General features: G+C 44.5%; 1 protein-coding gene across 2 annotated transcripts; it reads left to right on the top strand.

Moving 5' to 3' along the window:
* The first annotated feature begins 19,118 nt into the window (after nucleotides 1-19,118).
* Nucleotides 19,119-55,818, top strand: PPA2 (inorganic pyrophosphatase 2). Of its 2 annotated transcripts, XM_053256721.1 has the most exons (12): nucleotides 19,126-19,430; nucleotides 22,098-22,162; nucleotides 23,399-23,443; nucleotides 29,097-29,150; nucleotides 30,904-31,023; nucleotides 33,616-33,702; nucleotides 34,025-34,151; nucleotides 40,557-40,684; nucleotides 47,463-47,548; nucleotides 49,879-49,948; nucleotides 51,941-51,980; nucleotides 55,615-55,818. In XM_053256721.1, the coding sequence occupies exons 1-12, from the start codon at nucleotides 19,169-19,171 to the stop codon at nucleotides 55,641-55,643; spliced, it is 1,113 nt and encodes a 370-aa protein (XP_053112696.1). In that variant the 5' UTR covers nucleotides 19,126-19,168; the 3' UTR covers nucleotides 55,644-55,818. The 2 variants fall into 2 exon arrangements, 1 of the variants encoding a protein (XP_053112696.1); XR_008308725.1 differs by lacking the exon at nucleotides 47,463-47,548 and having other exon boundaries at nucleotides 19,119-19,430; nucleotides 55,615-55,632.
* The last annotated feature ends 1,155 nt before the right edge of the window (nucleotides 55,819-56,973 follow it).

Below are 56,973 nucleotides of genomic sequence, written 5' to 3'. Positions count from 1 at the left end.
AGGGACAGAGATCTCCCTTGCTAGACCCTTTATGAGTGTGTATGCTTGCTGGTGTGTGTGTGTGTGTATGTGTGTGGTTTCTTTGTTTCACACTGACTTTTCTGCTTTTGCCTAGGTGCTTGCTTTTAATCGGTGCAAAAATCTGCACAAACTTCTGGCAGAGAACTTACCCAGCCTCTCCCTTATTAAATGAAGCAGAAGCAGAAGCTGCAGCTATTTCCACTTGATGGGTCATTGAAGTCTGAGCCATTGTTATGCAGGGCAGGGTGAGGGCATCTCCATTCTCATGCCTAAGGACATTAACAACCCCCAATAGCCTTTTATAGCTCAGTCTTAGAATGGTTTGTAAGGGCCCAAGGAGCTGGTTGGTTGGTTGTGCTAAACAGAAACAGAAACCCAATCTTTCTTACAAGGAGCTGAGGGCAGCATTCAAGGCTCCTTGACCACATTCTCTTCCTGACAACCCTGTAAGGTAGCTTAGACTGAGGGACTGTGACTGACTTGAAGTCACTCTTCGCAGCTGCGTGGGGATTTGAACTGGAGTCTCCTTGCTCTTAGTCCAACATGCACACTACTGCACCACTTGCTGGTGACAGAGCTGTATGATGAACTAAATCCATGAAGCAGAAAGATGGGGAGGCCACTTAAGACTCAACATGGGTAGGTGGGTGAATTCATCTTTCCTGATCCCCCCCACACCCCATTACTTTTTAAAAACGACTTCTTTTCCAGTGAGGTTTTGTAAGGAGAAGAGTTAAGAGACCTGCCACTTCTAGGTCTCTGGAGGAGATGGGGCGGAGCCACCATTGGGCCAACAGGTTCAAAGAACCCTGGCCGCCCTAATCAGGGGGCACGTCTTGCGGCCCCAACACGCCCCCTGCATCTGACATCAGATGCGGGGGTGGTAGTTTAGCTCCTGAGCAGGGACCACGCAGCAATTCGGGAGCTAAACTAAGGCTGGCACTGTGTTCGCAGCACCAGCCTAAGTTGCTCGTTAAGAGGCCCCGCGGCCCCTTCAGGAGTTAAAAGGCTGGTGCTGCGTCCACAGCTCTTCCCTGCAGTGAAGATCCGCTCCTGGCTGTGCTGCAAAAGCAGCACCAGCCTTAGTTTAACTCTCGAATGGAGCCTCAAGCCAGACCACGCTTCCCGCGTCTGACATCAGACGCGGGGGCGGGGTCAGTGGGGTAGCCGCCGCCACGGCCACACACAGGCCACCGGTGGTCCCACTCCACACCTGGGAGAAGAGCTGGTCTTGTGGTAGCAAGCATGACTTGTCCTCTTTGCTAAGCAGGGTCTGCCCTGGTTGCATATGAATGGGAGACTATATGCATGAATACTGTGAGATATTCCCCTTAGGGGATGAGGCCACTCTGGGAAGAACACCCGAAAGTTCCAAGTTGCTTCCCTGGCATCTCCAAGACAGGCAGAGAGAGATCCCTGCCTGTAACCTTGGAGGAGCTGCTGCCAGGCTGTGTAGACAATACTGAGCTAGATGGACCAGTGGTCTGATTCAGTATATGGCAGCTTCTTATATTCCTTGACTTCATTTCATTTCAGACATGTTTGTAGCCCCTTGTTGTGTTTGGCATTCCTCGTACGCCTTAATTCATTAGCTTTCCCTACAAGTTCAGACCACTCGTTTGTACCCCTCCTTTGATATGCCCCATATGTGCCCTTTTTGCTGCTCAGAGAGTTCTCTGTGCAGAGAGTTCTCTGTTGTTGGACTCCAGCTCTCACCACCCCCAGGGCAATTGTAATTGGGAATGGTGGGAGTTGTAGCCCCACAACAGCTGGAGACCCTCGGATTAGCCACCCCTGCTCTAGCCACGGCAGGCTGGCTCTCAAAGGCAGGAAGTTAGGAAAACACTATTCTAGTTAATGACTCTTATCAGTGCATTTATACAACCAAATGACTTAGTGATATTTAATCACACCCTTGCTATTTGCTCACATGTATAGAAACTTGGAGAAAAATAAATGTGTGTGTCGGGCAGTAGTTACTTAGCAATTTTCATATGCCAACTTATTTGCCTCTTTGCAAGTTGAACATGGTGCAAAGCCTGTTAGTTTGGGTTCAAATAACAGCAGCTCAGGTAAATCTAAACTGGGAGACAGGATGCAATCTAACATTGGGGGGGCCAGGGTGGGGGTGGAGTATGATGTGATGTTGTCCTCACATTTGAAGATGCATTCTTTGTCTTAATGGTGTCCTACATTTCTGAACAATAAGGGTGTGATAGCTCTCTTTATTTTGTAAATGATCCAGGAACCTCATCAGAGATTTAGAAATAATCAAGAGTATACCAATGTGGGTTATCAGTGCCTTGCCTCACATAACTTCTTAAGTGTAATGTGGGGTCTACACAATTTGGGCTAAGCATGCTTTTTAAGTTATTAAGAATTTCGTTAAACCTACATACCTTTTCCCCAATTCCCTTTTCCCGGGGGGAAAGAGAGTAGCCACATGGGAAGAGGGCTTTTGCCCATTCAATAAAAGATAAAGAAACATTCCCAACATTTATTTATTTAAAAGATCTGTAGCCCTACTCAAGCCAAATATTTCAGTCCTGGGTCCAATACATAAACAGATACCATGTCAGACCCATTTTAAATCGATCTCTGGATCTGCTGTCTCCAGTTAGCAAACAGTTCATTGAAGCAAGTCCTAGAGAATTCTCGGATGGTGTTGGGATACATTTAAAGTGGGTTCTGTACACAACAGCTTCTTTGTGTTTACCAGCAACCATCGGGCCAGTTCGGACAACTTATTACCTTTTCACTTGATTAGAGAGTTGTATAAAGTAGTATGGAGGGATAGGAGTTGGGAAGTATTCATGTTTAAATGGATTTCTAATGCTATAATTTGTATCTTGTAATGTTAGTCTTTTTCTTTCTTTTGTAACTTGTCGTTTTTGTTGTATTGTGATATGCTGAATGTATTTTCTAATGAATTAAGAATTGGGGAGAAAGGGGGAATGCCACATCCTGACATCTTCATCCTCAACATTTAGAGTGGTCACTCAGATGAGCAGATAAAGGGATATGCTGGGAGGCATTCCAATGCAGATGGCATTCCAATGCATGCATTCTCAGCCCATCTCCTTTCTCAAGTCAAGTCATTTCCCCACTGCGCCATTAGGTGGCTGATGGCTTCCTAGCTAATGTTTTTCCAAGGGGGGGGGCGGCTGTCCCCACAATTTGACTAAAAGTGTGGGGACTTTCAAGTATGGCATTGTGGGTGTAATTAAGGTGCCCCCATTCCTTCCCCCAAAATTTGAACACTGCTCCCTATGCTTAAGAACCTGTACAGGACAGGCAGATTGCAAGTCACTAATTTAGTCTTTCCCCCTATGTGCCAGATTGTCTAAAGACCAATCTGGCACATAGGAGATCACATGTTCTGTTTCCACATAGGACAAGTGTCTGAGTGGACAGATATGGGAACTGACTGTGTGGAGGCCAATTAAAAAATATTGGACTTGGAAGAAGTTTAACTAGCAAATCATTTCAGTGGAAACTATAGCTCTCTTTGCAGGAGGCACTGAAGTGGGTTGGAAGTCCTGCCTCAATGCATCACTCACCCCCCTCAACCTCGCCACTCATGGTTATAGTGGTGTTTGCAGAGGAAAATGCCGTAACTGTGATGGCTGACACTTTTGTGATTGGCAGCCTGGGGCAATCCAGGCTGCCAACCATGGAAGTGCTTGCTTGCCATCACAGTTTTGACTTTTTCCTGTGCAAACACCATTGTACTTGTGAGCCGTGAGGCTGAAGGGCTGAGTGATGCACCAGAATAGAACTTCCGACCGCTTCAGCACCTGTAAGTGTGTAGGCAATATATATATAGGGGGGGGGGAGGCACATCTGAATTGCACTTATGCAATGTACTTCTGTGGCTACTAGCTAGAATTGCTCTCTGGTTGAAACTATTCCTAGAAATCTATCTCCCACCCCACCAACATTTTTCACCCTGTTAAGCCATTAAAATTTCCAGGGTTGCTTTCAATACCAATATTGCGGTGGCGATGAATATTTATATACTGCTTTTCAACAAAAGTTCCCAAGCGGTTTACATAGAGAAATAAAAATAAAGATGGATCCTTGTCCCCAAAGGGCTCAAAATCTAAAAAGAAACACAAGATAGACACCAGCAGCAGTCACTGGAGGGATGCTGTACTGAGGATGGATAGGGCCAGTTGAGACTGGAGACCGATGCATTTATTTTTAAGAGTAAAGAGATATATTTCACAATACAGAAACACACATTGTTCCCATGTAACTGCAGCTCTACTGACATTAGCACTCAGATCTGTATCTGTATAGAAGATAGCTTTACTTAAGTGAGGAGACAGGTGTTGATGTCCACATGGAAACAATTGGTAATCTGTTCCCAGGCAACAATATTCGAAGCATATCAGAGATTATTGTTTCGTGGTCAATGCTAATCTTTGTCTGCATCTCCAGTGATGAATGAGCCAAAGGCATTACCATGCCTCTCATAGCTGCTAAGTAAACAAAATGTCCCTGGTTACTTGTTGTAACCCACTCTTCATAGCTGCTGCATTGTGTTTCTTTGTAACGGGTTAAAAACCATTTCTCAGCAGTGGTACATACATGTAACATCACTTTTTAACAAATAAGATGCCGTCATGAAGCAAACATAGCTCCTGCCCCTCCACTGAAGTATCCCCTCAGGAAGGAAGGACGGAAGCTCTCCATCATACGGCACAGAACACTCAGACAACTGTTGCTGCTTAACCTCCTGGTTTGTTTATATAAGTTATGGGAACTGGGGCTGCTTCTTCCTGGGTGCAGGGTGGTTATCTTCAGCCCCTGTCCTTTTCAATGGCTTGTTACTCCATGGAACCATCCCTCTATCCTCAGGCTGAGCCATGTCTACTATCTCCCCCTCCCAGCGTCACTCAAACCTTTGCCTCGCAGCCTATGAGGTATCTCTCCCTGGATTTGCAGGTGCACCTCCTCTGGGTCTGGCTTCTGCTCTTTCTGCCAGCTGCCACTTCAGCTCAGTCTATCAAGCTTGCTCAACTTTGCTCCCCCTCCCCAGCTGTTTTTGGACTACAACTCCCATAATCTCCAGCCATAGTGGCCAATAGCCAGGGATTATGGGAGTTGTAGGCCAACATCTGTAGGAGGGCCAAAGTTGAGCAGTCCTGGCGCTAGCTTCAGAGCAGCTAGCTGTTGTGGATCCAGTTCCCACTCCCTTCTCTCTGGCCTATTAAAAGGAGTCACTTGGGAGTGGCCCAACCAATCCAGGTCATGATCCTCCCTCACCTCCCACTCATTGTGAGTTACCCCAGATGATCATAGGCACTTCCTGATAAGGGTGGCATATTTGTGTCTTTCCTCCCACTCAATGTGAGCACTTCCTCACTGTGGCCCCATACAACCCCAGCACACCATCCCTGCAGTGGATGTTCCTGGTGTCTATTCTAAGTTTGTTTTTGAGATTGTTAGCCCTTTGAGGACAGGGAGCCATTTTTATTTATATCTATGTAAACCGCTTTGGGAACTTTTGTTGAAAAGCAGTGTATAAATATTCGTCATATTCGTAGTCCTCACCTCGTCCATCAGTGCCCCCAATGACTATCACATGTAAGTTGACCATATAAATTCATTATGGTCTATGGCCCTTGCAACAGTGTCATGGAATTCGTAAAGGAGAACTTGGTGTGTGTGTGTGTGTGGGGGGGGTTAATCTTGCGGTCCTTCAAGGTAAAATGTGATTTGGACAAATTTCATGACCTACTTTGCATGAAGAAAGTCCCAGGTTCAGTATGAGGCATTTCCAAGTAAAAGGATCAAGTAGCTGATGATGATAAGGGCTTGTGTAGACATTCCTGGGCTCGATGAACAGGTGGTATAAGGCAATTTCATTGTTCCATCCCTGCTAAATGAGAAAGGCAGTCGATTCCAACTCTTGGCGCCCACTGAGCCCTGTTTTTTTCTTTTGGCTTTTAAAATGGTAGCTTGCTTATATTTAGCAGGGAGAGTGCAACTGTTCCTATCCATCCCCAGCACAGCATCCCTCCTGTGGCTGTTGCTGGTGTCCATCATATGTTTCTTTGCAGGCTATGAGCCCTTTTGAACAGGGAACCATTTTCTTATTTCTTTTGCTATGTAAATCACTTTACAAACTTTTTGTTGAAAAGCAGTACATAAATAATGATGATAAATCATCGACGTTCCTTATAATTGTGCAATAGATGCGTTTTAATCTGAAGCCAATATTCATAGAATATACAGCTACAACAGGACTTCCTGAAAACCTTTTCAAAGCCTGTGTTTGGTGGAATTCAGAAGGAATGGTAGCAACTGAAGTTCAGTCAGATAGGATAGTATTTGTGAAAGGACTATAGCAATATTCTCAACATGTGCCACTGATCATTTCTCCCTCCCTTCATACAATGCATAATTTGGAACGTGCTTTGGAACGTGCTCCCTGCTGGAATAAGAGCCTCCCCATCTCTTACAACTTTTAAAAAGGCAGTTAAGACACATTTATTCACCCGGGCTTTTAATTAGATACTGTTTTAATCATTTTAATTCTTAATAGTTTTAAAGTTTTAAATTTTAATTTGTAATGTTTTAACCTTTTTTAAAATTATTGTTTTGTTGTAAGATGCCCAGAAACTTGCCTTTTGGGTGGTATACAAATATGTTAAACAAACAAATAAATTCTTTTATGGAATCTGCTGCCACAAGAGGTGATAACTAGCTTAGGTGGCTTGGAAAGGGGATATGAAAAATTGTGATGATCAATGCCTATACAAAACATTCATTCAGATGCAGTATGCTACTGAATACCTGTTGCTGGGCAGCAGTAACGAGGAGGGTCTTAATGGCCTGCTTGGAGACATCTGGAGGAAGCAGGAAGGTGGACTTGGTCCAACCCAGCAGAATTGTTCTTTCACTCTTAAGCTCTAGGCCAGGGATTCTCAACGTTGGGTCCCCAGATGTTATTGGACTTCAGCTCCCATAATCCCCCGCCAAAAGCCACTGGGCCTGGGGATTATGGGAGTTGAAGTCCAATAACATCTGGGGACCCAACATTGAGAATCCCTCTCCAGCTGTGGTTGGACTACATTTCCAACGGAAACCGCCCTGAGACCTTAGGTTGGGGCGGTATAAAAATGCGCTAAATAAATAAATAAATAAATAAATAATTCCCATAATCCCCAGGTGCAATTTGTAGTTCAATTCACACAGCTGTCCATGACTTTACAAGAAAATACAAGTCATTGCTAGCTTAAGATGCTGATTCACTTTCAGTAGTCTCCCAGTTTCATGAATGGGTAAGAAAGTAAACTATTCAACGGCCTTTCTTGACTTTGAAGAGTGCTACAGGAGTTGAATCTCAATGATCCCTTTATAAGCAGGCCATTGGCTACAGCAAAGCTCCTATGGAAGGGATCACTGAAGTGTTAATAACTGATAAAAACCACACATGACCGTGTTCCAAAGGACTTTGAACACTGCGCCTATCAACAGTTGTATCATATGGCCTCTGCTATACAGTAACTATAAGATCAGAACAGCTCGAAGGTGAAAGCAACAAAAATTAGATAACCGAAGGAATAAACCTGGCAGGCTGCTATGTGACTTGCTATGGATCAAAGCTGAGAAACACAGAAACAGCCACCAACATTGAGGCTACAAAAATAATTAAGGGTTGGCTTCTCACAGTCGTTTATGTGAGTGAGCAAACACCCTCTATGGGGTTTGTATGTATGGTGTGCCCCTTTGAATAACTTTGAAAATCTTCAGTTCAATCAAATATTTATTTTTGCAAGACATCATTGAAGTCTAATAGCAAATATTGTTCACTTCCAGAATTCACTATATATTTGTGTGTAGTGCTTTATGAGAGAATACCCTCACCACCCTATGTTTCAGACCATATATTTAGGGCTTGCAAGTAGAAGGCAGGAAGGGAAGAAGGAAAAGATAGACAGAAAGACCATTAACAGAGACTCAACAGGACTGTTGCACAGATCAGCTTTATCTCCTGCAGCTCAGAGTGCTGATAAAGGGGCAGCCTGTGGCTTATGTCAAAAACTGGAAGCCTTATTTTGGTTTCTGGCTCGCCCCACCCACCTCCGACCATCAGAGCAAACATCCAAAAGAGAACGCTGCCTTATGAACCCTACCATCTGTTAAGATCTTCAGGGGAGGTTTGTCTGAGGGTGCCGCCAGCTCATCTGATGAGGTCTCAAAGGAGAATCTTCTCCGTAATTGCCCCAGAGCTGTGGAACACACTTTCTGCTGAGACTAGAGTTGCTCCATCCCTGTTGGCTTTTAGAGAACAACTAAGGACTAGGGATGTGCGTGGAACCGGCAGGGGCTGGTTCGAAGGCAGGGGGGGACACCTTTAAAGATGGGGGAGGGTGCACTTATCCCCACCCACCCACACACACACACACACTGTGTTTTCCCCGCTGGCGCTCCCTCAAAAACCAGATTGGCGTAGCAGTAGCATCCCTGCCACCCTGTCCCCTCTTTGGTCCAGAAGTGACCGGGCAAGTGCACGCGCATGTTGCGCTTGCTTGCACGTGCTGACATGCGCAAGTGTGCATGCTACTTCCGGCAAGGGGATGGGTAAAGTGCACCCTTCCCTGTCCTTAAAGGTGTCTCCACTTCCATGTTCGAACACGGGGTTCCGAACCTGTTCGGCGTTCTAGGGATAGAACGCCAAACAGGTTCGTGCACATCCCTACTAAAGGCACATCTCTTCAGCCAATGTTTTTAGCTATTTGGTAGTTTTTAATGGGTATTTTAACTTGATATTTTAATGTGTTTTAATTGTTAAACATTTCTTGTTTTGTTTTATTGTCGTAAATGGGCTAGGGACTTCAGTAGCGGACGGTATACAAATATGTTAAATAAATAAATAAAATACATCCCAAAAACCTAGAGTACCATTCCAGAAGCTAGTTTTAGAAGCAAAATTTGATGCATGCCAGCAACTGCCATGCATAGTGAGGAAATAGGCCACCACATCTAACAAATATGTAGAGTAGGAGGGTATATCACACCATGTGCTCAAGAATGCACTGGGAAAGTGGATTGTACCAATAGAGGAAAATTGCCAAGATTGTGGATAAAGGGGAACAAGAGCATTCACTCTCTGGATACAGAGGGATTTGGTGTGGCATATCCCCTGGCACCTTGCCATTGATCTGATCATCATGGTGTTTTTAAGTGAAGAAAACAGGTTTTTAGAAAGCAAATCTCCACCCGTGGGTTTGATCGCTTGAAGCCGTTGCTGCTGCTGCTGCATTTTATGTTTGAAAGGTTTATGCGAGAGATTGATTTAATGATCTTTTGAGACTTTGCAGAGGAGAGAATTCAAAGGAGGAGGCTCTTCAGTCCCAGAGAGCAGTAATGCATGTTTTTCTTGCTTCAATAAAAAGGGAGTCTGGATTTATATATAAACAAAAGACAAATGTGTTGTGTATCTAGGCAGAAGGTGACCAGATTTCCAAAATAAGTAACGAGAACAGGGCCAAGTTTTATGCTTTTGAGGAGCCAAAAGGGAACCCAGTGACCTTGAGAAATTAATGGGGCATTTTATTAGCACAGTGCACAATAGCATATTTTTTACGTTATTGCTCTGGAGGCTGAGGCAGGCTGGGATTCTTAGTGCAAAAGCACAGTCAGTGCCAAGGAAACCTGCTGTGTACTTTCTGTTTCAGATACATTGTCAAAGCTGCATCTCTGAAAATGTATGTAATATATACTTTTTTGGACTGGTGAAGAGGTTCCATGTGGTTCCTTCTCCCCCACTGGAATAAATGGGACATAAGAGTGTTCAGCTCCCACCAGATCACACCTCAGGTTGGAAGCATGACTGTCACACAAGAAATATCCTGGCCTGAGTCCAGGGGCGTATCTAGGGGTATGGCAGGCAGGGCACGTGCCCCGGGTGCCACTTGAAGGGGGGCGCCATTTTGTAAAATTAATTTTTTTTAAAAAAATGGCTGCCAAAAACAAAATGGCCACCGTGCATGCTCAAATGGCCTCTGTGAGGCTCTAGGTCATGCCAGGCTTTGCAGAGGCCATTTGAGCATGCGCGGTGGCCATTTTGTTTTCAGCGGCCTTTAAAAAAAAGATTATTTTTAAAAACGGCCACTGCACATGCTCAAATGGTCCCTGCGAGGCCAGCGGGGTGAGGGGGAATCTTTGCAAACCCCCCCCAGCCTTTAGGAAGCCCCCCAAAGGGGCTACGGGTAAAAATAATAATAATAAAAATATAATATAAGACACTGTACACATATTCAGATTGGCACTATGTACAGAGAATCAGGGCTTGTGAATACTGAGCTGACGCTTAAGAGCTAGGATTGTATTCATTTGCTCTTACTTTGCTTCTTGTGATAAGTGAGTTAAATGTGATGTCTTGCTAATATGGCTATTAATGGTGAGTTTGTCTTTGAATCAGTGTGAAACCCTTAATATTAAGGCCCACTGGGAGTTTCTTGCTCTCTTTCTCTCATTTTAACTGTCTTTCTGAAAGACTAGAATATATTCCAAGCAGTGACACAGTTTACTCTGCATATCCTTTAATTATTTACAGAGTATCTGGGAAAAGTCAAATTCTCCATTGATTTTTAAAACTTATGTAATGGTGATGCTACAATGCATAGTAGAGAATTAGACAGGCACTTCTGTTTAGTTTTCCAAGTACATCTCCACATAGTATTTGGGTATTTCATGAGCCCCCACATACTGAAATTTGTAGTTTTCCAGCATTTTTTGGTCTGGCTACGTCCACTGCTAAATAGTTTTTGAAATATTAAAAGATTAATGAGCTTGACTTGTATTTTTCAGCTGATATTATGGTAAAGTTATCTGAAAGATGGGTGTCAGATGCTTGGACAGGGGGCGCAATTTCAGTGTTTGCCCTAGGCGCTATTTTCCCTAGATACGCCTGTGCCTGAGTCTAGTTTCAGTCCCTGTAAGAAATCACAACCCTACTCCATTTGTACTTCATTATTTATTTAATAATAATGATGCTGATAATAATAATTATTGTTATTATTAATAATAACAATACATATTTAACATACTTCTATAAGCATATAATAAAAATTTAAGTTGCAAAACCCAAAATCACTGTAAAAATAACGCACACAAGCAAGACTAGCAAAAATTCACAAAAACAACCATAAGGGGCTATCTCTGAAAAGCAGAATTGAACAAAAGCGTTGTTCAGTTTATAAAAGGTACAAACTAGATTTTCACAGAGCTTTAAAAAAGATTCAGCTTTTTGAGAAAAAATAAATAAAATAAAATAAAATATCTTTATTTCGGGTTGAGAAAAAATAAGTATACACACTTCTGTTTTCATTTTTCAAACCAGTTGTGTGCTCTTGCACGTTCTCTCTCTCTCTCTCTCTCTCTCTCTCTCTCTGTGCCCTTGAAGAATATCCGGAAGCTGCAGCTAGTGCAAAATGCAGCAGCTAGGGTTCTATCTGGAGCTGCCTGTTGAGATCACATCACAGTGATCACACCCATTTTGAAAGAGCTTCACTGGCTCCCAGTTTGTTTCTGGGTCCAATTCAAGGTGCTAGTTTTGACCTTTAAAGCCCTTAACCTTTTAGGCCCAGGATACCTGAGGGACGGCCTGCTCCCAAGGTTTGCTGCCCGCTTGACAAGGTCATCTGAGGGGGCTCTGCTCTGGGTACTGACAATGAAGGAGGCTCAGTTGTCGTGCACTCGGGACAGGGCCTTCTCTGTTGCTTCCCCCAGACTCTGGTATGCTCTCCTGGTAGCTATTCGCTCCTCGGTCTCCATCACAGTTTTCAGAAAGTGTGTTAAATCTTGGCTTTTTACCCAGGCTTGTATATGATTGTCTCTACTGCTGCTTCTTTGTATTTTGTACAGTTTTTATGCCTGCATTTTAAATTTTTTTAATTAGATTTGTTTTATATTTTAGCTTAATATTTTAATTGAGTCATTTTGTATAGTCTTGTTTTTAATTTTTGTGTAAACCGCCTTGGGATTGTTTTAATGAAAGGCGGTATATAAATTTAACAATAAATAAATAAATAGATAGATAGATAGATAGATAAAATCACACACACACACACACACACACACACACACACACACACACACAGAGTATCCTTATCCGGACAGCCAAAATCCGGAATGCTCCAAAATTTGGACATTTAAAAATGCAGTCAAGCCGCCTTCCTCAGGGCCAGGGCCATCCCGCTGCCTCCCTCAGGGCCAGGCTGTCCTGCCACCACCGGCACTCCCTCCTCCTCCACTCGCCCACCTCCTTGCTGCCACCATTGTTTTTTGCTACTGGAACTTTTGCGCGCTCTCGCAAGAGTTCTACCTCACTGTACTATTTATGGATGATTCCAAAATCCGGTAAAGTCCAAAATCCAGAACTTATCCGGTCCCAAGCAGTCCAAATAAGCGATACGTGACCTGTAGATATACACATACATGTGTGCGGACACACACACACATTCATACATACATATACAGGAGAACCTCAATATTTGCAGATACTGCATCTATGGTATATGCTGTAAAAAAATAGCAAAAAGGGGTTAAACTTGTGTATCCATGCATTGGTATTAGCGGTTTCGGTATCTGCAGCACTAGCTGGGAACAGTCTGTGTGTGTATGTGTACACACACACACACACACACACACACACCATGTAGGTAATTTCCAGACACTGTTTTGAAATTGGGAGCCATTTTATGGCTAATATTCTAAAAAAACTGGCACAAAAACCTTGATTTTCAGCCTTTAAAAAAAACAAAACTCTTTGGGGGTCACTGAAGGACTACTGGGGACCTGCGGAGTACAGTAGGGCACTTTATTGCACTTTCCCCGGCAGTTTATACACACACACACACACACACACACACACACACACACACACACGCTTGCAGTTTGCATGCAAGCATTCCTCTTGTACCACGAAATGACCACGCGCTCTCCCCTCACCCCATGAAGTTGATAACAAAAAGAGCTGCTTTGTTTTGAGCATGTAATAGCGTTGCTGCTAAGAACCCCTAAAAAGACCAATTCTAGGAAACTTAATGAGATAGATACATCAAGATTTCTAATGTACCATTTCGTGTTCTTTGATTTCTTAAGCAAGTTTAGTGGAAATCCGACACAGATAGAAACTCAGTGAAGAATCGCTTGTTTCTTCATTCTGTGGAAGTCCTGACTTCCTTTCTGTAAAAGTACCTAAGGAAACTGTAGGTGTTTGTCAGAAGGCAACATTTCTCATGCTTTTCCAATGGGAACATTTCCCCACATTTCCCAGGAAATTAATGAATTTTTCTGGGGGTTTTGATTTTTCTGGTAGTGTGGGTGAGGTCTGGAACCGACTTATAAAATGGCATGTTTCTATCTTTTGCGGTTTGGCCTGGAAGTTTCATGTCAGTGAGTGAGGCCCAAGCAGCATATAGATATAGGACTGTGCCAGTAACTATAGTTAAGATGAGGACCATTTTCAACATCCTGCCATTATAAGTCCTGAACATTCGATTACTTATAAAGTCAAAAGTATCCACCTTTTGACTATATAAGTCCACCTTTAAAGTCAAAAGTATGATGACGGCTTTAGAAATGAAGCTCCATGCACCCACACTTTGCTTTGGTATTTCAGTTGGACATTGGGCTGGGGAGGGATGCATCCAGGCAGACATTTAACAGGTACAGTTTCCCTAACCACTTTTGAGAGATGCCCCTGATGAATTTCTGCCTGATCAATCTCTGATCAAGGCAAAGTGTGGGTGCATGGAGCCTCATTTCTAAAGCCATCATCGTATACCAGACTGTACAAAGTCTTTACAGCTTATATGGCTCAGAAATTAAGATGGACACTTTAACATGCAATTTCCATACTTTTTAGGGCACAAGTGAAAATGTAAAGTATCCTAACTCTCATCTTAAACCGAAGGTTTTTGGATTACTGAATACATATATAAATGCATGTACCCATAAACACCCTCCCCCCATACACACACACGCATCTTGAGTACACATGTACTATATACTGATGCATGCACACATATTTTGATATGTATATCATGCTATATCTTTAACAATCCTACTTCATATTTTTATGTGAGCCTGATGTTCAGCAATCCTGGCTGACATACAGAGCAAGGATCTGCTGCTGCACCAAGAGGCCCTGCACCAGGAAACCCTCAGTGCACCAGCTTCCCAACTGATTGCACTGGTGCTGCAGGGAAGCAGCAATTTTTTATGTCCTCTCAGAAACCCTCTGTGCCACCCAAAAATATAGTATGTCCCCAAGGGCTGTGCAGACCTCAGGGGCATATATTTTTGTGTGGCACCGAGGGCTTCCTAGGGAAGGGGCGGGCTTGAAAAATAGCCACTTCCCCTGCTACAGTTAGCTGGGAAGCTCTGTTGGCTGCTCTCTTACTCTGTATGCCAGCCCCTCCCCCCCAAAAAAGGGTTTTACTGTTGTGGAGCTTTAATGTTTGCATTTCACCTGATTTGATCCATTCTCTTTGTGGAGAAAAGGAACCAAACTGGACCAAGTGATTTATAAGGGGACAAGTGTAAATAATCCCAACCAAGGTTATCTGGCAAGTTTTGAACTGGTATGACAGGTTTGTTCTTTGTCTCTTGGCTACTCTTGTTTGCATTTAGTATTGGGATCCAATGTTTGCAAATATTGATATGTCTAAATAAGCAGTGGCAACTTTCCCTTATCCTCTCTGAGAGGTATGAACTCTGCTTATGTTATGATCTGTAATATTACTTGTTTTTCAGAGAGTCAGAGTTTCCAACTTTGGAACCAGCCTCTAGACCTACTGTATGCCTTTAATCTGCCTGTTACTCGCAGGTGGTAACATGTGTCTCTGTGCTGTGAAATGCTTCATCTGCCATTATCTGCCAATTGAGCTGCTCTAAAAGGCAGAGATCAGTGTCGAAATTACAGCTCTATTGTTAGTTCAGTTGTTCAGAATTTGCCAATACTACATTTTCTTCAACTCCTATTGCGTATATGAGACATTAGCAATTTGACAGTAATAATGGCATCCTCAATCTTGGAGTTTAAAATAGTATCAGAAAAATCTGGAATGTTCTTTATTTTCCTTATGAAGAACAAGAAGTCTTTTAATCAAGGAGTCAATTACTGTTTTGCCATATTCTAAGACTATAGTCACTGAAGTAGAAGATTTACCATGACTCTGTTAATCAAGAAGAGGGCACTGTGATAAGGATTAACCAAGAATACAAGAAAATAAGTACAGGACAATAAATCCTGTAAATGGCACTCTTTGCTGACCTTTTACAAAGGGAAGAGTCCCTTTTCTTTAGAGAGTGAAAAAATAGTTGTGTGTGTGTGCGTGTGCAGGGGTGTCAGGGGCGGACAGGTTGTGCAAATGGGTTGATTGTGCGACCGGGTTCAAAGAACCCAGGCTGCCAATGGAAAGGGCCGCCAAAGCCCTCAGAGGGGCATGGCATGGGCTCTGGAAGACCCCTGAGTGAACTCCCCCCACCACGCTCTGGAGAGCCCCGAGCAAGCTCTCGCCTGTCATTTCAGGCAGCACTTTCTGCCTGACAAGCTGGAGGGAGAGAAAGGGAAATAAAAGGTTGTCAGGCAGCAAATGCTGCCTGTAAAGGACAGGGGAGTGCTCACTTGGGGCTCTTCCAGACCTGAGCCACACCCCGTACGCGTGATGTCACATACATGGGACATCGCTAGAGGGGCTGCTGGGCAGGGCTGGACCCAGGCTGGCTCCGCGCCTGAGGGGTTCAGCTGGCTCCATGCCTGAGGGGTATAGTTAGGGGAGAGAGTTCGCCCCTCTCCCAGACGACCCCTCAGAGTGAGGGAGGTAATGAAGAAAAAAGGGAGGGGTGGAGCTGAGGGCCCAGGTTCTTTGAACCCATCTGCTCAATATAGCTACACCTCTGTGTGTGTGTACACACACACACACACACACAAAATGTTCAACTTGGTGATTTAAAATTCTCAGCTTACATCAAATGGAGATTTTTGTATCAAATGCAGCTTCTTATATAAAGCACAGAAGCACACTATTTGTATAAACTGTCCTTGGTATAATTGTCCTTTAGCTGCAACTCCCCTTGAACAGGTTGTAGGGATGTGCATAAAAATGGTTCGCCCGGTTCAGTTAGGGTCCGAACTGGTTCGGATCTCAAAAAGTAGCTAGGATGGTAGCTGGCACCCAGGGGTACTTGTCACCCAAACCCCAAAGCAATCGGATACTCATACGATTTTTTATGAATTTTTGAAAATTATTTATATTTTTTTCTCATAGGATATAATGGGATTCGAACCAGACCATTATTCCTTATTGTGGAGCACCCATGGGTGCCAACAACCATGCAAACCCTGAAGCAATCAGACAAGCAATTCTGAGGTATTCTTAGTGTGGATTCTATGATAGCATATTAGAGTGGATTCATGGTGTCTCATTGAAAATCTCATTTGCTATCATAGAATCCACACTCAATACCTCAGAAACAACAGAACCCTGTACCCCATGGGTTAGAAACCCATGGGGGTGGTTGGCACCCTATGTGCACTACACCACCACTCGCTCTGGGCCACCCCAGCACCCCCCAAGTGCACTTATGGGGCTGCTGACACCTCAATGCTTCTCTATGGGGAAAAACCTTAAAGACGCGTAAACTTCAACAATTAACCAAATATCAGCCCTCTGCCCAAATCCTTTGAAAAAATTCAGATAGCTTCCCTGCCCATAACCGGCACTACCACCAACCCCACACCGCTCTAGAACACCCCTTTCCCCCCGATGTGAAGCGATACACCCTTCATTATATCTAATGGGGGGAAACCTTAAAGACACGTAAACTTCAACAATTAACCAAAAATCACCCCTTTGCCCAATTCCTTTCAAATAATTCAGGTAGCTTCCTTGCCCACCCTAGGAACTACCAGCCACCACACTGCACTCTACGACACCCCTTCCCCCCCAATGTGAAGCTATACATTTGCTGCAATCCTCATTATTCTCTATGAGGAATTCAAAAATACTTTTAACAATTCACCAATAATCAGAGGAGTGTCCAATTGCCTTGGGATTTTTTGGGTGGTAGGCACCCCTGCCTGTCTACCACCCACCCCGCTTTTGTGCCCCTAGGTGCTCCACAATAGGGGATATGGACTGGTTCGGGTCCCATTATACTCTATGAGAAAAATAATTAAAAATATTTCAAATATTCATAAAAAATCATAGGGGTGTCTGATTGCTTCAGGGTTTGCATGGTTGTTGGCACCCATGGGTGCTACACAATAGGTAATAATGGCCTGGTTCGAGTCCCATTATATCCTATGAGAAAAAAATATAAATAATTTTCAAAAATTCATAAAAAATCATACGAGTGTCCGATTGCTTTGGGGTTTGGATGACAGGTACCCCTGGGTGCCAGCTACCATACTACCAATTTTCAGGTGTCTGAACCGGTCCAAGCCAGTTCGAAACAAACCACCCCCGGTTCGGTTTGAATCTGAACCGAACTGCTGAACCGGAACCGGTTCGCACATCCCTAACAGGTTGTGGTTGGGGATGTTGGGAGTTGTAGTCCCATCATTTGGCCATTGTGGCTTGAAATGATCGAAGTCGGAGTCCAACATCTGGGAACCCAAAATTGAGAACCACTGGTCTACTTCCATGTAAGATTACCCAGATGTTATGGTCTTCCATGGAGACCGGTTCATGTTCAATGCAGGAAAAGATCTTTTTCAAGGTGGTGCAGAAACTGTGGAATTCCCAGCTGAAGGATGTCTATTATTATTTATTATTATTATTTATTCGATTTCTATACCGCCCTTCCAAATATGGCTCAGGGCAGTTTACAAAGAGGAATAATACATAAATAAGATGGATCCCTGTCCCCAAAGGGCTCACAATCTAAAAAGAAACACAAGACAGACACCAGCAACAGTCACTGGAGGTACTGTGCTGGGGGGTGAATAGGGCCAGTTACTCTCCCCCTGCTAAATAAAGAGAACCACCAGGTTAAAAGGTGCCTCTTTGTCAAGTTAGCAGGGGACTACTCTGGTCCTTCCTTGATGGTCTTTTCGATAGCATGCCAAGCAACTCGGGATTGTTTTGACTGTTCTTTTAGGGCAATACTTGCATGTTACACTGGTTTTGCTGCTAGATCTGTCTGATTTTTAAATGCTGTTTTAATTTGTATTGTTTTTGTACTTAAGCTGCCTAAGATTCCCCCCCCCCCATTTATTAAAAGGCAGCCAATGTATGTCCTTGAATAATTCCAGTTGTAGTTATCCCAATATATGGCCACATCTGCAAAACAGGAGTAAAACCTCATTAAAAGTGTGTTTTTAAAATTACAGCTCTCGAGCATGGTGGCTGCAATGATTTGGAAATATTGTGATTCCTGAAGCTTAAGATAAGAAGAGGGGGAAGCAGAAATAGTTGTATAATGCTTTAATGGACACTTAGTTTCCTCCAGTGTTAAAGAGACTAACCAGGAGCGAATTTGCAGCCATTTATCGTTGATAAGCCTCATTTGAAATCCGCCTGTTGCTGATATCTGCCAATAGCGTTTCCCACCCACTGCGATACCACCCATGTTGCTATTGGAATCAGATAATGCGTCTATTAAACAACGCGGAGAGAGGCGGTCAGCATAGTGGAGATTCATCATAATCCGGCCCGAATTTATGCGCGTTTACACTAAAGTTGAGCAAGGCCCCCTGCCTCCCATTACGTTAAAAGGGGGGGGGGGCTATTTCCTACTCAAAAGGTTCAGATTGTATTCCGTTTCTCTGCACGTTTCCTCGAAAGTAGCATTGAGTTAAATGAGAATGTTAAAAAATAACATAAAATCCCCAGAAGAAGATGAGAACTGCCTAAACATAAACTCGTTAATGTTTGGGGTGGTTGCACGGAGGCGGACCTTGCCCTCCTAAAGCCCCAACATGCTGATAATCATCCAGCCCGATCTGCAGAACTCCGCAGGGAATTGGCAGGATCGCTCGCCCGCAACGCCCCACCCCCGATCTCGGATTACTGCTTTGCATTCCCCCCACCGCGCTCCTTTCCCCTTCTTTGCTCGGGAAATCAACACGGCTGAGGGCAAACGCAGGCCCGCCCAACTTCAGGGGGGTTTGTTGAGCATGCTCAAGCTCCACCCGCCACGGCCACGCCGTAGCCCCGAGAAGCGGAAGCAAATAAGCATGCGTGCGGGGGTCGGTTTGGGTCGGTTCCTGAGGCTGCCCTCGGCGGCTCAGCGTTGCTCTTCTTCCGGCAGAAAAGGGACGCCAGCGCGGCTTCTGCAACCGTGCATCCTCGGCGGCCTCTGGCCCGGTGGCCCCATGGCTCAGTACAGCACGGTGCAGCGCGGGCAGCTCGATTCGCTTGATTGCCGCTTTTACTTTAGTAAGTAGCTGCCTGGCGGGAGCCGGTGCCGAGCCGACACGAGCAGCGACAGCTCCTGTGGGGTGCGACAGGGCTCGGCAGCGGACCGCTTGGCCAGGGGCTACATTCTAGTTACATGGCGTTCTAGGGGCGGTGCTTAAGAGCCCGCAAAGCCCTGCCTTTCAGAATGATTGGCCTTTAGCCACCTGAGTTGTCTCGCAGCGTTCTAGGGCGGTGCTTAGGGACGACCCGCCCCCCGTTCTGACGTCATTGAAGCCCGTAATGAAAGTCTTCGGTGTTCTAGGGCGCTGCTAAAGGAAGCCCCGATCGTTAAAGCTTAACGCAAGACTTGCGTGGCTGAATCAGATCAAAGGTTAATCTAATCAGATATCGTGGTTCCATTACTGGCTGATCTGGGAAGCTCGCTGTCTAAGGAGTGTAATAATAATCAGGCTCCCCAGAGAAAACTGTGCTGGCAGTGGTTAGTTTTTGAATTAGTAGCTGGCCAGGTTCAAGCTTGCTTGGAAACTCCCCAGCTTGATTCCAGATGTGTTTGTGGGCTGGCTGCTTTATTATTGCTTTGCCTGTGCCAAGTTTCCTATATGGAAGTCACTTTATGTGTAGAAATCTCCCGTGGATCCTAAACTGTGGTAATCCTACACGGGTGTAAATAGCTGTATATTACACAGAGGAGTATATGCACTGAGAGGCTGTATCTGATCTTGGTGTTAAAGCGTGTGTCCGTGAAAAGTTTTGTGTGAGTGTAGACTTATTGCACATTACAAAGCAGGCATAGATTTTATGTAGATTCTAACATGGCAGGAACTTCATTAATGGAATGTCATTATGTCAAGAAGCACATTGGATGGTGGGGCTGGTTCAGATGGTATAGAAGTGCGATGTGGAAAGCATCCATATGTAGGGAGTACTGTGGAAACCACGTGTAGAGTCTCATTTTTGGTGCACTTATTTTGGTGAGTGTATGTGTGCTTGGAAGCCACAGACAATTGTAGTTTTTGCACCAGGTACATGCACAGTGAAATACATGCGTGGAGGCCATGTGCGTGCCAGCATCATGCAGGGGCAGCTGAGAGATGCCCTGCCGGCATGTGAGCATAGCTGGGAGGAGTGCTGGGATTACGGCAATGGTGGTGATCAGTGGAGGAGCAGGTATGGATCTGCTCTCCTCTGTGTAAGTCCCAGGATGCAGCATTATGGCTGTGTAATGCTGCACATCATGCCAGCCACTATACTCTTACAGTTGAAAAGTCTATTATAGCAGATGTGCAAAGTACACACACCAAGGCCAATGGTGAAACAATATGCTGCAATTCGCTGAGTGCATCGGGGTGATAGTTCAGAAGCAGAACACATATACACCAGACCCTGACAAATTTTCTTTGGTTCTAGGAGCCAGCCCTGGAATTTGGGAGCCAGGCAATGGACGCTTGACAAAATTACCATATTTAGTGATGGGAATAGTGGAGGGGGTGGGTGGGAAAGGGTTTCTCCTTATTCCTTTTAAAAGTAACAGAATAGAAACAGGGCTGCCTGGGATAAATGAAGTTTTTATTAAATAACTCTACATCTCTGAAATAATATCTTAGCTATATGTCTTGCTTACAGTTCTAGGCTCCATGACTTCCTGGCGCCTGCGATTTGTCAAGCCCTGAAATACGCTTTGTATGCAGAGGATCCAGAGTGCAATCCCCAATTAGGACATTGAGTACCAGGCTAGGGAAGACCCTTGGCCAAGTCGTCGGAGAACTGCTGCCAGGCAGAGTAGGCCAGGGGGTTCTCTTGGGTCCCATTGCCATTGTGGTTGGGGCTGATGAGAGTTGTATTCCAACATCTGGGGATCCAAATTTGAGGACCCCCCCCTGCTGTAAGCAATACTGGGCTAAATGGACCAGTTATCTGAGTTGGCCCAAGGCTGCTTCATATGTTTCTATGAAGTTATCCTGCACAAGTTTCACTGTTGAAATGAATGGGTGCTGCACAACAATATGTTGCGTATTAGTATATCATAGAGTACAGTGTAGGTGAGAGAGAATGCTGTGATTTCCTTAAAGGTAAAGTATGCCGTCGAGTGGATTTCTACTCCTGGCGCCCACAGAGCCCTGTGGTTGTCTTTGGTGGAATACAGGAGAGGTTTTCCATTGCCTCCTCCCACGCAGTATGAGATGATGCCTTTCAGCATCTTCCTATATTGCTGCTGCCCGATATAGTACCAGCGGGGATTCTACTGGGATAGAAAATGACAATGTATGAAAAAGTTCCAACATCTCATGCAGAGTAGGTGAAATAGAATCTGTTAGTAGCTTTTTCTCATGAATTTTAGAGTCTTTTAAAAATTAGTCTCTTGATCTCTTGACAATAGTTGGAAAAAGGCAAGCATCCAGGTGTTCTTGAGTGTATCTTACTTTCTGTCTCTTGGCTTCAGAACAGAAAAGTAGCAGCAGCTTGACTCTTATAGTGAGCTGAAAAGCATCCATTGTCTCTGACATTGCAATTTGAATTAACATCTGTGCTTTGACCTGGGGTCATTGGAGTTGCTGTGTGTATTTTAGCAAAGCAAGCAGTGTTTATATTTAAATAACTGCAGGCTCATTTGTGTCTGCAGAGATGCTAATAGAGGTAATACCATATGTGTGTGTGTGTGTTTAACTCTCTTTTTTAATCTTGTAGAGAATTCAAAGGGAAAATATATTTCCCCTTTCCATGACATTCCTCTGTTTGCTGGATCAAATGAGGTAATTTCATTTGTACATAACACTTTTATTTATTGATGCTATTGGAATATGAGAGCTATAAAGTGCTGTGTAGACACACCAGTTTTTCCAGTATTAATTTTGCACTTCTAATACTTGTACTGTTGTCCAACTTGAACTTGATTGCTGCTTTGAGACAGTAAGCACATGGCCAGTAAGTGGATCGGACAAGCCTCTTTACCCACTTTCGGGCACTATGCGCACTCCCAGTTTTTGGCCATGCGTGAATTAAAAGACAGGTCAGAGGGGGAGGAAGTGATTGTGTGGGAGGCAGGCACAGGTTCTGACGGTGGTGCCCTACCCAGCACTTTTACCTAGCATATTACCAAGGTAGGAGGAAATGCTGTTGGAGCCTGAGTCCGCCTCCCACACGATCACTTTATCCTCTTCCAACCTAGCTTTTAATACAAATATACAGTACAAATATGACAAATAGCAGTAGTGCACTGGAGGGGCGGGGTATAAATATTTTAAATAAACAAATATTTATAGACTACTTTTCGATAAAAGTTCCCAAAGTGGTTTACGTAGCTATAAATAAATAAAATAACTCCCTGTCCCCAAAGGGCTCACAATCTAAAAAAGACACATAAGAAAGACACCAGCAACAGCCAGTGGAGGGATGCTGTGCTGGGAATGGATAGGGCCAGTTGTTCTCCCCCTGCTAAATAGAAGGACTGGCCACTTTAAAAAGGTGCCTCTTTGTTCAGTTAGCAGGGGACAACTGCGGACAACTTTTAACTTGCACAACTAAAAACCAAGAGCATGCACAGCTCTTGAAAGTGGGTAAGCTACTTGTCCTGCCTACTTAATGGTTGTGTGGACGAGCCTAGTATCTTGCATAGTGGTAGGATATATGCGTGGTTCCCTCCCCCCAGCACTCTCAGCTGCTAAAATAATTCACTTCTCTTGTTGCACTGACCATATCACCTCCTTCCTCACATTCCTACATAAACATATAATGAACAAGTACATTAGTATGCACTGCAAAATCAACATCAGTAAGAATGAAATACCTACGCAACCCAATCCCATACATATTTACTTGGGAGTCAGTCCCACTGGGTTCAACGCAAAGGATTGCAGCCTTAACTCTGTCTGATTTTAGCCTCATGCCTGTATTTGGCTCAAGTACTTTCTTACTCTGTATGAATTTTGTACACTGGTTGTCTTGAAAATGAGCATCATACACACACTGATTTTTATGTTTTCTTGTAGGAGAAAGGGATTCCTGCAAAGAGGTCAAAGACTGATGGAAATGAGGTATGGTGGGAATGGTTGCCTTTGCATGGTGCCAGGGAGACTGTGTAGAGTATTCGACATCGACCACAGCTTTGCACAGGCCCAATAAGCAATTAGTCAGGGAGCTGCACTTAGACTTAATGAGAGCTGCTACTAGCTCCCAGGCCTTACAATGAAGAACACTGAACTAGACTTTTAGTATAAACCTCTGGGCCAGATCTGGCCCAGTGAGAGATGCTATCTCCTATCACCTACATCAGTGGTGGGCAGACTTAAGACTTCTGGAAGTTACTTTTTTTTTTTGCAGAACTTTGAGAGCTATTAGCACAAAATGGCAACTTGGGTTGGCAGAACCAGTCACAAAATGGTAACTTGTGCAAATTACGTCAACAGAATAAGGGATTTTAACATCAAATCCAGGGCAGTTCAGGGGAATTTTGCTGCAGGACAGGAGGAGAGCAAGAGTGGCAGCTTTGTCGGGGAGGAAACTGGAGAGAAATTAATGGGAGAGAAAGTAAATGCAACCCTACCCACTCAAAGAGAGAGAGATTAAAATTGTGTGGCCATGCCCACACTCAGCCAGCCAACTAGACTTGCAGTATTGATTGGAAGGGAAGGGAGGGGAAAGGAAGACCAAATGCCTGGAAAGCTATTTTGGATCAGCCCTGGAGCTACCTAATGCTCAGCCTTCGCCAACATCATCACTTGTGCAAGTCTGGAGAAGGAAGACCAGACAAAATGGTATCTACGGCCTCATAATTTGTTGGCGGGCTCCTTGAGAAGTTGAGCTATAGGCACACGACTTCTTACTTCCTTTCCAGAGCAAGCTCTCCTGGGAAGCTAGTTTCTGATCAGGACTTGAAATGGATGACCTAGAGCGCTATTCAGACATTATGCTGTACGTGCATAGAAGTGTCTGTCCATAAGCCCGTGTTTGTATCTGAATGACTACATGCATTCACTTTAAATTTGAACAGCCTCTCCAATGCAGGGTACATATCGGAAGTGTACGGCTGTATGCATGTTGAATGTAATGTGTGCAGAGCTGTACATGTGTACACTGTACACAGATTGTACGTGTACTGAACATAACAGGTGAATAGGGCTCTGGTTGCTGCTATGCTTTAATGCCTGCCTACCTACCTGATCATTAGAGAAAAGATTGTGTGTTGAAACTGCCATTTGTTTGTCATTTGTATCAGTGTATGGCTCTCTCTTTCACTCACTCTATGAATGCATGTGTGCCAGTCATATATGGCAGGAAGTCACATATGTGGCTTTTCTCAGACGTCACAGATCATCTGCTCCTGAGAAGTGAGTTCCTACAGTCTTGTTGTGAAGCCTGTATGAACTTAGGTCTTGGGGGCGTGGGATTTATTGAGGACGATTAAGAATTTGGCTTTGGCTTTTGGTCTCCCAGGCAGATGGATCCCAAAAGCTGGCTCTTGGGCTGCTTTTGGAAGTGGCAGTTGCTAACTGCAGATGGAAATCATTAGAATTTAACGTGCATGCTTCTTGGTTGGGCGTGTGGAGTGCTTAGCCAAGTTCTATTTCGGGAAAGTTTCAGCAAGCTGCTTTGTCTTTCTGACAGAATACTTCCTGCCACGAATTAGCTGCTTGTGCAGAGCACTGCTGCCCTTTTCTGAGTTAGTCTTTTCGCTACTAGCTTGTGCTTTCTTCTCTGGGTAGCATATGGACATATGAAGCTACTGAGCTGGTCCATCTAGCTTAGTATTGTCTACACTGACTGCCAACAGCCCTCCAGTGGTTCCGACAGGGATCTTTCCCAGCCTTACCCAGAAATCTTAGGGATGGGGCTGAAGCTCAGTGGTAGAGCATTTGCTTTGCATGCAGACGGTCCCAGGTTCACTCCCTAACATCTCCAGCTAGGGCTGGGAAAGACTCCTGCCCGGGATCTTGGAGAGCTGCTACCGGTCAATGTAGACGACCCTGAGCTAGACAGCACAGAGCAAGATGGACCAGTGGTCTGATTCCGTCGAAGGCAGCTTCCTATGTTATGGGGATGGGGCCGTAGCTCAGTGGTAGAGAATTTGCTCTGCATGCAGAAGGCCCCAGGTTTGATCACTGGGATCCCTAGGCACAGCTACGAAAGGCTCCTGCCTGAAACCTTGGAGAAGCTGCCGCCAATCGGTGTAGACAATTCTGAGCTAGATGGGCCTATGGTCTGATGGGCCCATGGTCTGATAGAAGACAGCTTCCTCTGTTCCTCTTTTATTTTAAATTAAAAGTTTTCAGTGCTGCCTTTGTGCCTCCAAAAAGGCAACAAAAGTGGTAAATAATAGGGATGTGTATGAATCATTTCGTATCCGGGGGGTGGGGGGTGGGGAAGCCGAGAGCAGGCACTTCTAAAGGCGGAAGGCAGGTTTTACCTGCCCCTCCATGGCTTCTCCGCCACACCAGCTCAGCACGGTTGGGATTAAACACCACACGCGTGGCTGGAGGGCTTCTCCTAGCAGCCCATGAGGAGCAGCACAGTAATGGTGTCTGCGCATGCTGACCACTCAAGATGGCGCCCATGCATGCTCAGACACAGGGGTGTAGCTATAGTTGAGTGGATGGTTTCAAAGAACCCGGGCCCCACAGCTCCTGAGGGCCCCCCAGCTCCACCCCTCCCTATTTTCTTCATTATCTCCCTCACTCCAAAGGGCCGCCTGGGAGCGGGGGTGAACGCAGGCCCCCTCTCCCCTAGCTATGCCCCTGCTCAGACGCCATTTCCAGTGCCACCCACAGGCTGCTGGGAGGAGCCCTGCAGGCACACACAGGGCATTTAATCCGGACAGCACTGGGCTGGTGGAGGGGCCATGAAGGGGCAGGTAAGACCTGCCTTCCTCTTTTTAAAAGTGCCTGTTCACCCCTGCTGCAACGATTTAGAGGGGGCAGCTCAAAGTGTTTTGGAGCCTCGAAATAGAGGCCTCGAAATGCTTCGTGCACATCCCTAGTAAATAACACGAGACCACAATAAAAACAAAATCAGTTTAAAACCAATGCCAAAGATTGCTTGGGACTTCCTACATGTGGAACGCATGTCCTGCTGCTGAGTTACAGCCTTAGAACCTAGTGCTCTGTTGTGAACTGGTGCACGTAGAAATTTAAATACACCCTGGATTTCTCAGCAGAAATCCTGTAAGCTTGGCTGTTGGACTGGGAGCCAGATTTTGGAATATATGCCTGTGCCCTCTCTCCATTCGCCACAGTTCTCCCTTACCCCACCCCATGACTGCAGTAAAGCATAGGGTTGTAAATGACCAAATCTGAATTGCTTCCGGGTGGTTTCAACAGGCCAGTAACCTTTTAGTTCCAACTTTGGCTAAGCTGCTCATTGGCACTGATCTTAACTGTGGTTAACATTGAGCAGGATTTATTTTAAAATGAGATGAAGTGAGCTTCTGGGTTAAGCGAAACTGAGGTGAGCCTTTGCAATGGTTCCCAGCCGTGTTGATGGAATACTTGCCAATACTTAAAAATACATTCGCAAAGGTTGCTAGACTATAAAAAAGGTTTTCTACAAGTCTGCCCACAAAGATTTAAACCTGGTCTGCATCCTGCCACTACATTATGAATCAAGCGGCAGGATGGACTTCACAACTTCGAGGGATGGTGGGCATGCTGCATTTTGTTTTGGTATGTCCCCTAATGCTGAAAAAAACAAACCCAACCAAATGCATCAAGTCAGCACAGCAGGCAAGGAGCTGGGCAGGCATCGAACAGAACAGGTGCCGCTCTCTCTGATGGCATTCTACCATCTCAGTCCGCTGCCTGCATAGATCTAGACCTAAGCTAAATGATATGCTTAATATGTGATTTGTCTCTTATCTGCTGGTTTTTTGTTAGAAATAGTAGCCATGGAGGGGCCTCTGGAGGGCTGAAGAGGAGAGCTGGTCTTGTGTAAAGGAAAAACAAAAGATTGTGCCGTCAAGTCAGTGTTGACTCCTGGCGACCACAGAGCCCTGTGGTTGTCTTTGGTAGAATACAGGAGGGGTTTACCATTGCCTTCTCCCGCGCAGTATGAGATGATGCCTTTCAGCACCTTCCTATATCGCTGCTGCCCAAAATAGGAGTTTCCCATATTCTGGGAAACACACCAGCAGGGATTGGAACCAACAGCCTCCTGCTCTCTAGGCAGGTGTGTAGTGAGCATGAATTGCCCCTTTTGCTAAGCAGTGTCTGCCTTCTTTTATACTTGGATGGATGACTTCCTATGAGCGCTGTAAGAGATTTCCCTTAGGGGATGGGACCATAGCTCAGTGGAAGAGCCTCTGCTTGCATACATCTCCAGGTAGGGCAGAGAGAGACTCGTGTGTGAAGCTTCTGAGAGCCACTGCCAGTGTAGACAATACTGAGCTAGATAGGCCAATGGTCTGACTCAGTGTAAGGCAGTTTCCTATGGGCCATGGGCTTCTCAGAGGCATCTGGTGAGCCACTGTGGGGGAACAGGATGCAGGACTAGATGGGCCTTGGGCCTGATCCAACAAGGCTGTTCTTATGCTGTGGATTTTTTGCTGTGGATTTTGCTGTCTTGCTGTGGATTGGGATTGCAGTGGATGGGGAGGGGAATTTTAACTCTTGGTTCCTGTGCCATTTCCCTACCAAATTTATACACACATGCTGTTTTTCTGAATGGTGCCATTTGAAGTAGTAGCAATTTTAGGGGGATGTGGCAGCTCTGGGCAGTGTGTAAGGGGGAAGCATTTTCACCAGGAAAATGGCACTGGAGAAAGCCAGATCCCCTGCACCATGGTCCCAATATGGATTAGGGCTCCCCTGTAGCTGCTATTTCTATTCAAAGAAGGAGCGTATGAGAAAACTATGTGTAAACACATTGGGTAGCATCTAGACACAGGTGCCAAAAGTCTTTCGTGTGTGCAGTGGGGTGGGGTGGGGGTGGGGATAATTTTTGCTGATCTACACTTCCCTTTTCAGACTACTGTGCCTCCTGAAAATATGTTCCTGAGAATTGCAGAGCCCTCAGGGACATTTCTTGGGAGGCACAGCGGGCTGCAGAGGGAAGGGAGGTCAGCAGAAATTGCTCCTCTGCTGTTGCGCGCAAGAAATGTTTCTCAGCAAATGCAGCATTCGTCAGCCAGTGTCTAGCTTAGGTCCCAGCCTGTGTCTGGAGGTGGCTTGTATTTGCCAAGGAGGACAACTGGTCTTGTGGTAGCAAGCATAAATTGCCCCCTTTGTCCCATTTGAATGGGAGACTCTATGTGAGCACTGCAAGATATTCCCCTCAGGGGATGGAGCCGCTCTGGGAAGAGCAGAAGGTTTTAAGTTCCCTCCCTGGCATCTCCAAGATAGGGCCGAGGGAGACTCCTGCCTGCAATCTTGGAGAAGCCGCTGCCAGTCTGGGTAAACAATACTGAGCTAGATGGACCAGTGGTCTGACTCAGTAGAAGTCAACTTCATATATTCCTATGCTTAGCCTTGGTTTGGGATGTGAAGATTGGTTCTGGGGAGCAAGCATGAATTCCTGAGGCTGATTTCTAGTTTGTCAGCCAAGGTTAGAAGGGAGCTAGAGTTATGTCTCTTCTGACCCAGAAGAGGACAATAAGCTTTGCTATATCTGTGTGTGTGTGTGTGTGTGTGTGTGTGTGTGTGTGTGTGTGTGTGTGTTTGGGTGGTATTTGTTTTGCATTCAGTTCTGACTTCTTTTTAGGTTGTACTTAACATGATCGTAGAAGTACCTCGCTGGACGAATGCAAAAATGGAGGTAATTTTTGTTTGTTTGTTTTTGTTTTAATTTAGACCAAGCTCTCAAGGCAGCTTGCAAAAAACTAAGATAATCGCAATAGCACCATAATGAATGCTGTAAAAACAGCCATACAGTTAAAGCGGTCTGTTTATAGACTGAGAACAATAGCCTTATTTAGACATAATTTGTGCGTATAATAGCTGAATGTGTATAACACTGTACATGTGTACAGATGTTTGTGTAAATGACTGTACATGGGTTCATTTTCAAAGTGAACCTGAGTAAAGGCCCCTTCAAATGGAGGGTACAGATAGGAAGCATATGACTGTATGTGCATTGAACACAATGTGTAAATTGGACTGTTCTCACTAGGAAATGCTTGCTGGTGAGGCATATCATATCCATTTTATAGAGCAGACCTGGTAGACTTTTTTAGGAAATGCATCTCCTAGTAAAGGGACAACTATTAAAAACTCTCAATTCCTTGAGGCCACTTACCTCATGCCCATCCCTGGTGAAGACAATACTGAGCTAGACAGAAGAATGGTTATACTAAAGGCGGCTTCATGTTGTACGGTGGCAAGTAAGATGCAGCCAGTTACAAGTGGAAACACACTCCCAGCACAAGCCGTGAATTCCCACCCAGGGCAGAGCTATAATTGCACGGATGGGTTCAAAGAACCTGAGCTGCCCAGCTCCTGGGGACCGCCTGAATCGCCCCACCCCCAGCTCTAGCGGCCTCATTTCCCAGCCGGCTTTGTTCTCAACTGGATATTTTCATTGTGTTTTCCCTCACTCCACAGAAAAAAACCCTAAAACAAAACACACCAACAGCAGTGAAGCCAGCTGGGAGATGAGCTCTGGAGGGCTAAGCTGGCCATGCCCCCTGTGTGCTGGCTAGGCCCCCTGCATGACATCAGACGCAGGGGGCCTAGCTGGCACATGAGAGGGGAGAGGGGTGAACACAAGCCCACTCTCCGCTAGCTATGCACCTGTTCCAACCTTTTGCGTTGTCCAAACCTACCCATGACAAGTGGCCGAGCAGCACTTCCCTCCACCACCCAACTTCAAATCTTGTTCATAGGTGTTGGGTGGCAGAGGAAAGTGCTGCTCGGCCACCCAACATCGGTGGATTTGAACAACGCACAAGGCGGGGAATGAGTGGCTCATGCCAGGAGAGTGTGCTTTCCAGGAACTGGCAAGGAGCTTGCATTGATGCTTTTGAGCTGTGATGTTATGCTTGTGCAGGAAGCTGTACCTACTTGACAGGAAGCTGCCACAGGGCAGCAAGTAGGGTGCTGCCAACCCATGTTTCCTGTAACAGGGATTCTCAGGTATTGTTGGCTACAACTCCCATAATCCCCAGCCAAAGCCATTGCAGCTGGGGGCGATAGGAGTTGTAATCCTTAACATCTGGGAATCCCTGTTACAGGGAGCCCGGGTTGGCAGCACCCTTCTTGATGCCCTGTGGCAGCTTCCTGTAGAGTTACAAGCATACCATTGCCGCTCAAAAGCATCAATACAGGCTCTTACTGTTGAAGGATAGGAAGGGAATATATTTTAAGATACATTTAAACAACAACAACAAATGTCCCTAAATGTTCTGTTTTTTCTTTCTCCTCTCGCAACCTTTGGGGATGTGGCAAGTTATAAATCTAAGTATAAAGCCTGAAGCATGGTTGTATCATTCGTTATGGGAACAATAAGTTGAACCATTTTATAGCCCTCTTTTTTTTTTTCTTCCCTGCTCTCTGTTTCGTAACATGCTCAGATTGCTACAGAGGAGCCATTGAATCCCATTAAGCAAGATGTAAAGCACGGCAAGCTGCGATACGTGGCAAATATCTTCCCCCATAAGGGCTATATTTGGAATTACGGTGCCTTCCCTCAGGTAACTTCCCACCCCCCTCATCCCTTGATCTTTTGAAATCATGCAACTTTTCTGTCCTCTCAGCAAACTCCCCTTGTAAATCCTGTGCATTTCATGAATGCAAAGTGGTAGCAAAGAAAGCGATTGCATTTGGTAGGCTTGTGAATTGGCGAGTGGCTCTGAGGGGAATATTCTGTAGCGATGCTGACCATAAATTTTGATAAGGATCTCAATTTAAAACTTGAGCATGTATTTCCAGAGGGAGTGTCATGCATCTTCGTATGATGCCTTACCAAGTCGTAGCAGCAGAGTTTTGAGCCAGAGGATCCTACAGGAGGCACAAAGGTGGATCGTTTATTATGACTTAACCCACTTCCTGTTCTTGGGCTGCACCAGTGCTCCAAGGATGCCTCTGTCTGAAGCAGCTTTTGACAAGTGAAGACAGACTGCTGCTGCTGGCCTCTGGTACCACATGATAATGGTGTCCAGCTGGAGTTCAAGGTGCTGCTTTCAACTTTTAAGACCCTAAATGGGTCCAGGGTACCTGAAGGCCCACCTTACTCCATACAGGTCTGCCTGCCTACCAAGGTCCTCTGGAATGGCCCTGCTCTGACTGAGTTCCTTCACTGGCCGAGGTGAAGCTGGTGAGGATTTGGGATGGAGCTTTCTCAGTGGCCACACCCAGGTTGTGAAATGCCTGCTCTTCGGAAGCCCCCCTGGCCCCTTGAATCTCCATTTTTAGGTGTCCTGTCCAGGCCTGATTTGTTTTTCAGTTTGCCATGGTATATCTGTTCTTGAATTGCTGAATTTATTTTGTTGTATAGTTTTTGTTATTTTGGTTATGTTTTAAAAACAGTATTTTCAAAATAATATTATTGTTTACTGCCTTGGGTTCATTATGTAGAAAGCTGGTATTTATAAACTGTATAATAAATCAGGTTCCTCAGCAGCAATATCTCATGTAGTAATTATCTTTTTATCCTGCCCTTCCTCCAAGAAGGTTTAAGTGGCATGCATGGTTCTCACGACAACCCTGTGAGGCAGATTAGCAGGATGGATTAATTTAAATCAAAGTGATTTTAAGTCCCTAATTTAACTAATTATTAATTTAAATCATTATTTAAATCACCAAGACAAAAAAAACATGATTTAAATCAGATTTCCACTCATACCCCTTCATATATTTCTTAAATGATGGTGCAGCTCTAATCACTAAAACATGTTTGTTTGTTTGATTATTTATGACATTTCTAAACTGTCCTGTCCATCCAAAGGCTCTGGGTACAACAACCAAAATATAACAGCAAAATTAAAAGAAACATTATCAAGCATTAATGCATAATGCTCCATAACACTTGCACTTAATGTCAGCCATTGACTGTAGCTTAGGGCAGGTCAAACTAGTCTGTTAATTTACAACTCAGTAGAGCATTTACAGCACCTAGGAGGGTATACTTTGTTTAATTTATTTCTATAACGTGATTTTCACTACTTTAGGAAATAGAACACAATATATTACCTCGTTCATGATGTTGTAGATGCCTTTGCTCATTGCCTGTATCAAGCCAGCCTACATCTCCTGGTTGCACTGCATACTCTTGGCATGTTTTCCTTTTTCACCAGGAAAGGAATTCCCCCTGCAAAATATTCTCAGATAGGGTCTCTCTTACACATAGAAGCCATGACAGTTTTTCTGTGGCAAAGTGGGGAGGAATATAGGAAGCTATGCACTGAATAATTTCTTTCCTCTTTCTTTCCACTCTACATCTTTTCCTATTTTCTTTCTCTGTCTTAACTAACTCCTATATGTAAACCGCCCAGAGACGTAAGTTTTGGGCGGTATAAAAATGTGTTAAATAAATAAATAATAATATGTCTTGGTCCAGTCCCACCACAAACACCAGCTGCGTCTTTAATCTGTATAGAACAAAAACTGAAAGCCCAGAAATGTCCAGAAGCAAAAGCTGGTAGTTCATGGGCAGTGGCAGGCAGACTAGAGCCCCATTTTCATGAGATGAAATTGAAATGAATGCCCATGTATGATTAGTAGGTAATGGGTGAGAGAGCCATTAATTCATTTTTAAGAGTCTGTACATGAAGGTATAGCATGTTTGTGATGAGATTTAATCATAACCATATTATTTTTAATTTAATTATTTATTGTGAAATTTGTGTACCACCTTTCATTAAAACAATCTCAATTAAAACAGAAATTTATTTTGAAATGAAAATTTTTATTTTATTTACACGTTTTTTTAATTTAAAGAAATTTATTTATTTTATTTTTTAAAAATCATCTATTTTTATCTATCTTGTAGAGAAGGCTACAATATAGTCAGCAGTCCAATTGCACGAGTTGCACCAGCCCAGTCAATGAGTTTCCATGGCTGAGTTGGGATTTGAATGGAGATTTCCCCAGGCCTTTTCCAGCACTCCAACCACTGTACCACACTGACTACAGTATACCACTGTCTCAAGGGTGGTTATAGATACTAGCAACCTGGTGTATGCCAGAACCCTTTATTCTTGGAATTTCAGTAATCTGCAGAGATTAATTGTAAAGTAAGGAATGATATTTGGTGCCTCATCTTTGATATTTCCCCCTTTCAACAGACTTGGGAAGATCCTGGTCATAAAGATGATCACACAGGATGCTGTGGTGACAACGATCCCCTTGATGTCTGTGAAATTGGTTCCCAGGTCTGTCTTGTATTTGAGATTTGGCATGATTGGGTGGAGAGGAAAGGATACAGCAACCAATGGCACAAGAAGTTAATTCTAGACCTGTGCATAATGGTTACGGGAGTGTGAAGATTGTAGGAAGTAGTTAGATTTTCTCTTGACTTGACTGAGTTGCTGAGCTCTTGGAGACTAAAAGATCCAGGATAGCACAGAAATAAGTATAGTTCAGAAAGCAACTGTGACATTATTTGGAGTCGGGGTGTGTGCGTGCGTGTGTGTGTGCGCATCTAGTCTTCTCCAATGCCTTCCTGATTCAGACAGTGCTCTTCTGTGCTTCAAGGTTCGTACACTTGGTGAGGTTGTTCAGGTGAAGGTTCTTGGGCTTCTAGGTCTTGTTGATGAGGGAGAGACTGACTGGAAGATCATTGCTATTGGCATGGATGACCCAGAATCACAGAAAATCCATGGTAAGCATTTTCAGTTGTCCATTTCACACAGTGAAGAGTAAAGTCTACAGTTCTCACCTGTCTTAATTGTTGGCATTTCTCCGTGGGAATCTTGGGAATTGTAGTCTTGTGAAGGGAGCTAAGGCTCTCTATAACAGGGCTTTCTCACACCAGGCTACAATTTTCAGACTTTGGGGATGAAACTATGGTAATGAAAGAGATTAAAAAATGATGTTGCATGTGCTGTGTTGATATGGTGTAATCTAATAGGTGGGCTTTATGATTGAAAATGCCATTTAAAACTGGCAGGGAAACTGTGGCAGGGAACAAGAGCTTTTCACTAAGGGCTCAGTTCTCCCTAGCTGTAGTGAGGATACTGTGTCGGGTGAGGTAAACATTCTCAACACACTTTCATCTTGATCATCCTTCAATGTACCTGTCTGCAGCACCAAAAGACCAGAGCTCAGGACATTGCAAGGCCTAGGCTTCATGGATATGGTAAACGTGTCTGGGCTCAACCACTTCAGACTGCAGGTGGGAGCACATTATGACTAAATAATTTCACTGTTTGGGTGGTGGTGGGGACACCTAAGGTGGTTTGAGTAGCACTCCTCTCTCCAAAAAAACCACTGGCCCCTGGAAACTAGCGTGCATGTTGTGAGGCTTGTCCCCACACAACCCCATTACTATTATTGGGGTTGCATGTAGAGCAGTGCTCCCTCTAAAAGGGATTCCCAGATGTTGATGACTACAACTCCCAGAGTCCCCAGCTGCAGTGGCTTTTGCTTGGGGATTATGGGAGTTGTATTCATTCATTCATTCATTCATTTGATTTCTATACCACCCTTCCAAAAATGGCTCAGGGTGGTTTACACAGAGAAATAACAAACAAATAAGATGGAACTCTGTCCCCAAAGGGCTCACAATCTAAAAAGAAACATAAGATAGACACCAGCAGCAATCACTAGAGGTACTGTGCTGGGAGTGGATAGGCCAGTTACTCTCCCCCTGCAAAATAAAGAGAATCACCACATTAAAAGGTGCTTCTTTGCCAAGTTAGCAGGGGTCAACAACATCTGGGAATCCCTGTTAGAGGGAACAGTGGTGTAGAGCAGCATTTTGGACAAAGCACTCCCATTTGATTAAGAGATGTGTTGATAGGATGTCAAGATGGTGCTCTTGATTCATCCCCCTTCAGAATTGCATGGGCCATATCGAGGATAAGGAAAATATTGTCTAGGCTGGCCCCTAGAAACCTAGGTCAGGAAGAACAGTTCTGGCCTAGCCTTCCTGACACAAAATACATCTTTGTGGAGGGAATTCTTTGTATGGAGGAACATTAAGTCGTGAGCTCCCACCTGCAGTCTGAAGTTGTATAGCCCTGAAGTAGGCACCCTCTGAAGTGAGAACTTGGTCTAGAGTGCTGGACTAGGACCCAGAAGACCCGAGTTCAAATCCCCATTCAGTCATGATATTAGCTGGGTGACTCTGGGCCAGTCACTTCTCTCTCAGCCTAGCCTACTTAACAGGGTTGTTGTGAAAGAGAAACTTAAGCATGTAGTACACCGCTCTGGGCTCCTTGGAGGAAGAACGGGATATAAATGTAATAATAATAATAATAATATCCAACCCAGCTGGATCCTGAATGCGGAGCCCCACTCTACCCGTGCAAGCAAATAATAGCAGCTGAAGTACTGTTAGGTTCCAGACCTGACTTTTTAATGTTGACCCACTTAAAACACATCTGCATTAAGTACAGAAGTGTTCCAGAAGTATGCCAAATATCAGATGAGACTCGGGGGCAGGAGGAAGGAGATGACTATGACAGAAAGGAACCTGGGTAAATCATTACAGAGCAAGACCTAGGCTGTTGGCCCTTGGCATCATTCGTAAGAAACTGAGACCCTTGAATCCTGTGTATTTCTGAAATGCTATTCAGTTGGTCACTGTTTTGAGTCACACATGAAAGAGACGTCCTTGTTTGAACACACATTTTGTAGGGCATTCAAACTTGTACAGTATGTCACTTGTTAGAGAAACGTCTGTGACAGTAACATAGGTGAAAATAAATAAATGCTTAAGAAAAAAAATGTATGTGTGCAAAGTAGTCCCACTTTAAAGAAAATGCACTACAATCTCAGATGCTCCTACCTTGGAGTTCTGGCTTACTCTTACAGGTACAATGGGCTTGTGGAGAATTTTTCAATGAGGGCTAAATATCTGAGCAATTCTTGTTTTGTTCAGTCTATCTCCATTTTGATACTCCAGTTTTATTTGCTTTTGAATAAATGCTTGTTTAAATTGGATCCCTGCCTAGTACACTTGTGCGCTTTAAGTGCTGAGAAATTTGCAGCTCTCAGCTGGGGTTGTGTGTCTGTGACTGACAAGACCAGTGCCCAAAGGGCATCCCTTCAAATGTCTTGAATAGACATTTCTGCTCTTCTTTAACTCACATTCTTCTTCAACAGTTGGAGGCACTCATTACTGTGAAGCAGTGTTCCCTGTAGCAGGGATTCCCAGATGTTGATGACTGCAACTCCCAACATCCCCAACTGCAATGATCTTTGGCTAGGGATTATGGGAGTTGTAGTCAGCAACATTGGGGAATCCCTGTTGCAGGGAACACTGCTCTGAAGTACTGGGTCAGGGCCTGCAAATGCATATATTCTGTCTAATTCATGGGGAGACCAAAGGGTAAAGCCAGGTAAGTGTAGCTGTCCTTATAGGCACAAGGAATATGAGAAATCATTTGTCTGAAAGTAATATACCATGTCATAATCTCCCTGTGCATTGAAAACTTCCATGTCAATGCGAAAACTAAGTTAGAAACAATATATTCATTCATATAAAATATTTATACCTTGCCCCCCTGCTATGTACTACTGCTTGGGACAGTAGTGTACTGGAGAGTGTAGGATTGAGAGGAGGACTATACCATGTGCCCTACCTCAGAAGAAGGGAGCACTTGCTATGGTAGGACACTTGCCTCCTTTTGTCCATCTTTCTGCTAACAAATGCTTTCAGACTGTGGAACATGATTTTGGTCAATACAGCTAATAAGGTATTTACTTGGCTATGGCTGAGACTTGTGGAGAACTATTGTGGTATAGTGGTCAGATATTGGATCCAAATGATGGAGACCTGGGTTCAAGCCATGGAGCCCATGAGTGACCCTGGGCCAGTTACTATCTCTCTGCCCAAACCCAGTTAATGGGGTTGCTGTGAAGAGAATTAGAATGATTGCATATATGTCATCGTGCATGCAGGCTACTACTACAAATATTTATATACCACTTTTCAACAAAATTCTGAAAGTGGTTTGCATAGAAAAATAAATAGTACATAACTAAGATGGTCTCCTGACCCCAAAGGGCTCACAATCTAAAAAAGAAACATAAGGTAGACACCAGCAACTGCCACTGGAGGGATGCTGTGCTGGGGTTGGATAGGGCCAGTTGCTCTCCCCCTGCTAAATATAAGAGAATCGGCACTTTAAAAGTTGTCTAACTTCATTCAGTTAGAAGGGCTCCTTGGAGGAGGGACAGAAGTGTGACGAATAAGCCATGATTGTTTGTGATACTTTCTTTTGAGAAATGTAATCCATTTTCCAGTTGTTAAAACATAGCCCAGAACCCCTACCCCATGCCTTACATGCTGTGTTGCTTCTCTGAGTCTAAGGGTATGTGTTTTATATGTGAAGTAAAAAGAGAGACTTGTGCTTTGTAGTGAAACTGGGTAAGCGTTTTCAACAGAGCATCTTAACTTATGTGTGAGAGGGTTTTTCCCCAGCTGCAAAAACGCAGCAAATGCCTTTATATGGACTGAAGCTGCTACTTCCTGTGAATGTTTAGAAGATGTCATTAAAAACATGTGTCCTCTTCCCACAGCTCGTTTTAGAATGTTGGCTGCAATTGGGGTGTGTTGGCTGTATGTGTGGGAGAGAGAGAGAGAGCGAGAGAGAGAGAGAGAGAGAGCGAGCGCATACATGCACATCTATATATAAACCATTTCTGCATGCAACCATGAGGGGTGTGTGTGTGTGTGTGTGTGTGAGAGAGAGAGAAAGAGCACAACATGCACATCTATATATAAACCATTTCTGCATGCAACCATGAGGGGTAGGGGTGTGTGTGTGTGTGAGAGAGAGAGAGAGAGAGCATACATGCACATCTATATATAAACCATTTCTGCATGCAACCATGAGGGGTGTGTGTGTGTGTGTGAGAGAGAGAGAGAGAGAGCACAACATGCACATCTATATATAAACCATTTCTGCATGCAACCATGAGGGGTAGTGTGTGTGTGTGTGTGTGTGTGTGTGTGTGTGTGTGTGTGTGAGAGAGAGAGAGAGAGAGAGAGAGAGAGAGAGAGAGAGAGAGAGAGCATACATGCACATCTATATATAAACCATTTCTGCATGAAACCATGAGGTAGGGGTGTGTGTGTGTGTGTGTGAGTGAGAGAGAGAGGGGGGGGGCTCTTAATTAAGAGGCTCTCCCATCACATCTGAGGCACTTGCACACCTGCCAAGATGTCAGAGCCCATTCTGGCTGCTTGCCACATGTACACAGAATTGTGTTGCCCTCGGAAATGTGGCAGCCTGCACAGAGTCTCCTTTTGAGCCATAGCGTGTGAGGCATCCCTTGTTTTGTTTTTTGACAATTTGGCAGGAGGTCCTGTGAAAGTCTTTGGAGCACCCTTCCCTAGGAACATAGGAAGCTGCCATATACTGAGTCAGACCATTGGTCTATCTAGCTCAGTATTGTCTTCACAGACTGGCAGCGGCTTCTCCAAGCTTGCAGGCAGGAATCTCTCTCAGCCCTATCTTGGAGAAGCCAGGGAGGGGACTTGGGACCTTCTGCTCTTCCCAGAGCGGCTTCATCCCCTGAGGGGAATATCTTGCAGTGCTCACACATCAAGTCTCCCATTCAGATGCAACCAGGGCAGACCCTGCTTAGCTAAGGGGAGAAGTCATGCTTGCTACCACAAGACCAGCTCTCCTCTCCTCTCCCTCTATTTTGTTCCACGGAACCTCCACTCTATAAAGCAATTCTGGGTAGCCGGCAGTCTAACTGGCAGCCTTCTCCTCCTCTCAGTTACTTTTGGTTTTAGCTTTGTAAGCTGTGGCATGCAGTAAGCGGACCCAGTGCTTGACACAGCTTGAGCGCAGCTGTCTAGTTCCGCCTTGCTTGCCAGGCAAACCTAAGCGCGCACATGCACCCAGCCTGCACCAACCTTCCTCTAAGGCAGGAGTTCCCAATCTTGGGTCTGGAGATGCGGTTGGATTACAGCTCCCGCCATCCCCAGCAGTGTTCCCTCTAACAGGGATTCCCAGATGATAACTACAACTCCCATAATCCCCAAGCAAAAGCTGTTGCAGCTGGGGATTCTGGGAGTTGTAGTCAACAACATTGGGAATCCCTGTTAGAGGGAACACTGATCCTCAGCCATTGTGGTTGGGGGATGATGGGAGTTGTAGCCCAACGATATCTCCAGACCCAAGATTGGGATCCCTGGCATTTAAGCAAGCCTGCTCAACTCAGGCCCCCGAGCCTGTGTTTGGACAACTCCTCCCATAATCCCCAGCCACAGTGGCCAATAGCCAGGGGTTATGGGAATTGTAGGCCAACATCTGCAGGAGGGCTGAAGTTGAGCAGCCCTGCATATAAGGAATGGTCAGTGCATGTTTGTATTGATCCCTGTGGGTCTCAGAGGCTTAAAGTCCCACAACATGCCTGCAGGCTGGGCAGAAGGAGACTCTGCACCATGCAGAGCAGTCGAACTGCCTTCTGTGTTGCAAGAAAGGGTGCTTCCTAGGTGCTGCTGGAGCACGGATGGGAGAAATCCTATGAGCTCCTGCCGTGGGTTAAAGGGCTGGTCAGTAAAGACATAGGGTGGTTGTTTTAGAAAATCAACCCATCGAAGAAATGGCTTGTATTACAAGACTCACAGCAACAGTGTTCTCTCTAACAGGGATTCCCCGATGTTCTTGACTACAACTCCCAGAATCCCCAGCTGCAATAGATTTTGCTTGGGGATTATAAGAGTTGTAGACAACATCATCTGGGAATCCCTGTTAGAGGGAACAGTGCTCAGCAATTGGTACTGAAAGCAAAGTACATCATCCAGAGAAATTGGACAGTGTGATCCAAACTGTTGCATGGTGTCTGATGCATATGCAGAACTCTGTGTGTGCGCAGTGCACAAGCTCCCCCTTTAACTTCTTTTTCAGGGAAGCTGCCATTCATTTGCTAGTTTAAGTGAATGGAACTGCTTCTGCTTATGGGCTATGTTTAGAGAACCTGATGGGATGCATGTTTGACATCCATATATATACTTAGGCCAGTAGGTTGGGCGAAATGGCCTGTGACACTAATCCTGTATCTCTTTGTCGTCGTCGTCCCCGTCCCCCCCAATCCCTTGCAGAGATTGATGATGTCAGGAAGTTCAAGCCAGGTTATCTCGAAGCGACAGCTGACTGGTTCAGATTATACAAAGTCCCAGACGGGAAGCCGGAAAATCAGTTTGCTTTTAACGGCACGTATAAAGACAAGGTGAGGAATCTTTGTTAAAGATGATCGGTGTAGTCTTGGCTCTTGCTGAAATGAGTATTCTGTGGAATTATGCTCTCACTGAAGTTCTGGAATTTCATATACCAGAAAAGAAGGGCAGAGGGTTCAGCTGACAAAGCTGTCAGTGGCTCACACGCTCTGCAGTGCAGCGTGCATGGTTCAGCACTGCCTGGCGTCACTGTGAGTAGCTCAATCACTACCCATGGTGTTCTGCTGCTACAATCAACGTTGCACAATGCTGTGTCCTTTATTTCCAGTGGGTGTAGGACTGCACAAATGCAATTGCACAATTTTAAGAAGCGGCAGAACAGGACTGTTCTGCAACACTGTGGGTGATGATTTGGATACTTGCAGCATTACGGGCGGTGCTGTACCTTCTGCGTTGCACTGTGCAACATGTGAGCCAGAGTTCTGTACAACTGCATGTTGGATATTCCATCTTTATAGCTCTGTTTGCTGCGACAAGGCTAGAAGTAGCAGGCCTCTCCATGCAATGGATAGAACATGGGTAGGCAACCTTGGTTCTCCAGCGGTTGCTGAACTGCAAATCCCATCATCTCTAGCTACAATTTATTGTGGCTGGGGATGATGGGAGTTGTAGTTCAGCAACATCTGGAGAACCAAGGTTGCCTATCCCTGGGACAGAATGTCATATAAGTCACTACGCCTGCTAACTGGGCAAAGAGGCACCTTTTACCGTGGTGATTCTCTTTATTTAGCAGGGGGAGAGTAACTGGCCCTATTCACCCCCAGCACAGTACTTCCAGTGACTGTTGCTGGTGTGTGTCTTAAGTTTATTTTTAGAATGTGAGCCCTTTGGGGACAGGGAGCCATCTTATTTGTTGTTTCTTTTTGTAAACCGCCCTGAGCCATTTTTGGAAGGGCGGTATAGAAATCGAATCATTCATTCATTCATTCATTCATTCATTCATTTATTTTAAGACAAAATATACATACATTGTAATAGAACTTAGAATTGATAACATTGCAGAACCATACCACTCCTGATACTTAGCATACACTTAGCATACAGTTGGCGGGGACTAGAAGCAGGATCTTTTCAGTGTTGTGGCCCCTTGGCTTTGGAATGCCCTCCTTGAATAGTTATGTTGTGTGTGTGTGTGTTTAAAAAACAAGTAAAACATATCTTTTTAAAGAGGCTTTTAAATGTTTCACCTGTTGCTTATACTTGGTAGGTTCTTTTATTTTTTATAATTTCCAGTTTTTAGCTTTTAAAATAACTTAATTTGAAACAAACTAAAAAAACTCTAATTCTGATTTTGGCCTTAGCTTGGATTTTTAACTTGTTTAACTTAATTTGGTTAATTTTATTAGTTATTATTTTACATTGTGGCTAATTTATAAATGTTGTGAGCCGCCCCAAGCAGTAGAGGGGTGGGGTAAAAATGTTTTAAATAAATAAACATGCACACAGTGTAAACCTTAAAAAGAATATACCAACCAACCTTCCATTCAGAAAAAGTGGGGGGAAATGACACGAGGTGGAATTATATATGTCTTCATTACAAGTTTCCATTATTGTAGCAATTAATGTGAAGCTCTAAAAATGCTTCTACCATTTTAACAGATCTGAGGCCGTAACTGACCCCCCAGAGGCTTCAGAAATGTACAGCGCTTTTTGTTAAGCTGTGCCACTTAATACTCTATTAGACTCCTATAGCAAGAAGGGACGGTTGTTTTGTACTCCTGTTATCAGTTTCTAAGCCCCTTTTCAATAAAATTAATATTATAAAAAAAGACTTACAAATGTAAACAAGTACTTGGAGCATGGGTATAGGGCCCAGGTGCACAGCTCCCACATGCCGAAAAGGGGCGCACTGGAAAGGCATCAGGATGTCTGCAGAGGACATCACAACATGTGAATGCTCAGTACATCCCCAACATAACCATTTGTGCAGAGACAGCATCGTTTGAACTGATGTGCGTAAGAATGAAGTGGTCTTCTACAAATCCATTAAAAAGTGGTGACTCATGGTTGGGATCTAACTTAGTTTACTTAGCTTGAAAAAAGCAGTCCATGGGCCAGCCTCAGATGATCAGTCTGAAATTTTTCGTGGATGATCCTTGTTCAAGGGTGCGATTTTCCTTGCCAGCGAAAGTAAAAATGGTTTGGCGACTTGTGCATGCAAGACTGGGAAAATGTCTCGATCTGTTTGGAATGATGGGAAAGGGCTTCAACTGCAGTAATCGGGCTTGGGAAGAAGTTGAATATTCAGAAACATGAAAGCATTTCCCCCTCCTCCTAGTTGTGCAGGAGGAAACACACTCCCCCACCATCCTGTTGTTGGTGTTTGTTGCCCTTGCAAAGTTCTGTGGAGGCAATCTGTTTAGCTGAACTAAAGTGTGGATTGGGGAAGAGAGCTGCTCTCGTGGTAACGAACATGAATTATCCCCCTTGCTAAGCAGGATCCACCATGGTTTGCACTTGGATGGGTAATTTACATGTGAGCATTGCCAGATTTTCTCCTTGGGAAATTGGATCATAGCTCAGAGGAATAGCATCTACAGGTGAAATTCGGAAAATTAGAATATCGTGCAAAAGTCCATTAATTTCAGTAATGCAAATTAAAAGGTGAAACTGATATATGAGACAGACGCATTACATGCAAAGCGAGATAAGTCAAGCCTTAATTTGTTATAATTGTGATGATCATGGCGTACAGCTCATGAAAACCCCAAATCCACAATCTCAGAAAATTAGAATATTACATGGAACCAAGAAGACAAGGATTGAAGAATAGAACAGTATCGGACCTCTGAAAAGTATAAGCATGCATATGTATTCAGTACTTGGTTTGGGCCCCTTTTGCAGCAATTACTGCCTCAATGCGGCGTGGCATGGATGCTATCAGCCTGTGGCACTGATGAGGTGTTATGGAAGACCAGGATGCTTCATTAGCGGCCTTCAGCTCTTCTGCATTGTTTGGTCTCATGTCTCTCATCCTTCTCTTGGCAATGCCCCATAGATTCTCTATGGGGTCAGGTCAGGCGAGTTTGCTGGCCAATCAAGCACAGTACACTGTATACTTTTCAGAGGTCCGATATTGTTCTATTCTTCAATCCTTGTCTTCTTGGTTCCATGTAATATTCTAATTTTCTGAGATTGTGGATTTGGGGTTTTCATGAGCTGTACGCCATGATCATCACAATTATAACAAATTAAGGCTTGACTTATCTCGCTTTGCATGTAATGCGTCTGTCTCATATATCAGTTTCACCTTTTAATTTGCATTACTGAAATTAATGGACTTTTGCACGATATTCTAATTTTCCGAGTTTCACCTGTGGGTCCCAGGTTCACTCCCTGGCATCTCCAGGTAGGGCTGGGCGAGACTCCTGCTTGAAACTTTGGAGAGCCTCTTCCGGTCAGTTTAGATAATACTGAGCTAGAGGGACCAATGGTCTGACTCGGTATAAGGCAGCTTCCTGTGTTCCTATGCTGTAGTTGCAGACGACCATTGGATGTGCCTATGACATCACTGATCTGTTCCCACTGCTCAGTACAGTCTTGAGAACTCAAAAATGTTGAAACATTTTTTGGCTACTCAGTGATATGTACGAAAATTCATTTAAACAGATGAGCACGTGTGTATAGCAAAGTGTGCCGTTGAGTTGGTGTCAGCTCCTGTGTAGCTTGTTGGAAAGTGCTCCCTTTCATTCACACACACCCCACCCCACCCTGTGCTTATTTCTGGTGGTTGTTAATGAAGTTCCTAACATGCTTTTTAAAGAAATGATGCTCCCATCCCTCCTCTCAGTGCAGGAATGTAGGAAGCTGCCTTATATGAAGCCGATTCACTTGTGTCCCCTCTAACTATTTTCATCTGTGCATAGAATGAGTTTTGTTCTGGGCAGCAGTATCAAGGCAGTGTGTGCACATGTGCATTCAGAACGAGGCCTTCCTGATTCAACCTGAGTGGGATATAAAATTAACTCTGCAGACACAGGGAACACTGCTGTTCACTCGGGTGGGCGGACAGCAGGGTCCAACTCACTTCACCCCCCAGACAAGCAAGGAAATGCTGCGAGGAGGGTGGAGAATGCTCCTTGATGATCCATGCTGCTCCAAGCAGCGCAGATCTCCGGAGGCTGTGATGACGCGTCCCGGGCTCCGGATTTCCCACAATGCACCGCACAAGTGCAGTGCTTTAGGGGATACCCCTGTGAAATTGGTGTTCTCGGCCCATCTCACACAACTCCAGTCTACACACACAACCCCGTGCTTAGGGTAATGTGCTTGCACCCTTTAACCCAGGTAAAAGCCCAGGCTGGCAAGAGAAGTAGTGCTGGGATTGCAAGGGAGGCCGTCCCAGTGCAGCACACGAGCAGCCCCACCCCTGTAGGGCTTCCCTAACCTAGGTAGGGCTGCTTGTGTGCATAGCCTTGCTGAGTCAGACCATAGGTCCATCTAGCTCAGTATTGCCCTCACAGACTGGCAGTGGCTCTCCAAAGTTTCAGGTAGGAGTCTTTCTGAGCCCTACCTGTAGAAGCCAGGAATCGAACCTAGGACCTTCTGCATGCCAAGCAGATGCTTTACCACTGAGCTGCCGCCCCATTCCCAAGAGGAGCCTTGCTCTCCTCTGCAGCAAGGCTACTCTGCCCATCCATTGCATTTCTGCACGGATGGAGTTAACGTCACCGTAACACTAAGGGGAAAGCTGCTTGTCTGGACAAGCCCATGAAGTGCAGTGGGTCAGGGCACTGGTTCTTCTTGTTTGTCCTCACTACAACCCATAGGCTGAGAGTGTGTGACTGGCCCAGATTTACCCAGGGGATTTTGATGATTGGAACCTGGGTCCTCCCAATCCAGGTCCATCAGTCTAACCACCCTGCCTCTTTCTGTAGTACACGTGTCCCAAATGTTTTGAGTCATCTTAAAAGACGTTTTCAAATCTGTATAATGCATACCAGGTAGGTTTATGGGAATCCTCGAAAGTGCAGCACTCCACATGCAAGCTGGCTCCTCTTTTGGATAAAAATTAGCAAATTGCTGCAGTGCCTCTGATTCCATATATTTTTCTGTTGAAATCTCCCCCCACCCCCGTGCTTTTCCTAAAATGCATCATGCAGGAAAACTGCATGTTCTTGACTCTCTCTAAAAACAGAACCTGGCCTCCGCTGCATTCCCAGCGCTTCTACTGACCTTAGACACTTTCCAACTGTTTCAATGAGATTTGGAGAGGGGTTGTAGCCAAAACAGCTGGCTTTTTTTTTTTTTTAAATTAAGCATATGCTGAAATGCTTTGCTAAAGCAGATCCAAGGCATGAACCAAATTCCTTCAGTCTCTGTTTGAACTGGCTTGGAGAGGCTTCTCAAAATGTTTCTGGGAACGCAAAGAGGGTTGATCTTTCGCCAAATATGGCTTTGTTCCCATGGTCTCCATCGAAGATAGCTGTGTTCCTATTCTTGCGATATTTGCATTGTCATCCTTTGGAAGTTCCCCAGCCGCTGCTGCCCCTTTCTTTCTTTCTGAGGAGGCAGGCTACAAATCTTTGGAGTTTGCAAATCTTGATGAGGAAACTTCTTGAACACTTTTGGAAGATTTCACCTCTTTTTTTTAGATTAGGAACAATTTGGCAATTGTCCAACGTGAAGTTTTGATTCCACTGTTCCTTGGCAACCCCTTAAGTTCTGGAACTGTAATGGCCAACATCCTGGCGAATGAAGTGTTGTGCTTTATGAGCATGGCAAACTAGCAGTGCTCTGTGAGTTGCACCAGTCTATCTCCCCTGTCCCCAGAAGTGCTCCCTGGTTCCCTGAAGGCTGCATGACCCTCGGGGACGTGCTTCTGCAGGTGGAGATCAGCAGCCCCCACTATTCCACAAATGCATTCTGCCTTAGACCGGAAAGGAGTAACAGTGCGCGCGCGCGCACACACACACACACACACACACACACACACACACACTGTTCGTTAGAAGGACTGGTGCTTCAGTAACCAGGATATTGGCCAACATGTTGTAAAAGACCATGTCGTCCAATATGAACCTGCCCACTACTACAAACATTGGATGAGGCCCTAATTTGTATGTTTCTGCCTTCTGAAAGAAAATAGGTGTGGCACGTAAGGGCGTGGCAAAGAGCCTTCTTAGTGTTGGAGTCCAGTGCTAACTTAAAATGTCATGCATTTGCTTAGGTTATCTCCTGGAATGATCCGAATATTTTCTGTCTGTGCTCTGGTTCTTAGTGTTCACCCCATTACTTATCTGTAAGGCTGTATTGATCTTTAGATATGGATTAGAATGGCTGACATATAGAGCAAGGATGCACCAGTGCAACAAGAGAGCAGCAGCAGGGAAGCATTAATTTTTAATACGCTCCTCTTCCCCAGGAAGCCTGTGCCACCCAAAAATATGTCCCTGAAGGCTGTGCCGCTCTCAGGGAAGCACAGAGGGCTTCCTAGGGAAGGGAAGGATGTCAACAATTTCCATTTCCCCAGTGTAGTGGTGCAGTTAGTTTAGAAATTCTGTTAGGCTGCTCTCTCGCTGCACTGGTGAATCCTTCATAGATATAGATACACACACACACACACACACACACACACACACACACACACACACACGCCAATATAACTGTTGGTTTCTATTACTGTATCTGCCTTGAAGATCCATTTTGGGGACTCAAAGGAGGAGTATAATTACTTTAGTTAAATAAATAAATGTGACAATTTTTTTTTAAAAAGAAAAGCCCAGCTTTATCAGCTATATTCTAAAATATCAGTTTTAATATTTTTAATAGACGTTTGCCCTTGAGGTAATTAAATCCACCCACGAATACTGGAAAGCTTTACTTCACAAAAAGGCTGATGGGGAAGCTATAAAATGGTAAGTATCCAACTCACACTATTCCATCCAAATCCAGCCTTGGGTGGTTTTTATTTAGATGGTAGCATTTCTGTGCCCATAGATCTCTTCTACATACTGCCTTTTGTTGGTAATTTTGCTTAATTATTGTTTTTTGTTTTTTTAAAAAAAGATCTCTACACATGAGCCCTGCAGATTACTCGGCAATTAAACTTTAGTAACGGCTCCAAAAATAAATTGGTCTCTAATCTTCTGCTTGTAGTTTGCTTGCAAAAGTGATAACCTTGAATTTTCTTGAAGGTGCTTTTGGTTCTGTTGGCTCTGCATATTTTAGATGGGTGTTGAGTGGTCATACTGTGTTGTGTGGAAATAATGAAAGAGAGGTTTAGAGTAGTATTAGCTAGCCGAATACGGAATGTTATGAAATTGCTCCTTAAAATTAAGGAGTATCATTAAAATACTTTGTTCTTTGCTTATCCAGTTGTATAGAGGTTTGTATTATATTAATTTCTTTGTAGGAAGGTATTTCCCTTTGCTTTTCTTAACACATGTGACTTGAATGTTCTTTCCAAATGAATACATAATGGCCAGGATCAGCAAATAAGCTTGGAGGACTGAAGTGCATGTTCAGTCAATTTGTGTCCTGGTTGTTGGAGCCATCTGGTACTGAAGAGACAAGACGTTTTTGAAACTGGAGAGCGGCTTTTCCTCTTTGGCAGGAAAAATTGCTTCAAAAACCCAGGAAGCAAGTTTTTTCCCATTGCTGAAGAGGCAATCCACCCTGCTATTTAAATATTGCTTGTCTCTTCATTGAAAACTTCTGGAGAAGAACATCTGTGCTGGTCTTTTTCAAGTCCCTTGGAAACATGGTTGTTTATGTCCACAAATCCTGGCCCATGCAAAAAAGGGAGAAATCAAGGTTTTTGCATATAAATGTTACATGAGAATATTTATTTATAGGTGAAATGGAAAATAGAGTCACTACTTATTTTGATTATTTGTTCCTTGTCTGTATAAGGACATCCAGACTGAGACTCATGTGCTAGCAGGAAATTTAGTCTTCTGGACATGGCACAGCACAATTCCATGTGTGCTATCACATGATTCTAAAGACGGAGCATATGCATATGTGATTACTGAGTCAAGAAAGCTCAATTCCCTGACTTCTCACAACTCGGCAATTGTGTATATTTCACATCATGCATCATGCAGCTACTCACTGGTAGGGGCCAGGTGGGACTCTTGGGATATAAACCATCTTGGCATGGGTTCTCACAATCACTCCAGTGGTGGTAACTCACATTAAACCTAAATTCAAATGATTGTGTGATCAAGTCTTAAAGGTTTTTGATTGATTGCCAGATGACTGCAAACCATGGTTTGTCAGTTCAGACATTACATCAGATTATAGAGGCTGTTCTCACATGCAGCCTAACCCAGGCTAGGGACCCCCATCCTGGGTTAGGCTGTGTGTGAGAACCTCTGGGATCGCAGCACTGCCTTGCCCAGCTTTTTAGCCTAGCTGTTACATGAGGTTAAGGGAGTGAGCGCTCCCTTAACCTGGGCTGCTTGCTCTTGTGCAAACCGGACTGCTTTGAGCCTGGCCGCACACAGAGACAGGCACCTGGAGTGCTCATCTCTTGGGGGAATCCCCCAATGCATTGTGTAGTGCATTGTGGGATCTCTGGAGGCTGGGACAATGAGTCCCAGCCTCTGGTTACCCTCACTGCTGGGAGCAGTAGGGAGATGAATCTGTTCTGCTCCTGGCAGTGCTGGTCATGTGGGTGTGTGGTTTGCATGCCTTCAGGGTTGCAAGTGGTCATCTGGAGGAAGGTAGGTTGAACCCCCCCCCCCGACTGACTGATTGCAGGCAGTTGTGTGAACAGCCCCATAGTTGTGCTTCCGTATCCCTGGTATGGTGTGATGTGTGAATTGAGCCTAAAGTTTATCTGTCTTGACTATCTAGGGATGTGTTTACTAACTGACACATTGTTTCATTCATGTATTGATTCCTATGTTTGGTTACAGGCCATGGTGTGTACTAACCATAGTTTAGACTCCAGACCACCATGATTTGTGCAATCGATGGCTTATGTTTTTTCCTCCCTTTCCTTTCTTCTTTCAGAATCCCCATATGTTAACCCAAATAGTGGCCTTCAAAGGCAGAGCAACATTCCGAACAATGGTTTTTTCTCGTTGAAACCGTGGTTTCAGATCCTGGTTTGTGGGCCACTCACAAACCATGAGTTCGTCAGGGGATGTTGATTCATAACAAACCAGAGTTTGGCATTTGTATCTGAACCATCCCAATGGCCTTTTCTAGACGTTGTTAATAATATTTTGTCTTCCAGCACTAATCTTCTGGTGCACACCAGTCCGTACTGCTGTAATGAAGAGGATACCCAAGCAATTGTGCAATCTGTAAGGAAACGTTAATGATTCTTTGCCCAGGGCTGTGCAAGTCAGTAAAGTCAGGAGAGGATGTTGGAAATCTCGGCCTCCAATGCAAGGAGGCATCCGAATACAGGGCAATTCCCCTCGGTAGTGTGGCGGTGGCAACGGCTCTTTTGCTGACTCAGCACTGGCACGGGATGGCCAGGTGGCTGAAGACGATCTCGGGAGCATTTGGGGGCAGCTGGGGAGTGACGCAGCCTAGGAAAGTGTGTGAGGTGACTGGGAGGAAGTGTGGGATGGCTGAGTACTCTAGTCCTGCTCAGAGCTTCTCCCATGGGAAGGAACTTTGAGCCCGTCCCCGGAAACTCCCGAGACTCTGTTCAGCTACCCCCCTCCTCCACCGCATTACCAGGGGCAATTGCCCTGCGTTCTGTTGCCTCTTTGTGGTCGGGCCGGAATTTCCAACATCCTCTCCTGATGTGCACAGGCCTAATTTATTTTTCTCCTTGGATGCAAGGTGTAAGTCAAAGAGAAGGCCTGGCTTGGTAATTAAATGGAGAACAAAGAAGTGTGTGTGTGTGCGTGCGCGCGCGCGCGTGTGTGTGTGTCCCAGAAGCATAGGTGGGGAGGAATGTAGCCACTGTTATTAATCTTTTCAGTGCTGAATAGTAACCTTCATTTTCTCACATTCAGTGCTCTGTAAAGCCCCATTTCCACCCCCCCTTTCTAATACTGAACAGCAAGATGGACCATTTATATCTCGCCCGCTGCCTTTTTTGTTTGTTTTTTGCATCTGTCCTGTTGCCATGAGTTACTTCCAACACTCAGACTCGTTGACTAGCAGCAGCACACGCTAATCACCATGAGCCTACTTCATTTACTGCCTTGTATAATTAAATGCATCTCTCCACAGGAGAAGGGAATTGTGTGTATGTACGTATGTGTATGAGAGAGAGCATGAATGAATGAATGGTGATCTTCAAATTGATCTGGAAAAAAGGATGGCTTCTTTCAAGATTCTTTTGGGGGGATGCTCAATGTTGTATTGTAGAGCACGCAACTTCTAGAAAGATGCTAAAATTATAAATGCTTGCTTATATACTAAAAATGAAGCCCCAGATTCTGATCTGTTTATAACAACTACTTTGCCAGCTGCAATGATTGCATCAGTATGTTGAGTGTTTCCCTCCCTCTCATGAGTATTCCCAGCTATTTAGAAAGCTGATTTTTAACTAATTATGAACTGAAATGCTGGTTTTGTACATTTAGTCATACAGGCGTAGCTGGCACAAATGAGACCTCCACTTTCTCTTAAAAGCCCAGCTTTCAGTGACTCATCTTCCCTTATGTTTATTACAGAAGATCCTGTAAATAGTGCGCGTTCAGAAGCTTTTTCTGAATGTGCCCAAACTCAATTTTCTCCCATTGCTGACTCATAATTTAAAATACATATAATGTTCAGCTGCATAGCCCATCCTGTCCCAAAGGCTCAGGACAATGTCCAGTGTCTAAAGAACCTGCCTGCCACTAGATTTTGGAGTTGCATATGGTGAATAGCAATTCCTCACGCTGCATTGCAAAAGATTTTTGAAACTAAGGGGAGTTTGAATGCCGTGTCTAGAATGGCATGAGTGTGTGTTAATTCCCTGCTAACTGGGCAAAGAGGCATCTTTCAAAAGCACTGATTCTCTCTATATTAACCAAAGAACAACTGGCCCTATTCAGCCCCAGCACAGCATCTCTCCAGTGGCTGTTGCTGGTAGCTATCTTCTATTTCTTTTAAAACTGTGAGTTGTTTTAGGACAGGGAACCATCTTCTTAGTATTCCCCCCCTCCTCCCGCCCGCTGTGTAATCCACTTTGAGAACTTTCTTGTTGAATATATTATTTTGTTATATAAATAATAGTATTAGTGTAAAAAGAGAACTAAAAACCTTCAAAATCTCTCAAACCCTTGAGCTAGTCTAAAGGAGCTGTTGGCCTGTCCCTTAATAACACACATTTTCTGATTCTTCTATAGGCTGCAGATCCCGTGGAAGGATATTCTGTTTCCAAAGGAGGTAAGTTCTAAGCCCTATTCAGGCATTATAAAAATCAGGAACCATGTACAGTGTCTCAAAGAGCACATTTTGAAGCTCTGCCCCTGTGCTGATGTGATCACAAGCTCTGTTTTCCACAGTCCATGGCTGCAGAATTTGTTGACCAATGCTGTAACCCAGACCTACTCAACTTTGCCCCCCCGCTACAACTCCATAATCCCCAGCCACAGTAGCCAATAGCCAGGGATTATGGGAGCTGTAGGCCAACATCTGCAGGAGGGGTGAAGTTGAGCGGGCCTGCCGTAACCATAGACTGTGGGGGCAGAGCTTCTGAACACACCAGTTTAAGAGACAGGACTTCAGAGTGCACTCTTGGGGACTCTGTACATGAATATAGTGCTCTGGTTTTTATAACGCCTGAACAGGGCTCCTATGGTTGATTGCTTCCACATGTCCTGTAAAATTACTTTAAAGTAAATCAACATTGAAAGATTTAGGCACTATCCTAAGGTTTGTGCCACTAGAAAATTGCTTAAAATGGAGTATCATGATGATATGAGTGGCATACTGTTAAGGTGACATAGAAGTGGATGTTCCAGGGTAGAAGTTTAGGAATGGGGAATTCTAGGGTATGTATCCCAACAGCCCACTGAGTGTCAAGCAATCCCTTTTGTATGATAAATAAGCAATATATTTTATGTAGAGTTAGATTATATTGTAGGACCTAGGGAAGTGCACAGATCCAGCTGATTTGGTTCAAGTCTAGACTGGCCTCGAACCCAACTGGGCCAGTTCGGTCCAGCACCCCGCCTTGAACCCCCCACCCCGGTCCAGTCCAGGAGGGAGGGGTTTCACAATTTTCTTTTAATGAATTTTTACAAAAATAGTTACGTTACTCCCCTTGGGGGAGTTCCTGGAGGCGGCAGGGGGGGTCCACGGGAGGTTCCGCTTCCCCCCGCTGGCTGTCCTCATGCCCTGCTCTGGCTGGTTCAGCTGGCTTTTCAGACATTCGGCCACTCTTTGGCCAGTTTTCGGCCTTCTCCTAGTGGCCCGGCAGCCATTTTGGAGGCTGCACACTTGCTAACTTGGCCTCTACCAAGTTGTTATTATTATTATTATATTATTACTTCTTATTATTATTTATTATTATTATTATTATTATTTACTAAAAAGTTCGTGAACCCCCCAAACATTTGAGAGTGTTCGGTCCGGGGTCGGACCGAACGGGGTGGTTTGGTTCAACCCTGAGCCATTGAACCGACTGGCTCGACGTCAAACAGGCTCAATGTCGAGCCAGTTTGCACACCCCTAGTGTGCAAACATTCAGCTGGTTTTTTGGATGTTCGGCCGCTCTTTGGCCGGGTTTTGGCCTTCTCCCAGCAGCCTGGCAGCCATTTTGGAGGCCGCGCACCTGCGCACTTGGCCTCTGCCTTGTTGTTGTTGTTGTTGTTGTTGTTGTTTACTAAAAGAATTTCGTGAACCCCCCCAGAAATTTGGGGGTGTTTGGTCTGGGGTCAGACCAAACGGGGTGGTTCGGTTGAACCCCGAGTCATCAAACCAAACTGGCTTGATGTCCAACTGGCTCAACGTCGAGCCAGTTTGTACACCCCTAGTGGGACCTATACTTAAATAATCCTTTTATGATAGGAATTCCCAACCTGTGGTCCTCCAAATGGTGAACTACAACTCCCACCGCCCCCTGCTACAGTTTATTGTGGCTGAGGAATGATGGGAGTTGTACTTCAGCAACATCTGGAGGACCACAAGTTGGGAACCCCTGCTTTATGATAAGCACATTCAGTACCCGTGTGCAGTGTACACAATTACAGTGCTGACTGAAAGTCCTGCCTCCTGCATCAAAGCACTACATAGACCCACCCCTCGTACAGCATCTATCTGCAGAGATAAATGTGATACCTACAGAGAGATCCTCCTCATAATCAGGAATCCTACTTCCCCAGTATTCCTGATCATCGTCTTTACAGATAAGTGCAGGGCTTGTGGTCAGCATGGAGGGTACAGCTTTGAAAAATGGGGTGGAGCTTTCAGCTGGCATTCAAACAGTGTACGCTGGCTTACATACTGTGCAAAGTTCCCTGTGCATTGTAATGCAACGTGCACACAGTTGCCAAGCAAGTGCACCCTTGTGCAAACACAAGCATTATGCAGTTGGAGCTGCATGATAGTATAGTATGCTGATTATTTCCAGTGGCCATACTATTGTGCAGCACCTAGCGTGCACTTGCACCACTGCATGCACATAGCATTACAGTGTGCACAGAACTCTGCACACGATGTCAGCCACTGTTGCTGATCACCTTATGCCATTGGCTTACATGCCCCACAATGAAACGCAGGTGGTGCAGACCCACCCACACCACTGCAGGGTTCTTAATCACCCAGTGATACTGGTGTGCAAGAGGGCTGTACCAATACTACTGATTCTTGTGTGGTCGCACATCGTGCACTGCTTCCAAGAGTCAGCAGTGCCGGTACTGCCCACTGTCGCTGGTTAATTTAGAGCCTTTGCCAGACATTGTGAAGAGCTCTCTATTGAAATATGTGACTGTTAAGAAATGAGGTATAATGTGCAGTTTTCCTACAAGAAGTCTTACCTCATGAAGAACTATTACTTAGTTCCTAGTTTTACAAGCTTTCAGGTTAATGTTAAAAGAATGACTTTTCTACATCATTGAAATTTCCATTAATAATATTCTTTTAATGTTCATTTGTATAAATAGATATTTATTTTAACAATAAAAAAAATTGACATGGCAAACTTGCATCTGCTTCTGAGCACATAATACAAATTGTCATGATGTTGGTGGGACTTGCTCCTTGGTAATGTGTGTGTTGGAATTTGGGAATAAAGAGGTTTCCAGAGAGAAGTGTTCATGAGTGTCGAGTATGCTAACTTCATTAGCCCGCACCCATGCACTCTCTCCATGTTATATATATGACTGCTAATTCCCAAGCTGACTGGCGCTGCTCCAGATGTACTCGTGGGCTCTGCACAGGCAGCAGAGTAATGGAGTAAGTCAGCTCCTTTAGTGCCAAACTATTGTGTTAGGGAAAGACCACTTTCTGCTTAACTTTCTGCATTGCTGCTACTATTGCGGGAGAAGCTGCCATCCTTGAAGCAAGGATCCTGTGCAAGCTTCTAGTAATGAAGCATGAGTGCAATTACGCAAGAGCGCTCTTGTGCAAATGTGCAAAATTTGCACAGACACAGTTGCATGATGGATGGCCACTGGAAACACCACCATCAGTGGCATGCTGGATGGCCACTGATTCAGACAATCAGTAGAAAGCAGACTAGGTTCCCTTAGCCTGCTTTCTACTGATCGTGAGAAGAGCTTCATTGTCTGATACATTTTTAGGAGAACTGGATCACATAATAAAACAAGACTACATTTGGAAGGATTCTTTATGTGTATTGATTATACACAGAGGACAACAATTATCTATTTATATCTGGGCTGCTCAACTTTGGCCCTCCTGCAGATGTTGGCCTGCAATTCCCATAATCCCTGGCTATTGGCCACTGTGGCTGTGGAGTTGTAGTTCAAAAGCCGCTGGGGGGCTTATGTTGAGCAGGCCTGATTTATATGGTCTTATTCATTACTTATGTATGTTCTTTTCTCTCTTTCTCTAGTTGATAAGTGGTACTTTCTTGGCCAGTGATCACTTGAATTCTCTAAAATGTTGAACTACTTGGTTCTCTTTCTTCATATACACATACACACAATTTGCTGAAGATATACAGGTGAAGGCACCACTGAATGGATTCTGTAGATTCAAGTCTTTGTGCAATGCAAACCATCTGTCATGTAAATAAAAGTGATTTTTCTTTAAAGAAGAGAGTTATCCCTGTGTGTCTGAAATCTCTGCTGCACATTTCAAAGTGAAAAAATATTCAAAACAAAGATCCAGTAAAAACTGGGCAACACTATCCAGACAAAAAACAGATCCAGAGTAAAGCACTCTCAAATGTGATTTTCAATTGTTACTGAATGTATACTTAAACTCATTAGAAGTGCTAGATGGAACAGAATGGCTTTGCTGATCTGAGTCTGAGCAACTGTTGCAAATTTCTAGATGTGATTTCAAGAGGTCTCTGGTGGTCAGAGAGAGATAGAGGCTTGTTGTATTCTATCTAGTAATCTTTTGTGTTTTGTTGTTTGGAAGCTTGTCCCAGTGGAGAATGTTGGGGTGGAGTCAGAAAGAAAAAGGAAGAGGAAAAAGGGATTTGCTTCTGAATAAAGTTTTAGCTAAACCACCTGAGATTGCTTTGTGTTTACAAGGGAAGCAGTTATAAAACATTTGGCGATGAGATTTTGAACCAGCTATGTGTGTGAGCCTGTAAAGCTTGTGAAAGTTCCTGCATCTTTTTAAAAATTGTATTGCTGGGCCTACATTCCTGAACTGCTACATTCTGCAGGTGGGGGAATTTGTTTGAGTATGGTTACGTTATAAAACAAGAAAGAGATGTTCCCAATATTCGGGACCAAAACAAATAATTAAAATGAGGAGATTTCTGTCATATTGGATGATGGAAAGAAATGGAACAGTTTGAGGCTCCTGCATGCATACTATGAGACGATGGGAAGGAGTCTGATCTCAAAAGATGAACTGAAGAGGAATTTGACCTTGCTCCCAGTTTTGATGTAACAGAGGTTGTTGATGAAAGTGATGGACACTCCTCGGAACCAGAAGAAAGATCACAAACAGCTCCTGTGCTAGAGAATTAGAAGTGTGCATGACAGGAGACCACTTTGTCACTAAATTTTAAATCAATTCAATTTCGGTTGGGTTGTTATAAAGGGGAGGGATGGTATTCTACTTAGTAATATTTTGCATTTTGTTGTTTGGAGGGTTGTCCCAGTGGGAATCTGTAGAGAGTGTGGGGGTGGGATCGGAAAGGGAAAGGAGAAGAAGAAAAGTGGAGTTGCTTCTGAATAAAGTTTTAGTTCAACCAGCATAAGATTGCTTATGGGGGAGCAGTTATAAAACA

The sequence above is a fragment of the Hemicordylus capensis genome, chromosome 5 (assembly GCF_027244095.1).
Source record: "Hemicordylus capensis ecotype Gifberg chromosome 5, rHemCap1.1.pri, whole genome shotgun sequence".
Lineage (NCBI taxonomy): Eukaryota > Metazoa > Chordata > Lepidosauria > Squamata > Cordylidae > Hemicordylus > Hemicordylus capensis.
The sequence above is the reverse complement of the archived record's forward strand: the minus strand, read 5'-3'. Positions and strand labels throughout refer to the sequence as shown.

What these genes read in the sequence shown, in the direction of transcription:
- PPA2 (XM_053256721.1), top strand. Translation starts at nt 19,169, where the DNA reads ATGCTCAAGCTCCACCCGCCACGGCCACGCCGTAGCCCCGAGAAGCGG. An exon ending in ATTACGGTGCCTTCCCTCAG is followed by an intron (nt 31,024 to 33,615) that starts GTAACTTCCCAC and finishes CCCTTTCAACAG; the next exon opens with ACTTGGGAAGATCCTGGTCA. An exon ending in CCCAAGCAATTGTGCAATCT is followed by an intron (nt 49,949 to 51,940) that starts GTAAGGAAACGT and finishes ATTCTTCTATAG; the next exon opens with GCTGCAGATCCCGTGGAAGG.